The sequence below is a fragment of the Medicago sativa genome, chromosome 1 (genome assembly GCF_051527215.1).
Source record: "Medicago sativa cultivar Bolivia chromosome 1, Bolivia_mono, whole genome shotgun sequence".
NCBI classification, from domain to species: Eukaryota; Viridiplantae; Streptophyta; class Magnoliopsida; order Fabales; family Fabaceae; genus Medicago; species Medicago sativa.
Window position 1 is genome coordinate 29,354,277 of NC_140749.1, and position 72,089 is coordinate 29,426,365.

The window sequence follows — 72,089 nt, forward strand, 5'->3', positions numbered from 1 at the left end:
AGTTTTTCATAAAGTATTACGCAATTATATATCACAAGTACAAAACGTACAAACCAACCACCAAACACTCGTCAAATACTGTATCAACTTGTGCATGCGCCATATCGAGCAACTGACAATCAAACTATGACATTATATTTGTATGTGGGTTTATGATGATAATTAATCGTAAATAAACTCAGTACAAAAGTGGTAATAAAAGAGAACAATTCTAGACACCCACTACTATGGGAACTCCAGCGAATCGATATATGTGCGTGAAACGAACGGAATTGCAAAAAAACGCAGAATGAATATTCTAAGCATTTAAAAAGATGTATGGGTCATTTGCCATAAACACTATTTCGAGGCAAAGCAACCAATTACGAATTGAATCCACAGAGTCGCAGTGATCTTGAAATTTCATCGCAGTCAAGATCGAGGGATGAACAAACAACATAAATATATCATTGTCCACCAATGATGCAAGAAGAAACCACAGTGGATAAAATCCTTTAGGTACGATGAACGACTACTACCGTCAACACGGGGCATCTACGCAACTAACCCTTTCAAGAAACATCATGATAAAACTAGTCATGTTGAATCGTGATATGCATCCAACAGAACAACTTCCTAAATAAAGAACTCATATCATTAATCCAGAAAATCAAATTCAAGATTTTCAGACCAAATCACAGAGCCGAAACAAAGCTACCACCCATCTTCATCTCCACTGAACAAAATGAAAACAAATGCAAATAAACAGAAACTAACAAAACATAACAAAAACCAGATCGAGGCTAACTCATATTCGTGTCGGCGCTAGAGCTCTATGATGGCTGGATATGGCAAGTGTACCAAATCGTTTACCAAGTAATAAAGTGATAAGTAGAGTATCGTATCCACAGTGATTGTCGTTTCGTCCAAACAATTCTCGTTACTTATTTTTGTAAGTCGACGATATAAAAGATAAGGGTTAGAAGTCTTGCAATTTTTATTTGTTTGCTACAGAGCAAGTTTACCTGTTTTTGGTTGCAGAAAAGTAAGCAACGATTAGGATTCTTCAAATCCCCCTGTTTATATTGTTGGATATTAAGTAACAGTAATGTCGCGTTTCTTTATCTTTGGTAGACTATACAAGTTATAAGACCGTTCGGACGTTCTAACCTAGTCAGTTGTCAAGCTGCACCTGCTGATCGCATGGTGATCCTTACGTGTGGGGTCTATACTATCTCGGTTGATTTAGGTCTATCCCTCCGATTGCTAACTGCACATGCTGTTCGCACGGTGGTCTTTACTTGCGGGGTCTTGTTAATTCAAATGTAATTGAAACATAAACTTAAATTGGCATTCCGGTTTTTCCCAAGGCAATGAAGGCCAAGGTTCCATTAGTTCAGCCCATCTATGAATCTTAGGACACTCATAGCACGACCCTCTCTACACTCCTAGTAGTTCTACAAACGGGCAGCCCTATCTCGTCTACCTTACTAAGAGTTTCAAGAGAATGGTTCGATAAAGGTTTATTCCCCTGAGACGCTTGTTTCCCTAATTACTAACCAGTTACATCCTAGGCTCAACATAGTTACTACTCAGTCTTAGTAATGTCACCTCCTAAGTACTTACTACTAGGCCAACTCTCTTTCGGTATTTTTCACTAGTTAATATTCACTTACTTCCTAGATAGATAGTTACTCGTATAGTGTTATAAATATCAAGATATACGCAACAAGATAGTAATAACAATGTTAGGTCCTGTCACAACCTAAGTATCTAATATAAGGTTACGCTCCTATGAAATAAATCACTAAATCAGGAATTAATAGCGAACAAAAGAATAAATAAACTAAAAGACATATTATATTAAATAAATATCAAACAAAAATAAACAGATGTTCATCTTAGAACTCTAACCTAAAAAGATTTAGTTACACATGGTAACAAACACAAATTACGAAAGACAAAAACTTACCCTAGAAAATCAAGGAGAAGATATAAACTCTCATGAAGCTCCAAAGTTGCATTCCTCTTGAACTGCCACAATTCTGAACGAGAAATTATGAATGAGGAAGGCTGGTATTTATAGTTATAGTTTCTATCTGAGTTTGGGCTAAACGTGCGGGCTTTACCCAAAATAAAAGCAGAAAAGATGGTTGTACCCCGCATTTTCAGATGCACGGGGGAGCATGACCAGCATGCTAGGTGCATGTGAGTATGGCAAAAGCCAAGACCTAGGCGCATGGATAGTGCCCTAGGCGCATGGCTTGCCAATCCATGTGCTAGGCGCATGTGGCCTTCTCCTGGGCCCAAATTCTTTGATTTTCCGTCGTTTTAGGTCTTCCTATGTGAAGTCTTCCGAAGCCTCTTGAATCTTCATTCTTGGTTTTCCTAAGTCGTCGTAATTCTTCAGATGTTCTTGATTTGCTGATTTGCATGATTTCTTCGTGAATTACTTCAAAAATCCCCTAAAATTGTTATGTTTCGGTAAAACTAGAATTGCATACTCAAATATAGAAAACATTACAAAAGTCCCAAAATCACAGGCAATCGTTCTAATACTCCTCCTTTTTGCTGCTAAACCCTACTAAAAATAAATGAAAAACATGCTAAGAATAATGTAAGATGACCTATCATCACTCTACAAGACAATGACGACGTTGAATGAAACTAGTGACCACCACGGAATCAACACACACCAAAACTGTGAAAGGACAGCCGCGACGATGCTTCATCGACGACGATCTGAAACCCATCTATATATTTTTCATTTATACATAAAAACACGGGACATATATTTATCACTAATAAACATAAAAAACATGTGACACATATATGTCATCATTGCGGCAAAAAAAAAATACTAACATATTTAAAAATTTATGCGATAAACAATTTTTATTGATAAATAAAAAAAATAAAACAATTTAAGATTAAAAAATAGTCTATCACCTATGAATTGCACGCGTTAACCCACTAGTAATACATGTAGTTATGATTTACAATTGATTGTGCGTTTTTTGTTTTTCTTTTTCGCTCATACAATTGGTTGTCTTTTTGTTATTTAGAAACAACCTTGTTTAATAATAATTTTTTAAAAAACCTAAAATGAAATTTAGTAAACAAACAAAACAAGTCCTTACCGTACAAGAAATGTCAAAGAAAACTTGATAGGAGTTTACAAAGTTACATCAAAGCTCAATACACTTTTGAGACATCGAAGAAAAACACTACAATTAAGCCACCAATAGTGGTAATAAAAAAACGAATGTAATATATCTCCCTTTCAACCACCAATAAATTTGAAGCATAATCTTTATATATTAATAATGCAAATTATTCTCCTCTAACTGAAAAATGTGCTTGTTTCTTTCTTTCCAAATAACTCAAGCACAACATAGCCAAATGAGTCTGCTTAGAGAAGCCACCTAAACAACATAAATGGCCACGTTGATCTATAATCATACCTGAATTCGTTGTAACAAAGTCTAACCAATTTGTAATCAAACCAAAACCCAACAAAAAAAAAAAAATCACATCTAACAAATAAATAATCCACATCTTCAATCATACCACAACCTCTTGTACAACTTTGATTGTTACCCTGAAGCACCCTCCTCGTAAACAAATTATCTTTAATTGGAATGTGGTTGAGGAACAAATGTCAAGAAAAGAGATTAACTTTAAGAGGAACCTCTTTAATCCAAAGAATGTGAGAATTAAACGTAGAGTTGCCGTTGTTCACTAATGTCAAAAATTAATAAGCACCGCTTATGTTGTCGGATTTAGACGGATGTAATTGTCAAACCCACCTATCTTCCACACCTTTCTGTAAAACAATAGAAGTTAACAATTCACAACACTCCCCCACCCATTCTTCCTCCCAAGCTAACAATCTACTTCGCCATTGTCGCCAGTTTGTTCTCAAATAACTCATACAACGTGCTAATATAACATGAAATGAAGCTCCTTTCAGTCAAGGATCTCTCAAAAACATAGTGGATGCCCCCTCTCCCACTGCAGGACCTATGTTATCAACCAACTATCCTAATCATACGCCCTCTTGCAACAAATTGAAATTCTGGTTTATCTTAAATCTGACTCAAAGTGTTAGAGCAATATTCAAGTGCAAAAATCTTCACAAACAGAGAAATCTAAAGGAAAAAGAAAGACTAATGTCGGTGTTCACAACACCACACACTTAAAAAGGAAAATTGATATGTTCTTATAGAAAGGAAAAATCAAGAAATGCCAAGAATGTAATTTAGGAAACTCAATGTAAAATCCTCTCAAACGAGAGGTATTAGATCATGATGTAAATCAATCAAGTAGTCAAAGTACACTTGAATTATATAATTTCATTGTAATATCTCATTGTAATATCCTCTCTTTGAGAGTAATCATCCGAGTAATCACTTTGTATCAATTAATACAAACTCAAACTTCTTTACGTGCATTGTCCAATAGTGGCACCGACCTTATGTTAAATGGATTGTAAGTCCCATAATTTAACCTATCTATCAAAACTTAGAAAATGTTATGAATCGAAGTTTCTTATTGATGAGCGTGCAGCTTGTTTCTATTAGAGTGTACACCCTCCGGTCACTATTATAAGCAAAAATCCACATTTTAAGTTCATTCAATAAATGATGTATGTGGTCTTTAATATAGACTACATACATCATTTATTAAATGAACCTAGAATGTGGATTTTTGCTTATAATAGTGACCGGATGGTGTATATTCTAACCTAATGAAATGATTAAAATATACACTCACCAATGGAGGAGGAACCTCTCGACAAACTTACTAAAAAAATAAGGGTCTTGTTAACGAGTGCCCCCCGGGGCACTCTTTAAGCATACCAAAATAAGTAATTATTCTTTAAAAAAGTAAAATATTTCGATTTCCAATGCATTAATTACACACATTTTTATAAATACCTGCTATTTATAGCCCTTAAAGAGTGTCCCGGAGGCACTCGTTAACATTTCCCAAAAAATAAATAACTCAATCCATCATGAGTCATTTTCAATACAACTCAACTAAAATACTCGTTCATATTTAAATAAGCGCATCGAGATTTTAAATAATTGACATTATATTTTAATTAATTAATTACGAAATCCATGAATTCTACATCTGCATATCTAGAACTTATATTTAATTAATTAATTGCGAAAATCCATGAATTCTACATCTACATATCCAGAACTTGATCGAACCCTATATCTTAATTCCTATAATTCTTTTTTGACAATACAATATTTATTTAACTAGTTAATTCAATAATGAAATTATACGAGTCATGATGTTTTTTTTTTAAGAAACGAGTCATGATGTTATAATTCATGTCACGAAAGATTTTGTATGTCACATCAGAAAATTTGGTTACTTCATCAATAAAATTTGATGAGAGTCTAAATTAAATGTTTTTTTTTTCCTTCAAATTGCTGGGGAATTTACTAAAATTGTCTATAGGGACTAAAATAAAATAAAAGTAACATATATAATATATTTACAGGAACGATTTTCATATTTATGCTTATTTATTTTTTTATTACTCTTTTTTCCATGTACAATCGCTTAAATTTTGTTATTTCTTTTTTTACCAGAAATCATTAAAATTTATAGAGGTCAATTTTGTTTATCCTAAACTTTACCCTCCAAATAAATGAATCTGATTATCGATAAGTCGAGAAACGTCACCTAAAAAAAAAAACAAAAAGTCGAGTAAAATGCCATTTAAATGATCTTTTTATTTAACAGAAAAATATATTTTATATATGTAGATAGAATGAGAAAAATACAAAGTCTCTAAACAGACCAAGCGGGGAAAGGTACCCATTTACTAAGTCGATAAAAAAAAAAAAATACTAATTGACTTTTATTTTTTGGTTAAAAATAATAATTGACTTTTTAAGGGGAAATATAAATAATTGACTTTATTTTTTTATATTTTTGACAAAAAATTGACTTTATGTTTTTTTATATTTTTGACAAAAAATTGACTTTATGTACCGATTATAATTATCATAAACCCACATCATATAACGTCATAGTTTAATTGACAGTTGGTCTGAAACAAAATATAGTTTAACTGTTAGTTTTTTTAGAGGAGTTAAATTGCCAGTTGGTTGCATAATATGGCGCATGCACGAGTTGATAAATACTATTTGACAAGAGTGTTTGGTACTTGTACGTTTTGTACTTGTGATATATTATGTTATTGCATAATATTTTATGAAAAAATTTATGGTTGACATTCCAACTAAAATGTTTACTTAATGGTAGAGTTATAAAGCTCGGTCTTAATGGCCATAGCACACAGTTGACACAGTGAATGTATTGTTATATAGAGGTTGGGGTTCAAACTCAGATTCTTCACTTATTTGAGTTCGAACTTTAAACTCCCCACTTATTTATTTAAAAGATGAATTTTAGTCATTAAGCTACTTGAGAAAAAAAAAGTTATACAACCCAATATCTTGATGTAGGAGATCCTCTGATTAATGTATAATTTTTAAAGAATGTATAACATATAGTTGAATATTAGGTTGCAACAGATACACGGGGTATTAAATATATTTAGCATATCCTCAAGTGGAATCAATGTCAAATCTGAAATATCGTTTAATTTCCTTAAGTAGAATGGTTGTCCTAGATTTTTAATTGGTTATGTCTATGTATTAAGGACATCTTAATTAAAAAGTATAAATTAATTAGGGCACGTTGCGGCTAGAAACTTAAAATGAAAATCTTTATACTAAAAATTGTGTTTGTGAAGCGTTGACATTGATGAATGTTTATGATTAATTAGGCATATACCCCATTGATGCTAATTTGATTCTTTTTGACTTTGGAGGCATTCCTGGCTTGCCTGGGATTGTTACCTATATATATGAGTTTGATTATCTGCTCACAATGTGCATATACCTAGCTCCTCATACCACTTTACTTCTTTATCAACTTGGTTTCTTGCAAGAGGTATGAACTCAATCTATCTTCCTTAGTGAGTTTGTAGACACCAAATGAGTATTCATATTGTACATTTTTTTTTGGTAATTAAATCGTAGCCGCATCATACAACAATATAGATTAATGGTCCGAGATAACTGAGATATATTTAAAGAGTTTAGTGTTTGGGTGTATGTGTGTACGTGTGTATAAATATATATATTTAATAGGCGTTAGGCACAAATTTGGTATCATGCTATACTATTTGTGTCATGTCATATTGGTATTGAGTTGTACCCTATTTGGTCATGCATATTAGAATTTAGATAGTAAGATGAGAGGCCCCGCTTTTTTATGCATTAAACATAAAAACAGTTATAAGGTATTTCCTCTAATCCTATTTGTAAGAGACATTTGAATCAATAAAAGTTGATGCATCTTGTTCAAATTTGGATCAGATACATAAATTTTTGTTGACCCAAATATTTCTTATAAATAGAACAGGAGAGAGTATTTAACAAGCAATCATTCGACCCTTGACTAGCTAGTTTGGATATGCACGTCATAATTTTCAAACAATTCTGGTCATATACTACTCTCCTTTTCTTTTTGTTGACCAAAGTCATACTAATCTTTTGCTAATGTACTATATCTAAATTCTTCAAGTATTGAAACAAAAATACTCATTGCTGATACGAGAAATGGTTTCATGTACCTTTAGTCTTTTATTTTATTTCAAAGTTAATTTCTCTATAAACTTACCAGAAATTAATTTATTTGATTAAGGAGCTACCAAAAGTTACCATAATTTGTCACAATCTCCCCAGTGCCAATTTAGGTGGGTAATTTTATAGCTTCTTCAAAAATAAATTTGGATGAACTACTTTAACTTTAAAAAAATTATGTCACAATCCCTTTCAATATTCAACTTTTTCAAATTAACCCTACTTTAGCTTCTTCAAGAATTAAAAAATTAGTTAAGGTAGAAAGACTATTTGCATAAATGAGTTTTGTAAACCAAAACAAATCTCATGTGAAATATATAATTTAAGATATAGAAATATTTCAAACAAGATTATTATATTAATATGAGAGGGAATACTTTATATCCTTAATGATGATTTGGTAGGGCTAACAAGAAAGATAATTAATTTAACAAAACTGTCAAATTATATCAAGTGTTTATGCATCTAAATCTCTATCTAGCTTTCCATTATATCAAGTGTTTCCTTATATTTTAATGGGACCGCCTAAAAATTAAGCTAGAACCGAACATAGTTAATTATTGTCTTGGTGTCCTCAAATAGGATTGAAGATTCAACATAAGGAATTTAGGGTCTCAATACATTTGAATATGTAGAACTTGCTTGATCCTTAGTGGGATTTTTATTTTGTTTGCTAATATTTAATGTGCCTTGTATTTAATTATGCAGGGAACTAGCTAGGTAACAAATTCAGTCATGTCTGGAGAATTAGGAGTGCTAAATGCACTTGATGTGGCAAAGACACAATTGTATCATTTCACTACAATTGTGATAGCTGGAATGGGTTTCTTCACTGATGCTTATGATCTTTTCTGCATTTCCCTTGTCACAAAGTTGTTAGGGAGAATATATTACACTGAACCAAATCCATCAAGACCAGGAACACTTCCACCGAGTGTTCAATCAGCTGTAACTGGTGTTGCACTTGTTGGAACACTAGCGGGCCAATTATTCTTTGGTTGGCTTGGGGACAAAATGGGAAGAAAAAAAGTATATGGTTTAACTCTTATTCTCATGGTGGTTTGTTCTGTTGCCTCAGGACTCTCTTTTGGATCAAGTCCAAAGAGTGTTATGGCAACACTTTGTTTCTTTAGGTTTTGGCTTGGTTTTGGTATTGGTGGTGATTACCCTCTTTCAGCTACAATCATGTCTGAATATGCTAACAAAAAAACTAGAGGTGCATTTATTGCTGCTGTTTTTGCCATGCAAGGTTTTGGTATATTAGGTGGTGGAATTGTTGCTTTGATTGTGGCTTCTATATTTGATCACAAATATAAGGTTCCCACCTTTGAAGAAAATCCAGCAGCATCATTGTTAGTGCCTCAATTTGATTATGTTTGGAGACTTATTCTTATGTTTGGCGCTCTTCCAGCTGCATTGACGTACTACTGGCGAATGAAAATGCCAGAAACAGCTCGTTACACGGCTCTTGTTGCTAAGAACGCGAAACAAGCTGCAGCGGATATGTCTAAGGTATTGCAAGTTGAACTTGAAGTTGAAGAGGAGAAGGTACAGAAAATGACTAGTGATAAAAGGAATAGTTATGGCTTGTTCAGCAAACAATTCGCAGCACGACATGGTTTGGCTTTGTTTGGAACATGTAGTACCTGGTTTTTGTTGGACATTGCTTTCTACAGTCAGAATCTTTTCCAAAAGGACATTTTTAGTGCAATCGGATGGATCCCTCCGGCAAAAGAAATGAATGCAATTCACGAGGTTTACAAGATTGCAAGAGCGCAAACACTTATTGCGTTGTGCAGTACTGTTCCGGGTTACTGGTTCACAGTAGCGTTTATCGATTACATGGGTCGTTTCGCTATTCAAATGATGGGATTCTTCTTCATGACTGTTTTCATGTTTGCACTTGCCATACCATATGATCATTGGAGTAAGAAAGATAACAGAATTGGGTTTGTTGTAATGTACTCACTCACATTCTTCTTTGCTAATTTTGGTCCAAATGCTACAACATTTGTTGTACCTGCGGAGATTTTTCCGGCTAGGTTAAGGTCAACCTGTCACGGAATCTCAGCTGCCGCTGGAAAGGCAGGAGCAATTGTTGGTGCATTTGGATTCTTGTATGCTGCACAAAGTAAAGATCCTACCAAGACTGATAAAGGGTATCCAACCGGTATTGGGATTAAGAACTCTCTTATCATGCTTGGTGTGATCAACTTTGTTGGGATGTTATGCACATTACTTGTTCCGGAATCAAAGGGAAAATCATTGGAAGAGTTGAGTGGAGAGAACGAGGGAGAAGGTGCCGAGGCCACTGAGCAAGAAGGACCGCGGTTTGAAAATGTAGCTTGAGCAAGAAGTTTCGTGACACATTTTAGAACTCTTATACCATTTTTCTGTTTACATTTCGCCTCTCCCTCTGTCCCAGTTCAGTGTCATTTAGAAATATCCCAAGTCCTTTGATGTTTTATATGTGTCTACCACTTCAAAATAGAAGATTGAAAAATAATTTGTGTGAGCACTTCAAAGCCCGTCGCAGTCTCATGTAACTGATTACAATCTGATTCAACCGATTGCACCCATTGTGCATTGCGGCCATTGGCATGTGACATGGTCTGCAATTTGAAATAACGGGCAAGATATGTCAGGATGGTTTCGGTTTGATTCATGTTAGCTTTCAACAAAGTGATTTGAATATGTAGTTTGAACATTTCAGAACTAGCTATTGGTCGTTGTAATCACACTAGTGATGCAGTCCTATGCTTCTTGGTGTAAGGTTAAATACTATGTAAAGTGTATGTCTTTGGTTATATACTACTATTTAAAATCTATTCTTGCATTGTATAATTTATTTTAGCCTTTGTTTGAGATTGAGATTACTTGCACTATTTACTGTCCCGTCGCATTTAATCACAACTTTTCATTTTGTTATACGAGTTGTTCTAGTTGGATATGTTGGCTTTTAGCATTAAACACAGAAAAGGAAGAGAAGACATAAACATAAGCTTGACTCACTTAGCTTGTAGTGCAAGTTATCTCTCTTGGTTTTACATTTCATATCACACTCATTTAGTTAGTTAGAGTAGTTATGATGAGCTGGCATTACGAATATGTATATAAGCCTCAACATTGTATTTCACTCGGTTTATGAATCATAATCTTAGTTTTCACTAATTCATCTTCTTTCTCAGTGTGATTGAGATTTACTCTGATGGTATCAGAGCAGGACAACAGGTTCATCCTGCTCTGCTTGCTCTTCGTACATTTTAACAGATTTTCATTGATTTTTGTTCATCAATTGTGTTTCGATTCTTCTTCAATTCAAATTTTTGCTCAGTATCTAGATTGATTCTGTTCGAGAACCTTGAAATGATGGCGAGGAATAAAAATAACAACAATGTGCAGAACCAAGATCAAGGTCTTGATCCGTATTTCATTCATCAATAAGAAAATTCAACTACTGTGAGTGTAACGCCACAGTTATCTGGAGATAACTATCAAGCTGGGTCGATGAAGATGTGAATAGCTTTTGTGATGAAGAATAAGTTCAAGTTTGTGGACGGTTCGATGCTAGTTCCAAAGGAAGATGATATGAATCATATTGTGTGGGAACGGTGTAATAATCTTGTTCATACCAGGGTTACTAATTCAATTTCTTCATAGGGAATGCCATATATTTATGGAATGATCTTAGGATAGATCGATTAATGAGAGGAGATCGCATTAGAGTAGCACAATTGCATCAAGAAATTACAATTTTCAAGCAAGCAAATCATAAGATTCCAGATTATTTCACTCAATCAAGAGGCCTATGCGAAGAATGGATCAATATAGGCCTATGACACAATATAATTGTCCAGTTCCTTGTACATTCTTGGCTATGCAAAATGCTAAGGGCTATAGAGCGGAAGATAAAATTATAGAATTCTTTATTGGAATGAATGCAGAGTATTAAGGAGTTGCTTCCAGGGGCGGATCCAGGATTAGATTTTTAGTGTGGCTAAAATAATAGTGTCAAACAATTTATCCAATGAAATTAAATATTATGTTTTATTTCATCCAAAATAATAGTCATAGTAGTTTTATTTGAGCTACTTTTACTATCCCAAATTCATTTGTAACCTTAAGAATTGCTAATTAGAACAAAATAAGCTCTCAGATTTCGCTAAAATTTCACATCCTTCATGCGAAAAAAAAAAAATTGGGAAAAAAATTGGCGTGGCAATAGCCACACTAAGATGCATAAAGATCCGCCCCTGGTTGCTTCTCAAGTCTTACAAATGGATCACATGTCTCATCTCTATCTCTATTATATATATTTGCACTATTTTATTTTGATAGTACACATGGCATCCTTAAATTGAAAGGTGCATTTAATGTTTTGTGTAATTGGTACATATTATGTGATTTGTGCAAGACTTATGTAATTAACATGATTATGCAAGTTGACTAAAAGGCTTATAATGACAAAAAAATAAATGGAATATTTTATTCAAATTATTTTTGTTATTTAATGTGTAATTTCATTACTAAATTAATGGCATAATTGATGTGACTTACTTGCTTCTTTTTTCCTATAAATATTGTTTGTCCGTCTCAAACATCTTCACATCATTTAGAATTCATACTAAAATTTTAAAATTATTCTCAAAATCTCTCTTTTATTTTATTGAAACACTTTTCTTCTTAACATATTTTTTTCATCACTCTAATTTCAAAAATTGATTCAATTTATGATATTACTCCACTACATGTTGTATAGATCCATGTATTTTGTTCAAATTCACATATTCATCCTATTATACCCTCGAGTTCTAACGGCTTATGACAAGATATGTACCAATTACATGTTGGTACATAATTCTTAATTATCATCCAATCGAATTGTAATCAACACATCATCATATTAAGTTAGTCAGTCTTGAGTTTTTTTTTCCTATATATAGTCAATTTGTCTTTCATCATTTGTATATGCATCTTCCTTTCGTACAATTGTTTATAATATCATTTATTTGAAATGCAAATATTTCTACCTCCTGACCAATTCAATTTTATTGATTTCATTATTATCAAATTGATTTAGGCACCTTTTTTTTTTCCTTCCGAATTTTGATTCCCTTTTATAGGTTTAGCTGTCGGCTCTGTTAATTTTAGGGTTTTCATCCCCATATATATTTACACCTTTTGAAAAAGTTTGCTTCACGTTTTAATGAATTTCATTATTATTCTATTAATTTGAAGCGACGTAATTGAAAGACGTTTTGAATCAGATTTCTTCATTCCAAAACTATTTTTTTTGCCACTATTAATAATGAGAGATATGTGAAAGGCATGTCAATGTTTTGTTCTTCCAACATTGAAGTTGTGTTTTGCCACTATTAATAATGAGAGATATGTGAAAGGCATGTCAATGTTTTGTTCTTCCAACATTGAAGTTGTGCATATAAAAGAGAATTCTTCCTTAAAAAAAAACAGAGAATTCTCAAGTATTTTTGGGTAACATATTAGTTGATAGTTCTCAAGATATTGTATTTTTATCTTACATTTTTGTGGTGCAAACTATTCATGTATGTTGTAGAACAAGACCAACCACTGCGAAAATGTAGAAAATTTATTTTAGTTATTTTTTTTCAATGAATTTTATCTAAACCTCACTATTTTCTTTATTATTTTCATTTGCTCCTATTCAAAAGAACTGATTTAATTTATTAAGTTTTTTCGTTTCTATTGTCAATCACTCATTTTCACTAAACATGGCGTTGATATATATATTATTTCACATAAATTATTTTAACATCAAATCTCATCCATTCATTTCATTTGATAAATTAGTTCACATGCATCAAATACTCTTTATCACCTAATCAAGCATTCCATTTTTATCTCCCCATATTTATTTATTTCTGCCATCAACACATACTCAAACTTCTTTGTTAATTTTTTTACAAATTGCACGATAAAACACATACTTATGGTTGTTTGAGTCACTCATCAACATCGATAATATTTATTTGCCTTTATTTCATACCCATATTTTTTTAATTTTAAAATTATATTAAAAAAAAAAGACAACAATCTCGGCTAAACTATCAATATCTCTATCCGTATCCTTATCTACATCTACAATCTACAATATAAACAAGTGAAACCATTTTCATTCAAAAGTACATGTGGCATGTTATAGTCTCATTCTAATTAATGTCAGGCTAATTAATGCTAGAAAAATTCAAATTGCCATTACATGGTATATGCTTAGCACTTGGTATTTCAGTCTCAACACATACTTCCATATACTACCTCTATTTTAAGAAATCATTCGATTTATTATTATGATCAAAATGATATCTAGAAATTTAACTGCCTGATATCAAATCAAACAAGAAACTGCCCATAAAAAAATCAAACAAGAAACTATCAACTGCCAATTAATGAAATTAAATTCAAAATTATTCAACACTTATAACAGTCCTAAAAAAGAATGTTGACAATTGGTCTAATTCAAGACTATGGTTGAATTGTTTCTCACATATTAAAATCAAATTAAAACCAAAATAAAATAGTGAAAGGTAATGATTCTTTTTGTCACAAAAAGGAAATAAAATAGCTCAGATCTTTATCTCCCATCCTATTCTCATCACTATTACTATTTTTCAAAAATGGTTTTGAGAACGGTAAGAAGATGAAGAACACCTTTAGTTCCTATAATTTCATCAAATTTTATTGTTGATTGCATCAGACCGTTCCCCTTCATCATGGTTTGTGACCATGGTTTATGATTTTATTGCTAATAGTTGGATTTTTAGCTGTACAGGAGAAAATAAGAGGGAGAATGTTAGTTATCAAATAATTTGTTGAGAAATTGATTTTGAAGCTGAAGAAAGGCATAAACGAAAGGGATCTTGAATCTTCTCTCATGATTTATATTTTGTTCCAATTCTCTCATGATTTATATTTGTTCCAAATAATTGTCTACTATATATCATTTTTGAAAATGCTTCATTTGAGACATTATTTTCATCATATAATGATATGATCTTATTCATTAAATTTCTTTTGCTATTAATGTAACATATTTATTTTCCCATATATTTGTTTGCGGATGACCATATTGCTACTCAATGTTCCTCAAATTTACAAAGAACTTATCGGATTTATAACTAGAGTATATCTCAGTTTAATCGACTTTAATTCCTTCCAGTTTTGTTGTGTTTCTTCTAATTGGGAGGAAACTCAACATTATTGAAATTTCTTTTATCGGTTTTGTTTACAACGTGTTCATTATTTTGCGGAGACCTTTATAATATTGAGAACAAAGTAGTTTCCTATCTATATATTCAGTTCAAGGTCGCGCATCCTATATTAACTGTCAGGGCCAAACTTTAGTTTTTTTGGTAATTTGTCATTTACTCATTTTATACCACAAATCATATGTAATAAGTGTGTATTTTAGTCTTTTTAAGGCTTTTGTTTATTTTTCTTCTTTGTGTTGTTTGGATTAGTGTTACATTATAAGAATTTTGAATTAGGGTTTCATTTTTCTTTGTTGCAGCTTCTCTTCTGGATTCTTAAGTTTCTTTTTTGACATATTCTAGATTCTTACGTTGCAAAAGTTTTTCTGAATTTTATTACTATGATTATTTCTGAATTTTGCTAAAAAAAATCTAAATTTTTATTGCAACTTTATTTCTGAATTATGTGTTCTCACGGAATTTCATATATTTTATTTTCAGTATTAAATAAATACAAACATTTGAAAAAAAAAAATTTCCTCTTTTATTTTTTTTGAGGGAATTCCTCTTTTATTTAAATGCAGTTTTGGTCGAACCAAACCGTACACCATCGATTCAGTTTGGTTCGTTTTCACTTTTAAAAAATGATAAAACCCAAACCTCATTTGACTTTGAAGAGCATGTAAATGGTAATTTAAAAAAATCATTATAACAATCAATATTTTGAATAAAACACGTTTACTCAATAATATATGTATTGTACTACCTCTCATACAAACAAAGTTGTAAAGAGTGTATATACACATTAATCAAAATATATCTATTTTAAAAGGGGCACTAGCCAACAAATGTGTATTTTTTTTATGTTAATTTTAAACCGAACCTCCACTAGATAGTACTAGAAAATTAGGTGTAGAACATATACAGTGGCTAGACCTATGGGTTTTTAGATGCAATATTGCACATGTTAAAGCAACTGAAAGTAATAACTTCTTATTGAAAACAACTATTATTTATTAAAAAACTACACATTTAATATAAAATGCACAACAATTATTTATTACTAAGACCCATTTAATATTTTTTGAAGTGTTGAGTTTGAGAGATTTTTTATTTTTTTAGTTAAATGGGGTTCAATTATGAACCAGCTGCATCACTTTATAAATGCATAAATAAAAGGAAACAAGAACAAAAGGAGTTGGGGATGGACCAAAACCTTCTCAATAAAGCTAAGCAAAAAGCTGAGGGGCAAACACCAAACCAAGAAAAAAGTAAATAACAAAAAAATAAAAAGTAAAGAAAACCAAAAGAAAAATAAAAGGAACGAACTAAGAGAAAGTCCTTGAGTTATTTAGGTAACATATATACTCCTAGAGTTTGAAAGATTAAATCTTATTAAGTATTAATTATAAGAGCAAGTGACATGTACATAGAGACTCATTTAAGCAACCAAAAGGAGAGGTCCATTGTGGATGCTCTAACAATCGATTAACTTATTGATGAAAATTTTTGGTCGAAAATAATACAAAATAAATGCTTGCTGAAATTATCAATTTTTAAATATTATTGTTATTATTATTATATTATTATTAATAATAATAAATATTGATTTTTAATGTTTATTAGATATACTAATTAAATGTATCAATTAAGTTTGGTAACTAATTTTATATTTGATATTTTTTCGAGTTATCATGAAATTGGTATAAAGCTTACATCACCGCTTAGCAGTGACTAATCTTAGTTGGAAAACCTGTGGGATACATAAGACGAGTTCTCTCATCTCATCCGAATATTTTCCATACACATGAGGCAGAAATTGAACTGCTATCCACATACTTACGAGGCTCTAATCTATTATCAATTTGACCATTTTTTCCTAGGGTCATAGCTTACATGTTAATTCCAGGTGTTCGTACAACCGGTTCATCCTTCAATATTCCATTGAAAATCAATGAAGCATTGATACATGGATTTGAAAAGAAAATACGAGACCTTAAAATTGATATGAAGGCAGCAGAGAGAATCAAACACGAGACCTTAAAAGTAGTCCCAGGCCAAAACAAGTGGGTTAGATCAAACTTATTCATTGTGTTCCCTTATTGACTTTTTTTATCCAAATAATTTGGAAAATATATAGATCTCCAAAAAAATCAAGAGCGAGGGATACTTGCTCAAACTTTGGACCCATTTGAGCACTTTAACAATATTATTCTATCGTTGTTTCCAGAAAACGAGAAGGAAAATATTAGCTTTGATTTGGTTTGTCAATCTGACCAAAATAAAAAGCTACAAAGCAAATGGTATTCAATTGAGTTCTTGAATGATATTAACAGTTGCATATTTCAAACCACAAATTAAGATTTAAAGTTGGATGTCCAATAATATTGATGAGGAACATATACCAAGGTATTGCATTTCAAAATGAGAAACCCCACATTTTCATCCAAAACCTTAAGACAATATGTATATTACTCATCTCATTTATATGTTCATAAATATCAAATCTTGCTGGCAATATAGAATTTTTACTCACACATGACAAATTAGCATTTCTCCCTTAAACGTGAGACTCTCTATGTCTATGATATGATGAAATATTCAAATAAGGCCAGAGGCACAACATGGTAAAAAAGGTGGCTTGGTGGTGGTTTCATAGAGATGTGTTTTTTTTTTCTCATTTATTTTATGAGAAGAGAGAAATTAAATTAGAAAAATTATTCGAACTAGAAAGAAATGACAAGGAAAACGAGTGAGTTGTGGGTAGTTTTATGAGTTTGTTGAAGGAGTTGGATATTACTGAGTAATTATTCTACCAAAAATATTAGACTCATTAAAAATGTCACATCAATTTAAAATGTACAATAAACATGTATTTTTCAACTCAGCATAACACATAAACGTTTTTCCTTTGTCATATCCCACTAAAGACTAAAAGTGAAGGAACTTAAAATAATAGAGGTTAAATAAAAAAAAGTTATCGCCTTGACAAATAAAAATTGCATGAAAGCGAACGACTTCCAAAATATAATATTTAACATAAAAAAATTAAACAAATGACATTCAAAAGCTAACAAAACAAATCATCATAATTTCGGGACTGCAAGTGTAACCTACATTGGGTTGTATCTTTGCATTAGGCTAAAAGAAACTAGACAAATGATATCGACACCACAATTTCTCAAAAATTATTTAGGCACACGTTTGTGAGTCATCTCACTTATATCTTATTCAATATCTACTATTCCTTTCATTGTAGAACTTTAACTCTTATTTTACACGATAACATATCTCCCTCAAGTGTGACATTCTCTGTGTCCGTAATTACGTGACATAGCCAAATAAGGTCAAACCGATGTACAACATGATCAAAAAGGTAGATTAATGGTAATTTACTAAAAGTGTGTTTTTGTTCCTTTATTTCATGAGAAGAGATCAAAGAAATTAGAAGATGAAAAATAAATTTGAGATTGAGAGAACTGATACCGGTTAAAAAAAATAAGAATTGTGTATTTTGTCCATGAGGTTATAAAGAACGAAGTAAGTTGCACGTGATTTTATGAAATTGTTGAAGGAGTTGAAGATTTTTGTGTAATTAATTTACCAAAAAGTTAGATTGCGTTAAAAAAACTAATTTACCAAAAAGTTAGATCCGGGTAAAAAAACGCAACAACATATAAAGAATTTACTAAGCACATATTTTGTTAACTCAGCATAACACTTAAGTGTTTATCTATGGTTAAATTCCACCAAAGATCAAAGGATAAGGAATTTAATATCTTAGAGATTGATTAAAAAATATTGCATGAAAGTGAACAACACCCAAAAACATAAATTTGATATAAAAATTAAATAATTGGCATCCCAAAACTAACGAAACCGTCTATCGTAATGTTGAGAGTTCTAAGGGTGTCTACAGTAGGTTGGACTATCACATTAGGCTAAGTGAAACCACACAATTGTGATTGACATCACATCATTATCCAAAACCTTAAGGCATTAGGTGTATTGGTCATCTTACTTATATGTTTCTCAACGTCTACTTTGGCATCCAATAATGTGGAACTTTAAGTCACAATTTACACATGAACATATATCTCTAAAGTGTGAGACGCTCAATGCGTCTGTAATTTGTTGATAGTCAAATAAGGTTAGGCGAAGGCACAACATGGTTAAAAAAAATGGATTAATGGTGTTTTTGCGGAGGGAAGTTTGTGTTCCCATCTTTCATGAAACGAGAGAAATAAATTTAGCAACAATAAAATTAAATTAGAATATGAAAAGAAATTTGAACATGAAAGAAATGATAAGGGAAAAAAATAGTGTGTGTTTTGTCCATGGAAGTATCGGAAATATAGCGAGTTACTGACAATTTTATGGGTCAGTTAAAAAGTGTTGGAAATTTAAGAGTAAATATTTCACCAAAAAATAGACTCGGTTAAAAAAACGCCATATCTTTATAAAATGTTTAATAATCATGTACTTTTTCAATTTAGCATAACACATTTGTATTTTTCCATTCGCATGTTCGTTCACCCAAAGACCAAATATGGAGGTATTTGATATAATATTGATTGGATAAAAAAATTGTATGAAAGCAAATGACATCCAAAAACTTATACTTGATATAAAAAGTTAAACAAATGAAATTCAAAAACTAAAAAAGAAAAAAAATTTAATGTTTAGAGTTCTGAGGGAGTCTACAATGGGTTGGACCATCACATTTGACTATGAGAAACTCCACAAGTGATATTGACAGCACATCTTCGCGTAAAATCTTAAGACATTAGGTATATTGTTCTTCTCGCTTATACGTTACTCAATGTATATTATTGCACACAAGTTTAACTCACTATAATGTTTAGAGTTCTGAGGGAGTCTACAATGGGTTGGACCATCACATTTGACTATGAGAAACTCCACAAGTGAGATTGACATCACATCTTTGCGTAAAATTTTAAGACATTAGATATATTGTTCTTATTGCTTATATGTTACTCAATGTATATTATTGCACACAAGTTTAACTCACATATGAAACATAAACATCTCTCCCTTAAGCGTGAGACTATTATGTATGTGATCTGGTGAGATATCACATAAGGTCAGAGACACGACATGGTAAAAAAAAGTGGGTTGGCGGCAGTTTCATAGAGGGGTGTTTGTTTCTTTCTTTCATGAGAAGAGATAAAGTAAATTATAAAAGAAAAGAAGATTAAAAATGAATTTGAACTTGATAGAAATGAAAAGAGAAAAAAAATAAGGAGTGTGCGTTTTATTCATGAGAGCATAAGAAACATAATGAATTGCTGGTGATTTTATGGATTTGTTGAAGAAGTTGAGTATTACTGGGCAATTATGCTACCAAAATATTAGATTTATTGAAAATATGTACATCTATTTAAAATGTCTAACGAATATGTATTTTGTCAACTCATCATACAAATACATTTTTCCATTGCAAGATCCCATGAAATACCATAAGTGAAGGAATTTGAAATGACAAAGCTTATTTTTTTGTGCATGAAAGCTAATCACATTCAAAAACTAAAATTTAAGATGAAAAATTAAACAAATGACACTCAAAAAATAACGAAACAAATCATCACATTAGGCTAGGATCCTACAATGGATTGTATTATCACATTAAGCTAAGATCAATCACAGAAGTGAGATTCACATCCTATCTTCTTTCAAAGTCTTAAGGCATTATGTATATGAGTCATTTCACTTATATGTTTCTCACATCTACTCTTGCATACAATACGGAATTTTAACTCACACTTGAGACATTAACATCTCTCCATTAAGTGTTAGGATCTTTGTGTCTGTAGTCCACCACCAAGAACAACTCTCGATCCCCCACAACGTCGAACCTGGATGTGATACCACCGTTGGGCTTTCTGTGGGAGCCTACGTTGATGTAGATCGACAATTTGGATAAAGAGAAACCACACAAGTGATAATGATACAACCAAAACTCCATCTAAAATTTTAAGTAACACCTGGTACATCACAATATTCCCTCCATCAAATATAACGACATTCTAGCCCGTGCTTGGCACGGGTGTCCATGCTAGTCTATACTATATATAAAGAAAACTACCTCTTTCGGCACTTTTGGGTTGACTTTTTCCCTTTTCAAAAATACCCTCAATTTTCAATACAAATAACACATGTAACAAATAGATAAGAATAAATTTAAATATTAAAAAATTGTAACAAACACAATATGAATATATATATATATATATATATATATATATATATATATATATATTTGATTTTTTTTCCTTTATCATTTGAAAAGTGTAACAAACTAAATGATTATATCTATACTTACTTTTTAATTATCTCAATTATACCCTTAAACAATTTTTTCTATAATAAAGATTGTTGTTGGTGTTATTTAAATATATAATCATGTTTAATTTGAATTGTTATAACGAAAAAAAAAAAGACATTTATATTTTTAGTTTTAATCAATTTCCAAATTTTAGCTAGTAAAAATAGTGTTTTAACTTGTATATGCATCATGATTTTATTTTTTTACAAGGACCTCTTGTTTTTTTTTTCTTGTTACACAAGGACCTCTTGCTTGGAGAGCACGTAAAAAAAAATTATATATTGTGAGCGTATCTCAATGTTACAACTCAGTCTTCATACGTAGCAAATCCGTTTCAAAAAACAGATTGCACACTTTAGGGTTTAATATTTTCAGAACTCTGAGCATCTATCGCCGTCGCATAACAACAATGTCAGACCTCTCATCACCACCGTCCGACCAGTTATCCACCGTAACCCTCTCCTCCGACGAGGTTCCCAAAGCTGAATTCTCCGACCGCGTCCCGATTCAATCCATAATCTGCCGTGAAGACGGCGGATCAGGTTTAGCAGGCAAGAAAGCTAGAATCGGAGGATGGGTGAAAACAGGAAGAAAAGCCGATAAGGGTGCTTTCGCCTTTTTGGAATTGAACGACGGAACCTGTGCCGGTAACCTTCAAGTTATCGTTGAAGCTTCGCTTGCTGATCTTAGACAACTTGTTCTTACTGGAACTTGTGTAGTTGTTGATGGACATCTCAAACTTCCTCATTCTGGAGCGAAACAGAAAAAGAAGATCGAGCTTCGCGCTGAAGAGGTTCTTCATGTTGGTCCTGTTGATCCTGCTAAATATCCTTTGCCTAAAAGGAGACTCCCTCTTGAAGTTTTGCGTGATTTCGTTCATCTTCGTTCCAGAACCAACACGATATCTGCTGTTGCTCGGATCAGTAATGCTCTTGCTTATGCTACACATACATTTTTCAACAAGCATGGTTTTCTTCATGTGCGCACGCCAATTGTCACGACTATTGACTGCGAGGGTGCTGGTGAAAGGTTTCAAGTGACAACTTTGTTCGATGTTGAAGCTGTTGTTAAGGAGAAGGGGATAAGAAGGAGATTAGTGCTGCTGTGGACGAACTTAAAAAAGCTGGTTGTTTCAAAATTGAAATCTGCAAAAGCAGATAAGAAGGAGATTAGTGCTGCTGTGGATGAAAGATCTAAACTTCAGCCCGATATTCCTCGAAAGGATGGAAAGGTGGATTATACTCAAGATTTCTTTGCGCGTCAAGCATTTTTGACTGTTTCTGGTCAGCTTCAAGCTGAGTCTTATGCGTGTGCTCTTAGTAGTGTGTATACATTTGGCCCGACATTTCGAGCAGAGAATTCTCACACTTCCAGGCATTTGGCTGAATTTTGGATGGTAGAACCTGAAATCGCGTTTGCAGACTTGGAGGATGATATGAAGTGCGCTGAGGCATATGTCAAATTTTTGTGTCAGTGGTTACTTGACAACTGTCTTGAGGATATGCAATTTATGGCTGATAAGGTTGATAAAGGTTGCATCGATCGTTTGAAAATGGTTGCCTCCACCCCCTTCATTCGACTTACATATACAGAAGCCGTGGAAATACTGGAAGAATCTGCGAAGAATGGTCAGAAATTTGAGAAGGAAGTAAAATGGGGAATCGATTTAGCTTCTGAGCATGAAAGATACCTAACAGAGACGAAGTATAAGAAGCCTGTCATAGTCTATAATTATCCAAAAGGTATCAAACCATTCTACATGCGCCTCAATGATGACCTAGAGACAGTGGCTGCTATGGATGTTCTTGTGCCAAAGGTTGGAGAGTTAATTGGTGGAAGCTCTTGCAAATTCAAAAAGAGCTCTTGCAAATTCTTTCTAGTAGGGTGAGAAAACATATTCGTGAAGAAATTGGTGATTCTAAATTTTGCATTGTTGTTGATGAAGCTCGTGATGAGTCAAAAAAGGAACAAATGGCTCTTGTGTTAAGATTTGTTGATAAAGCTGGTTTGATACAAGAGAGATTTTTTGATGTGGCACGTGTTAATGACACTTCTTCGTTAACTCTTAAGGAAGCAGTGTGTGGTATACTTTCTCGACATAACCTTGATGTTTCTAATATTCGTGGCCAAGGGTATGACGGTGCTAGCAATATGAGAGGAGAATGGAATGGTTTACAAGCACTTTTTATGAAAGATTGTCCTTATGCCTACTATGTCCATTGTTTTGCTCATCGATTGCAACTTGCCTTAGTTACTGCATCAAGAGAAGTTACATCAATTCATCAATTCTTTGAGAAGCTGGCTTTTGTTGTCAATGTTGTTGGTTCTTCTACTAAACGCCATGATGAGCTACAAGCTGCCCAATCAAAAGAAATTGAAAATTTGTTAGAGAATGGGGAGATTGTAACTGGTAAAGGTAAAAATCAAGTTGGTACCGTGAAAAGAGCCGGAGATACTCGTTGGAGTTCACATTTCAACTCTATTTGTAGCTTGATAAGTATGTATGAAGCAACTTGTGTAGTTTTGAAAAAAATTGCAAAAGAAGCAAAAAAATTTGCACAACGTGCGGATGCTGATAGTTCTTACAATTACTTGAAGTCTTTTGATTTTATTTTTATCTTGCACTTGATGAAAGAAATTATGGGGATAACTGATGTGCTTTGTCAAGCCTTGCAAAAACAATCTCAGGATGTTGTTAATGCTATGCTTTTGGTTTGTTCAACAAAAGCTCTTATTCAAGAATTGAGAGAAAATGGTTGGGATAAGTTGTTTGCTAGTGTGGTATCTTTTTGTGAAAAACATGATATTGAGATTCCCGACCTCAATGATTGTCATTCAGCTTCAAGATTTGGGCGCTCTCGCCTTGAAGAGAATCAGGTCACAATAGAGCATTATTTTAGAGTTGAAATTTTTTTTACTACCATTGACAAACAATTACAAGAGTTGAATAGCAGGTTTAGTGAGCAAGCAATGGATTTGTTGACTCTAAGTTGTGCTTTGTCTCCTGAGGATAATTACAAATCTTTTAACATTGATACTATAAGTACTCTTGTTGAAAAGTATTATCCCATGGATTTCAGTGATCAAGAGAAGACTAATTTGCAATTTCAACTTCGACAATTCCTTTTTCATGCTCACCGATTGCCAAGTTTGACGAATTTATCAACTATTCAAGAATTATGCTCATGTTTGGTTGCAACTGGACAAGCCAAAAATTACTTATTGATTGATAGATTGTTGCGCCTTGTTATGACTCTTCCGGTTTCTACCGCCACAACTGAAAGATCTTTTTCAGCAATGAAAATTATCAAGTCTAAGTTGAGAAACAAGATGGGACATGGGTATCTAGCAGATAGCATGACAGTTTATATTGAAAGGGAGATTAGCGCATGTATTAGTTCCGAATCAATTATTGATGATTTCAAGGCACTCGGAAAGCGTAAAGTGCATCTTTAGGTATGTAATCAACGACTTTATTATATTATGTAGTTTAAATTTTGAATGATCGATTTTTGGTTTATTACGACTTAAATGTGCTGTGTTTAATATGATTTATATATTTTAGTTTATTTTGATGGCGAGATGGCGGCCACCCCAAACTTTTTTGTCTGGCTCCGCCACTGAGCCAAAGGGAGGAGCGTTATGATGTCATTCAACAAGGACTAAAGGAGAAGAATCTGCCTGTTAAGCCATATCAATGGTACATTGACCTGAGGCGGTATGGAACAGTGAAACATGCTGGATTCGGTCTTGGCTTTGAAAGGATGATTCTTTTTGCTACCGGCCTGGAAAATATTCGAGATGTGATTCCCTTCCCACGATATCCTGGCAGAGCAGATTTATGAAAATTTATAACTGATTACTAAAATAGCTACTAGAATGCCGGGTTTTTCGATGTTAAATCTATTTTTATTTTCGCATTTCTTTTATTTCATTATAAAGAATTGAAACAATTTGTTAGGCACAGATTGATTCAACAAATTATATTTGGTTTTATGTTTGATAAATTTATTTATTTTACAATATTGTGTAATGTTTGCACCAACTCCCTCTTTATCATCCACTGTTTTTTCTATTGAATTTTTGTTTCAATATTTATCATCCAATGTTAGAATGATCTTGTCAATCATCTCATCCATTATAACTTTCCTTACTCTCCGATAACGAGGCTATTCAGTATTTCAAGTTAATAAGGTTACTCTGATTCCCTTCACATGCTAACACACACTAAATCTTTGTCATCTTGTGTTAGTTAAAGTATAATCATAGGGTTGATGATAACATTATGTCTGCTATACATTACGGACTTTTTAAGGTCAAGATTTAATCAAAATCATCGAACTGTAATGGTGGTAATTCCAATCACTTCCGACTTACCGCGGTAGGAGCATGTTTGTTATCTTGCATCATTCTCTCTACAAACATTGTAAATTCCTCACGGTGTGTTCATGTGACAAAATACTAGCAAGTGTACTAGCATGTCGACAAGTAGTACCATTTATAAGAGATTCATCTCCGCAAGGATTGTCCAGTTTCAACTTTACTACTGCGATTATGGTTAAGATATTTGTAACAAAAACGGGGGTTTAGCAAGTGGCAAATTGGTTGCTTTGAATTCCGTAAGAGAGAGAGAAAGCAAATAGGTCATGTCAGATTTCCTTCCTTGAACTGTTTTGGTAACTTCAAACTATGAAGGTAGCGTTATTGATTACTTGATTTTAAGACATTTGAACAAATTCGCTACACCAATGTTTTCGTCACTAGCTCTCTTCAATGGTTACTTCTTCATAAGGTCTTAGATGAGCCCTTAACCCTTGAAGGTTTAAAAACGTCAGATTATGTACACAATTATCATTAGTTTATATCTAAATCTAATCAATAATTGAACGGTTAAAATAGGTAAAGCCAACAAAGTTATGGTTAATAATCAATGTGACCTAGATCAATTTATGGACATCCGTCAACACATATAAAACATTTAAGAATAATATTAATCGAATAAAATAGCAAAGTAATCGACTGGAATTCATAGAATAAATTAAAGTTACATAATCAAACAATTACAGAGAAGTTTATCTTTCATGACCTGACCTGGCTATAGAGGATTAGCTACTCATAGTTCCTAAACATATACAAATAGATATCAATAAAAAAAACATGAGAAAAGGTTCATCAGTTGATGATTCATTGGCTCCCGATCGCTCCGGTCGCTCCAACCAGAAATTGTGTTTTTGCCTTCGTCTGTTCGTTAAAAGGTGTTTTTCCACTGACCTAGATGTCCACTATATATATATGGAAAGTTGGCCCACGATACAAGCCTCCTACTTGCGATGCGAGTCTAACATAGCTGAGTCCCTTGGCCTCTCACTCAATACTCACGACGCGGGGCTCATTGCCCACGTTGCAAGATAGACAGTAGCAAACACCTTGACTGGTAATGATATCTCGTCTTACGAGCTCATAGTCCGCGATGCGAGATTGGCAATAACAACCTCCTAGGTTTTTTCAATCCTTGCTCCATTTCTTCTCACCAGAACGTCTATAATGACCATGCTCCAAGCATCATTTGTGATAAACTTGCAAAAAGCATTATACGGTCACATAGTTACCTGGTTCGGGTGGGATTCCATGATTTCAAGGCTTTCTCCCTTTTTTTTTTTGTCTTTTTATGACTTTTAAATGATTTCTTTACAAAACTCGACCGAAACGCACGTAAACTGATTACTTTATCTCTAAAATGGGACTAAAAAGCTATATGGTTTCTTTTCATCGAAGTCACACACTTGAACTTTTGCTTGTCCTCAAGCAAACTTACTTGTAAACTAAAATTCACTGAAAAATAACACACCTCTATGAATGATTAAAATACCAATTCCTATGTCTACTTCTAAAGATGAATATCCTATTCCTATCGCTGATATGTTAATAGATTTTGCCTCTGGTAATGAAGTGGCTGTTTTTCTTAAAGCAGGAGCGCACGCAGTCTAGCTTTTCATAAATAGGGAATTCCTAAAGGCTGTTCGCTTTCAGAGCTTTCTCATGGGTCAGCTGTCAGCTGTAAATTGACCTTCTCGCTATGAATTTTGCGTCGGTGTAACGACCGGTGCAAGTAACAAATACTACCTACGAGTCTCATTCTCTCGCATTCGTCCTTACCTGTGTTCTATTCTATTGATCCAGTTTAGGCAGACCAGCTAAGCATCATTGGCTTGGTCAGCCTTTACCTGACCAACTACCTAATACTACGCAGGCTCATCAAACAGCGCTTTTTAGCTTTCTTCAGGATTTGGCCCGAACTGTTCGGCAGATTCCCACGCATTACGCACCCGTTCGCCACTTTGTTTTCAACTGTTCCCACCTCCTGGTATTAAGTCTAATGGATGGGTATTCAGGATATAATCAAAATTTCAATGCAAAAAAAGATGTGTCTAAAACACCGTTTAGATGCCATAGGTCCATTGGAACATTTGAATGGGTTGTAATGCCATTTGGATTCGAGAATGTTGGGGAAGCCTATTAAAGAGAAATAAATTTAATTTTCCATGATTTTACTGATGACGACTTTATTCAGGTCTATATTGATGATGTTGTAGCTAAGTCAAAATAAAAATTAGACCATTTACAACATCTAAGAACTTTATTCGAAAGATCGAGAAAGTTCAATCTGTAAATGAATCCACTAAAATACACATTTGGTGTATCCACAAGAAAGATTTTTTAGATTCTTCATACAAGAAAAGGAGTAGAGGTGGATGCAAACAAAATCAAAACTATACCTAAGGTTCACCATCATGGAATAAGAAGCAACTTCAATATTTTCTCAAATCTTCCTGAAGGATGAAGGTCTTCACACCTTTGTTAAAATTGAAAAAAGAAGAATTTCGATGGGATTTTGATCATCAGAAGGCATTATAGGATATTAATAAAATCATTGAAGTAAATTTTCTTGTGGTGAATTTTTCATCAATTTTAATAAAATACTTATTTTAAATTTAATTTTACTCTTTTTGTTATATATACGTTTCACAATGCATAATACATGTAAGGCCTGGGGTTCAAACTCCGACCACCACCAAAAAAATATCTACGTTTCACCTAAAGATCATATTTATGAGTTGTGAATTCGGACTCAAAATCACACTAATGAAAACAAAGATATGTGGAGCAAGGGAAAGTAGTAACCAATTTCAAAAGTAAACATAAGCAGCAACAACAATAACAACACCTAGATCTAATCTAGGAATCAAAGTGAAAAGCTCAAAACCACAAGCAAAAGATAAGGAGAGAAGAGAAACAAACACACCAAGAAATGTTTACCTAGTTCGGTCCAACTTGACCTACTTTGAGGGAGAGATTGATCTCTCCAATCCACTATCAATGAGTTCTTACAAAGAGATACAAATGGGTTACAAGAAATTAGCTTAAAAGCTCACAAAAGATCAAACCTAATTTCTACCCATTTTCCCAATCTCACAAATGAACAAGACACTCAATGATTTTTCTCACCCAAGGTGTTTAAAATGTTTCCCAACCCAAGAGAACCCTAATCAAAGACCCTCAACCCTAAAGTTACCTCCTTTGATTTCCTAAGTTTTCTTCTTGAAGCTCTCTCTTAAAAAACGAACTGAAACACTTAAATAGTACTCTGCAGCTGTCAAAATCGTGTCACAGTTGATGCGTACGACCCAAGGTATGACCAACCTTATCCTGAAAACGTGCCAAGCATGCCAAAAATCGTGTCACGATTGCTCAAATTCGTGTCACGATTTTCCTTCAGAAAACACCATGCTCACGGCCCTGCCAAATCGTGACACGCCACCCAAATCGTGTCACGCCACCCAAATCGTGTCACGATTCTTTTTTTTTCTTTCCCAAAACTCCATTTTTGAGTCACTTTACAACATTTCTCCACCTTGACTCGAAAATGATGATGATGCCACTTTAACCATCAACCACCATTCTCCCTTTCATTTTCCCTTGCTTCCAACTACATCAAGTAGCTTGACAAGCTTCAACCCTTTGCCGTGACACGATTCATAATATCTTATAATCATGAATGTGATTTTTGTTTGGGTTACCATAATATTTATACGAAGTTTCTACTGCCGTTTAGCAATAAATAAAAATAGTTTATATATAAAAACACTTATGATAAATGATTATTCTATAAGCTGCAAATTTATGCTATTTATCTAAACATGGCCTATTTCTCTACCAGGAGCTGGAGCTGGAGAGCTTATTCCATACCAAAATTCATTTATCAGGTTGATATATTTTTTTATTAAATGTAATATTGTCTCTTAAAAAAAAAGACATGTACGTAATATTAAAAAAAAGACATGTACGTAATATTGTGTGTTTCAATACTCATGAGATGAAATATGAATCTCCTACTAAAATATTTAAGAGATTTAGTTATTTTCCAGTTGTAGATTGAACCAAACGCGTATTAGGACAATGTATTGTCCACTCATTCCCCAGTCACCACTTTACTCATCAACTTATATTCTTCATTCTTTCCTTCCCTACATATATAGTGAGTTTCTTATATATTTTATGATTTTGTTAATGTATAAAGTTTACTCTTTTCCTTCAACCGAATATATTCTTGTCTTTTCAATTCAACTTCCACCACCCTTTACCAATAACTTTAGTAACAGAGCCAAATATGAACCTCAAAATAATATATATCAAGAACCAAAGGATTGATTCCTTTGTATGAGTTGTAGTTATAGCCTTTGTTTCAAAAGTGATGCTAATTATATATAAGAAAGAACAACATCAACCACATGTTCTTTATTCTAGTAATTAGTCCTTTTTTTTCTTCCTCTAAATTTTGTTGTTACTTTCTTGATTATGGAACGAAGGGTTCTTGATGGTATCATTAATAGGTTGCTTGATGTTAGAGGAAGACCTGGGAAACAGGTTCAGCTTTCAGAGGGAGAAATCAAGCAGCTTTGTGTGGTTTCTAGAGATATTTTCTTGAAGCAGCCTAATTTGTTGGAACTTGAGGCACCAATTAAGATATGTGGTAACTATTTTTCAACCTCATTTTCTTTTTTCTTTTTTTTTTTTAAAAAAAAAATACTTATTGATTTTAGTCAATTTAAGTGTATGGCCATGTTTTTCTATGTGGTTTTTCATTAGTTAGTAGTTTTGACATCAAATTTTGTTACATTCAAGGGGATATAAGGTTGGTTTGGTTGTGTGTGCAAGTTTACGAGGGTAGTGATAAGATGGTCGGGGATTTGATCCCCACTCTTAGCAAATTTGCACATGATAGAAAAACTCTTAATAATAATATTAACATTAGCCATTTCAACTCTCTAAGTCGTTGCTAAAAAAAAAAAAAAACTCTCTAAGTCGTAACCCAACATAGTACGAGCAATTGCCCAGCTAGGCTATGCTCGAGCGTCTGCCCACTAATCATTAAATATGAGTCATACTGAACACCAATAATCAGAAGTTTCAAACAACTACCAATCTATATCCACTTTGTGGAAGGCTTGGTAAGAATTTCTAGATGTTGCTATAATTTTACGAATAAACCATTAATTTAGCTCATAAATTGTTGCTCTCTCTTCGATATAGTCTCTAAACTATATAATAATCAATCTCTAAAATAAATGAAATCTGCAAATTTGGTCTTTAAATTATATAAAAATTCATCAAGTTAGTCTTTAACATCTTAATAGCAGTAACATTAGCCGTTTCAACTCTCTAAGTCGTTTTATATATTTTAAGGACTATTTATTATATTTACATAGTTTACGAAGTAAATTAGAAAGAAAGAAAAAAAAAGTAATAGTTTAGGAACTAGATTTTTTGTTCTAACTTTACAATGCAATATGCACTTTTTGCTTTTGAAGTTCAAGTATTTAACTTTTTTCAGAAGCACGGTTTGTTGGTATATTTTTCTACTTAGTGGTTTCTTATGTGTCTATATTTAATGTTTTTAAAGTTTATGTTCATTTTTGGTCTAATTGAAATTGGTTACTCTCTGTTGCTACTGGTTAGTGGTTACAAAGAATCGAGAAAAGTTTTTTTTTTTTTTTTTTTTTTTGAGGAACCTTATTAAAGCAACCTATGGAACAACATTCATGTTCATTCAGTGTGTTATAACTAGTGGAAATAAGAGATTTCCATGATTCAGTTACCTTGTTAAATTTAGTTTCATTTCCTCTGTTTTCCAAAAATATAATTAATGATTTATCTGAATTTCTTTGTTTTCTATAGACATCACATAATTTGGTTTTTTTATTTTATTTTTTTCTTAAAGGGTATTTTACAATTCTCTTCGAGGAGATTGAAATTTAGAACTTTGTCCCTTGAGGTTCCAAGGTCAAACCTAACACCGAGCCGACACCTCATTAGACATAATCTCTTTTGTTTTGACTTGAGTATTGGAGTGTGCTCCTTCTCAGAGTCTTAGTTTTGATACTCTTAGTGCTAATTTTAGATGGCTAGTTTAGCTTCTTCAGATATAAAAGTTTTGAATTATTGCCAAAAAAAAAAAAGAATTCTTGTCTACTAAAACAAGGTATTAGGAAATAATATGTTGTTTAATTTCACTATGTTATTATTTTCAGGAGATATTCATGGTCAATATTCTGACCTATTAAGCCTATTTGAGCATGGTGGATTCCCTCCACGTTCCAACTACTTGTTCTTAGGTGACTATGTGGACCGTGGAAAACAAAGTTTGGAAACTATATGTCTTCTTCTAGCCTACAAAATAAAATACCCTGAAAACTTTTTCCTTCTACGAGGAAACCATGAATGTGCTTCCATAAATCGCGTCTACGGATTCTACGACGAATGCAAGAGGAGATTCAATGTAAGGGTATGGAAGATATTTTCAGATTGTTTCAACTGTTTGCCGGTCGCGGCTATCATCGATGAAAAGATTATATGTATGCATGGTGGATTATCTCCTGAATTGCATAGTTTGAAACAGATAAGTAATTTGCCAAGGCCAAGTGAAGTTCCTGAAACTGGTCTTTTATGTGATCTTTTGTGGAGTGATCCTAGTAAAGATGTTCATGGTTGGGGTGTTAATGAACGTGGTGTTTCATTTACTTTTGGTGCTAGTAAGATTCAAGAGTTTCTTCAAAGGCATGATCTTGACTTGATTTGTAGAGCTCATCAGGTTTTGTAAATTCATTTTCATACCGTTAAATATGTTTTTAGTTCCTATATAATCATGAAACTTCGACTTTAGTAATCCCTAAATTTGAGAAAAATTTTGTTTTTAGCACAATGCTTTTATACTTAGATGTTGAGTGAAGACCCAATTTCGAGACCATGTTGGGTTCAATTTTGATTGGCTAGTCGCACATCAACTACGAATGAGATAAATGTTTGATATATAACAAAGATGACTAATATACCTAATGCCTTAAGAGTTAAGATTTTGGATGGTTCAGATCTCTTGTGGAATCGGATCATTGGTTTGATGTTGCCTCCAACATTCCCTTGGTCAATCCAACAGACCCGATTTGGTCGCTGAGAAAAATAAAAGACAACTTAGTCCTTGAAAAAAATCGGGCAACTAAGTCCGTAAGATCCAATTTTTTCACGTCTACTCTATAGGCCTCAAGGATGAAGTTTTCCTGGTTTTTTTTTCTCAACGATAAAATTACTTTTTTTATTCAAGGACCAAATTAGGTGTCGCTAATTTTCTTGGAGATTAAAATGAGTATTTAAAAAAATTAAGGACTAAGAATAAACAGTTGTGATTTTATTGAGATCAACATATCAAAGTTTAAAATATGCTATTTGTTGAAAAGAGTTTATCAAGTATATAAATAACTTTCTTGTGTTTTGTTTTCTATAGGTTGTTGAAGATGGATATGAGTTTTTTGCTAATAGACAACTCGTGACTATTTTTTCTGCTCCTAATTACTGTGGAGAGTTTGACAATGCTGGGGCAATGATGAGTGTTGATGAGTCACTTATGTGTTCTTTTCAGATATTAAAACCTGTGGATCATAAAATGCCTAAGTTTGGTTTTAGGAGCACAACTTCATTCAAGGTTAGTAATCCAACAGAAATATTGATATTTCAGTTCAATCCAGAATTTGCAAATGTTAAGCAATTAGAATAATGTTTTTGGTAGTTTGTTCATTTTATCCATCATCTAATGATTAGTATCGTATGAAACATTAAAACAGATACAAACACTAAACACGACAATGACATTTCGACAATAATAATTTGAGAAAGTAAAATAGTTAAATGTGACGACATGTGTCGTGTCTGATGCTAAATAGTTAACGACAAATATAATGATGAGTCCTAAATGATGAGTTTTGCAAGGAGGATTACTCTCATTGGTACCTGACCTTAACATTGTCATTTTGAAAACTAGAATGTTTTAAAATTATACATAACATAACATGGTCAATTTAAAACTGCATACTTAAGTTTATGAATACAAATGGGAAAAAGAATAATGTTTAAGGTAAAATTTAATACTTTGATGTTTTTTTCATTTTGGTTTTGGTCTCTATAATATCATTGTTTTTTGTTCCCTTACTTAAGTTTCATATCATTTAAGTTCTTATTTTTTGAACACATAGTACATAGATTTGAGTAGGTACAAGAAACAAAGAGACAGGAACTACCAAAATGTGTTATCATTTTTAGTATTTGATTGAGTCAATAGTTTGTCATTCTTGGATTATCCTTAGTCGGAAGCATAGGTTAGCAAACGTTAAACCTAGATTGAAAAGAGGAAAGTTTGCAAGCGCGAAACCTGTGAAAATAGGGTTCTAAAATCCACCAGAATTTGAAAAAATTCTCTGAAATTTTATTGAATGAAAAGATGTCTCTCTGGCTACAACTAAAGTATTTAAATACTAAGAAAACCTTAATGGACCGAAAATCTAAAACAGAAAATAAAACAAGAATTATTAAAATTGGGTTGAAAATAATAAAAAACTGATTTCCAAAAAGTTATAATAATAAGCATTCTGACACCAAATATCAAACTTACACTATTTCTGTCGAACCTCTTTCTTATGCGTCACTTCATCTTTGATATGTGCAGCCAACCTTCCTACATCACTTTCATAAATTTCAATATACTTAATGTACTAATTTGGTACAATTAAACAACTTAATAGTACACAAGTGTAATTTTGCCTATATTTTATTGTGTTTCATTGTATAATGTTTGTTTTGATTTAATTCGATTGTTTAGTTTCATATTATCTATGTTATCTAAATGTTTTTATACTTTTTATTTTATTTTCAGAAGGCATTTCTTGGTGCTAAAGTAAGAGCTGATTGATCTGACTATAAGATGACTAAAGTTGGAATATAGATAAAGTTGACATTGAAAAAGTTCTTTGTTCACTACAATGTGAAGGATGACATCAATTGTCAATGGAACAACTTAATTGCTGGCTCAACACAAATGGAGGGCACATCTTTCACTTCCTTTTTTTTTTCTTCTTTTCATTATTAAACTTTTTCTATGAGAGATAATTCCCTAGTGCTTCCTCTATTCATAAATCTGGTTGTATTACTGTGGCACTGACAATTTCGGCAACTGAGTGTAATTGTATTGTAATATTATCAAGTCATAAATTTTTTTTTTGTCTTTCAATGTTTAGTTCAAATAGTTGAGCTGATACATCCATAAGAGTTTATATGCATTAAATTAATGGAGGTTTGTGAAGAAGATAAAAAAACCTTACAAGTGTGTTTGGATCAGATAATTGGAAGATTTTATAGAATTTAAAATTTTAGGTAATTTAAATAATTACATTGCAACTCTTTCATTTTTAAATGGTTTTGTTTTTGTTTTTTTGGATAGAGTGATGATAAATGTGATTGTTAACATTTTTGGCTACTTTTATAAATTTTAAGAGTTTTTGGTAGAATTTAAAAAAAGGGACCAATTTGCATATTTCAAAAAAAAAAAACTATAGGAGAGAATTTATAGTTTTTGAAAAATTTAAGGTGCAAGTTTACAATATTGGAAACTTTACAAGGGTTAGTTTGAAAATACATTATGATCTAAGAAATACATTTAAAGATTCAAACAAAGTTATAATGTAGACTTAAGTGTATTTGAGATTGCTACTGATCTATGAAGATGATTCAGATCATTGAGTGTGATTCTGTTATCAATGGTATTGTGCGATCTTTTGTATTCTGATATGATATCAAATATGTGAGATCATGTTTGATCCTTTGAATGATGTCTTTTATATAGAAAAGGTGGGATCTTTTCTTGTCTTGGTGAGTAAGTAAGAAACTAGTCGTTATACTAGATTTTACTTTCTCCTTAGTGATGTGGACTCTTGCCTTGGTGACCAGGGTGAGTGTTTTACTATGATATGATTTTTTCCTTCTGAAGTTGACCTAGATCTTCTTACTCAGAATTGAAGTTACTTTCATTGATCATTTGTTTTGTGTTTGCTGAACTCTAATATGATCTTCAGAGCTTCAATCTGACGTGCTTATGAACTGCATTCAGACTTAACTGATCTACATTCTAAAGTACATGAGATTGCTTTTGAACTATTGTTCTGATGTCATTTTGATCTATATCTAAAATGATTTTGATCTTAATATGAAGTACCTTTCAGACATTCTGAAGTCCTTCTTAATCAATATGAAGTTCACTTGACAAACTTTTCGCTTTTCCCAGTGGTGGACGTCAATTGGTGTGAATTCAGTAAGTCAAAAAATAAACTTAGACATGTGGGAAAATTATCAATGGAAATCAATAACCAAAATAACCACAAACAACAACAACAAATCTTGATCTAATATAGAAACCAAACGTAAAGCAAAACCACAATCGAACTAAAGAATAACAAGATAAAGAGGTAGAGTATGGCTCTGTTTGGTAAAAATAGCGGATAGCTGATAAGCTAGCTGATAGCTTTTAGCGGATAAGCTAGCTGATAGCTTTTAGCTGATAAGCTAGCTGATGACTGATGACTGATAAGCTAGTTGAAGTGTTTGGTAAAATTAGCGGTTTAACTAGTTGATAAATGTAAAATGACATAAAAGGGTATTATTAATTCAAAATATAAAGCTTATATAACTTGATATTTAAATATTCAGGAATTCTTAATTCAATTTTGTTTTTTTAAAAAGTAATTGAAATTTATAAATTTAATATATCTTTTATATTGTAAATTAAATTTTATTCACTATTTTTTTTTTAAGTAAAACGAGGTATATATACTTTTTTGTCAACGGAGGTATATATATTTTTTGTCAACAACATAAGGCAAGAGAGATAAATGGAGGTATTTTGTCAAAAAAAAAGATAAATGGAGGTATATATTGTCAGCAACATAAGGCAAAAGATAAATGGAGGTATATATATTGTCAGCAACATAAGGCAAGTGAGATAAATAATAACGAGGGATGTATTTGTTAAAAAAAAAATAATAATAATAACGAGGGATGTATATTTATTAGGGAAAAAAACGAGGGATGTATATTAGGGAATTGTAGGTTTGAATTAAATTATAATAAAAGGGTAAAAATGGATTTTAGATAAAACAATAGGGGTAAAAGTGGAAGAAAACATGAGAAGCTATAAGCTATAAGCTCAAACGCTACTTGGAATAGCTTCTGAAAAATAGCTTATAAGCTCGTGAAATAAGCTATAAGCTCATGGTCAAAAAGTGTTACCAAACAAAGTTTTTTTTTGTCAAATGAGCTTATAAGCTAGAAGTTAAGAGCTAAAAGCTCTTTTTTGGTGTTTACCAAACAGACCCTATATAGAACAACATCAAAAAGTTGTTTATCTAGTTTTGGCCCAACAATGATCAACATCTAGGGGAGAGAGTTTCCAATCTACTATCAATTAGTTCTTGGAAGAAAAAAAAATACAAAGAGTTACGATATACTAGCTTCAACAAGTTATCCAAGAACAAACCTAATTTTTACATTTTTCCTGAATCTCATATCGTGGTCAAGAAACTCAATGATTTTATGACCTAAGGTATTTCACAATTGTTTCTCAACTCTAGAATCTAAGCCTAAAATGAACCAACCCTTAGCCTCTGATTTCCTAAAGATCTTCTCTTTTTGGTTTCCAAAATTCACTCAAGTTGCTCACAATGACTCTCCTCTCATGTGTTTTCCAACACACGAATCTCTATCCAAAATGCACCAACGCTTTTTGAAGAGCCCCTCTTTTGGTTCTTCAAGATTTACATCTTGAACATTTGAATATCACCAAAAGACCCTTAACCTTTAGTTTCTAAGTTTTATAAAAGTTATCTCCTTTGATTTTCAAGAGATTATGTCTACGTTAATGAACCATGTCTAAAATTAATTAAGCTTTGATTATGTCTACGTTAATGAAAAATAATAATTGACTTTTGTTGGCACAAACTAATAATAATTGACTTTTAAAAAAATTTGACTTTATTTGTTGGTAAATTAATAATTGACTTTTGTTATTTGGTACAAAAATAATAATTGACTTTGTTTACCGATATAAACCCACATAACATAGCGTCATACCCCTAAAAAAATGTCATAGTTTAACTGAGTTGTTCTACATGGCAAACCGTTGGCACATATTATTTGATAAGAGTGTTTGGCACTGGTACGTTTTGTACTTTATACTAAAAAAAGACGTGTAAATTATGAACGGTATTTTATTTGAAATTTTGATTTTGATTAAGATTATAAGTATAATAGTTGTGACAATTTAAAATTTTGACTTTAAGTTGAAGAAAATTTTTAGAGGGATTAAAATGAAAGTTGACATATTTATAGGGATCAGAAACATATTTAACCCTATATAATTTACCAAAAGTCAATTATTAATTTTTCTTATTTAACCCTATATAATTTTTCTTATTTAGACGCTGGTACTTCAAGTGCTAGAATTCTATAAGTGATTTGCGACCCTTTTTTCTTATGAAAAACTGCTATATATACATATAGAAAATAACTGCAGAACCTAAACTGCTAAAAATTGCATGTCCTCGTCGAAAACTGCATGCTCCCCACGTCTTAAATAAAAACTGCTACTTTTGATTTTTTATTATTTCCTTTCGACATCAAGTGCTTAACTTCGACCATTCTTCTCTCTGAATTACCTCTTGTCGAACTTCAAAGCTCTTGAACTCTTCCCAATACTAAGTCCCAGACCATGTCGAAATCTTCATGTTAAAGATAACATCTTTAATTCTTGAAAAAAATCAAATTTCATTGACTACATTAATTGAGTCTGTCGAAATTACATGCTAACAATTGAATATTTATAATTAAACTTTTTTAGACTTTTTTTGTCGAAATATGTTAGGTCTAAGGCTCTATCTTAAGGTGGCATTTAGCCTGGGAAAGAAAACTTCTTTCCCACCATGGGAAACTTCATTTTTCCAGCACAGCTGTCAGTTATAACTGGCTATGTCCAAAAAAAAAAAAAACTCAGTTTTGTTTTTTAATGTTATTTGTAATATTACTGCTGCACCTCCCATTTTTTCACAGCAGCATAGAGTATATCTCACCCACTTTTAGTAAGCATTAAAACATCAATTCTTCTTCTTAAACATTCCAGAACAATGCAAAGTAACAAAACCCAGGAAGAAGAAAAAAAAAAGCTTAACATATCCGAAGTATACTCTTCTACTATTGTTCCATTGAAATTTCATTTTAAACATCAATTCTTCTTCTTCTTTTGTTTGATTACTTAATAATTTCAACAATGGTAGTTTTGAGGATGCCATAGTGTTGTAAATATGGAATTGAAGGAAGAAAACAAAATTACAGGCGGTGGAAAATAGAAATTGCGAATCCAGTATGGAATACCCACCCACCCATTTCTCAAAAAATTGAAATTGGAAAAGAGATAATAAAGTCAATTGAAGGAACTACAAGGTAAATAAATAAATTACAGGCTTAAATAAAATTGAAGTTGGGTGTTAATGGAGTTGGGTGAAGAAGGAGTGGACATGGTGTTAGTGTTGGTGATAAAAGGTAATAATCTTGAGGAAGATGGTTCGATGATGGCGGCGACGCCGGAGAGGGTGAGGCAGGCGGAGGAGAGGAGGAGAGGAGCAATCGGCTTGTCTGAGAAAAGCCTGAGGATGGTGGTGGCTGGTGTGGATGGAGGATGCGGTGGTGGTGGGGTGAAAGAGAGTGGTTGTAAGTTCAGAGAGAGAAGAGAAGGGTGAAAGAAAGTGTGTTGGGGATGTGAAATTACCAATAAAAAAACAAATAAATCAATAAAACAAATGTTGTTTAATCAGTGGTGGGGTCGGTTTTTTTTTTCCACCAACAATTACCAAGTCATAGATCTAAGCCATTCAAATAAAAAACTATTAAATCAATGGTTGTGGTTAAACTTTCCCATGATGGGAAAAAACTTTCCTTTCCCATGCTAAACTCCACCCTATCTTAAGCCCTAGAATTCCAATCTACAATCTACAGTATGTTTCCATTCGTTCAAAAACAACATGCTTACATTCGTTCAAAAACAATACGCTTCCTTCCACTAATTAAATCAATTACCATTTCATATCCTGTAAAACTTTGAAGTTCCTTTTTCATATAGTATAAAATTAAAAAAAATAGAAAAAAAAAAAAAAGTAGAAGATGGGACTCTTACCAAATATTACTACCAAATTTTTTTAATTTATATGATTGATCAGTAAGAGGTTTCTATACTTACAAACACGGGCAAAGGCTACGGTGGGAGACCTCTTTAGGTCTCCTACCGTAGGAGACTTGATTTTTTTTTTTTTTTTTGCAAAATAAATGTCAACCATTAGATGTAATTGTAATTTTTTTGAATGGTTGAGATTTACATGCTATATGACCCACTAAGATTGTACTATTTAAACATCTATATTCATTTAAAAAAGGGTGTTTTTGGCATTGTAAATTTGGAAGCCGCAAGCTCATACAAGATTGTTTGTTATCACTATTGGAAAACATTGTTGTATGCATAGTGGAATTTCCAGTACCATTTTAAAAAAGGTTATTTTGTAATTGAACTGAAAAATATTTGAGCAGCCCAGGAAAAGGTTAATCCAATGGAAAAAAAAAAAGGACATATCTGTATCCCACCACCGCCACCATGTCGGAGTTTCGACTTCGTTTGTTCTTGACTTCACACAACAAGTTCCTTCCATTTGTCACAAAATCTAATCCCCTCCTAATTTTAATTTCGGAAGTCTCTTTCTTCCTCACACACCAACACCTGATGTTTTTTTTTCTACTTTTCTTCTTCTTCCTCCTCTTTCTTCTTATTCATGTTCATGTCATCTTCGAGGAGATTCATAGAAATCCAGAAAACAGTAAAGCTCCTCTAACATAATTGGTCTAAAAAACAAAATAAATATCTGAATGGAGTAGAAATCTTTAAACTTTAATCTTTATTCTCTATCTGGGTTTAAAAACTCAAGTGGTTAATAAGGAAACCCTTGCAAGAGAGAAAAGCTTCACCCAAAGATTATGTTGGTGGACTCAAGTAGTTGTGTAAAAATTGTTTTTTTTTTTTTTTTTTAATGTTAGAAACCCATAAAACCCAGATTTTTTAGAGGTTGAAGATGAAGATGCAAAGAGAAAAGTGTGAAGATATTAATGCCACAGAAAAATAATATTAAAATCATAGTTTTTTTTATAAAAAAATAAAAAGTGAAGGGAAATACTAATTTTTAACTAAAATACTAGTTGACTATCAGAATCATAGTTATAAATCGGTCCAATAAATTATCTCTTCAAAAACTTAGTCAACTTAGAAGAACATTCTTTCGACGACCAAAATAAATCCAACTGACTAACGATATCAAATATAATCAATCTGATTGTTGAATATGATCTAATTGGACCAAGAATAGAGTAGGAACTAGAATTTCGGCAATACGATTTTTTTGGTATAAGTCAATCTGACAAATTATCCCTTCATAAACTTAGTCAACATGGAGTGAAATTCCTCCGACATTCAAAGCAGATTCAATTGTCAAATGGTATCAAATATAATTAATATGACCGTTGAATGAAATCTAATTGAACTAACAACAAAGTAGGAACTAAAATTTTGATAATCAGAATCTTTGGTATAAGTCAGTCCGACGAATCATCCCCTCAAAAACCTAATCAACATGGAAGGACATTCCTTCGACGATCAAAACGAGGTCAACCGACTAACGGTATCAAATATAATTAATCCAACTGTTGAATATGACCTAATTGGACTAAGAACGAAGTATCATTTAAAATTTCGGCGATCAAAATCTTCAGTGTAATTCAGTTCGACAGTCTTTTAAAATACTAACTTCTTATCTATAAGAATATTTCAAAAGACTAACACACTATTTATGAGAATCTTCCTAAGACTAACTTCTTATCTATGACAATCTTTTAAAAGACTAACATGCGTTCTACGAGAATCTTCCTAAGACTGACTTCTTATCTGTAAGAATATTTCAAAAGACTAACACACTATTTATGAGAATCTTCCAAAGACTAACTTCCTATCTATAATAATCTTTCAAAAGACTAACACCCGTTCTATGAGAATCTTCCAAAGACTAACTTCTTATCTATAAGAGTCTTTCAAAAAACTAACATCTGTTCTATGAGAATCATCGGACGACTAACTTCCTGTCTATGAGAATCGTCCAAAGACTAATATATTATCTAGAAAAATCTTTCGAAAGACTAACATCCGTTCTATGAGAATCTATCAAAGACTAACTTCTTGTCTATGAGAATATTTCCAAATTTTTATTACTTTAATCTTAAAACTTTGTTGTTTAGAAATATTCTAATTTAATTCATTGTATGTTAAAAAAATATTTTTTTTTAATAAAAGTGTTCCTTTTAATGTTCCTAACATTTATGTAAAAAAGTGTTCAAAAATTAAAATGTTTAAGCATAATTAAACAAATTTTAATTTAATTGAGACTAAAATTGGATGTTGAATTTTTTTTGACTTGGACATTAACATGTCAAATTGTTTTTAATTCAGTATATTTATCGAGACTAAAAATTTATTTAACTCTTTTTGTCTATTGACCATTCAACTAATAATATTCAATTATTAAAAAAAAAAACTCATAATATTCAATCTAAATAAAAACGTAAATATATTTTCAGCTACCTCATTATATATGAAGTCATTATATTTCTCAAAAGAAAAATTGCAGCAATTATATTAATGGGTGTTCAAGGAATAGCAACGATTCTGCAATCATCGCAGATCTTGGTGGAAAAACAATTTTTTATTCCGGAGGAAATTCCATGATTGCCCAACAGTTAAATAAATAATTTAAATAGAATTTACCTCTAATAACAGGTTACCAATGTACCACAACCTACAAACACATGTCACTTTGGTAACAAAAAAAAACAAGAAGTCTTTTATATAGTCTCCTACCGTAGGGGACCTATTCACGTCTCCTACCTTAAACGGCACCACAGACACGGCATTCATACTGGGTTTTAGGTCTTATAAAACAATCCCCTTGTCATTTTTCCTCATTGTAGCAATCAAAGGATGTGTCAAGTTGTATATTCTATAAATATTTATTTTTTTAAGTATTTTAGATAACGTACCGTGTCATCTACTTATATATATAAGAAAGGAAATGCCCCTTGAAATTACCAATTTGCCCCTATGAGGGGCATTTTGGTAATTCAATTATTGGAAGTGGTTTTTTTTTTTAAGGTTTGGCCTATGAATTTCCATTTTTGCCCCTAACCAATTTTTTTAATTATTTTCTTATTTTTATATTTTTAATAACATTTAATTATTTTCCAATTTTTATATTTTTAACTATTTTTCAATTTTTCCTCCCAAATTCAATTGCTTCTACATTGCCGTTGTGGGAGATTAAGGTATCGTTTGACCCGACTTTTTTCAAACTTCTCTACATTTTTAAGGAGAAGTTAGGCCGAATACAATATCAATTAAGTACTTACTAAAAAAGTACTTTTTTTGAACGCATAAAATTGAATGGAATGAGCTTTGACCAGAAGCTGTTGAATGTTACTTTAAAAAACTACTTCTCGACAAGTTTTTTTTTTTTTTTAAGGTTTGGCCTATGAATTTCCATTTTTGCCCCTAACCAATTTTTTTAATTATTTTCTTATTTTTATATTTTTAATAACATTTAATTATTTTCCAATTTTTATATTTTTAACTATTTTTCAATTTTTTCTCCCAAATTCAATTGCTTCTACATTGCCTTTGTGGGAGATTAAGGTATCGTTTGACCCGACTTTTTTCAAACTTCTCTACATTTTTAAGGAGAAGTTAGGCCGAATACAATATCAATTAATTACTTACTAAAAAAAGTACTTTTTTTGAACGCATAAAATTGAATGGAATGAGCTTTGACCAGAAGCTGTTGAATGTTACTTTAAAAAACTACTTCTCGACAATTTATTTCACAAGCACCTCTTTTCAACTCACGCCGGGAACTTTTTCTTTATTTTTTAATATTATATTTCATTATGTTTTTTTCTTCCATTTAACTTTTTTTTAACCGTTCCATTAATTTTTTAAGGAGATTCCATTTAATTTTATTACCTTCTTTTCAAAGGAATTTTATTATCTTTCTATCACTTATATATTTAATTTCAATATCGTTTAATCATCACAATCTCACAAATATTTTTATTCACGATGTCATTTAATGATCCCAAATATTTTTATCTCCTTTCTTCAACCTCGCGAATATATACACACATTAACGTTTAGAGTAATATTTTATGTCCGTCTGTCTGTTTTTTTGTTACGCTAATGCATGTAATTTTTTTAGTGTTGCTTGGTTGAGTGCTACCTCACCAATTTTTTTAACTATATTCCAATTTTTATATTTTTAAAAACTTTTAACTATTTTACAATTTTTTATTTTTAACTATTTAAAACTAAGTTGATGGTTCATGGTTTTTAAGGTTTATATTTTGACATATTATAATGATTCACAATTATCCGTCATTTTACCATCTATCCTTTCAATGTAATCTTTCAGACTGAATATTACTAAGCATATGTGAAGAGACTGAATATTGCTCAGTTGATATTACTTTTTTGATGTCAAAGAGATTTTTTATTTTTTAACGGTCAAAATATTAATAACCAAGTTCCTACACAAGACGCTAAAGAGTTTAATGTGTTTCTTTCGTTCATTTTGTGTCATGTAAATATTGGTGTTAATCCCTTTTTGGTAACTCTATGACAGTAGCGCTCACTTTTATAATTTTAACTATTATGTAATTTATGTTGTTTTCCTGCTCTTGATAAAGCTTTCATAAATATTTTGATAAAGTTTTTTAATTTTTGTGCAATATTCATTAATTTGTTCATTTTTCCTTCGGAACAATTTTTTTACAAAATACGTTACTGAACCCCATGCCTTAAACCATGCATCACAAATATTTGGATTATGCGAACTTCATTCCCAAATTTACTAAGAATGGTAATATTCCGTAATTTGAACATCTCTCCTTTAAAACAAGTTTTTAAAAATGCGTATAATTCACATGAAAGGACTCGATACTAAATTGCAGTTAATATCTGCCTTTGCTGTAGATCATGTGAAATGATTTATATACGTTGAAACTGAAAGGCAAAATGATATAAATCAAGTAGAGAGACATTCAACTATCTGTCTGATTCAGAAGTTTGTTCACCTGAAAGGAATGGATACTAAATTGTAGTTACTATCTACCTTTGTTGTAGATCATGTGAAAGGATTCACTACAAGAAACGAAAGTAATTCCGACCAAAAAATTCCGAGGAAACTTGGTTTCTCGCTAAAATAAAGGTTTTCCGAGGAACAATTTCCTCGGTATGCACGTGTCAGGAATCTCTGTCCCATTGTCTGCATAATCAGCTTAACACGGTTTTCAAGATTACATACCGAGGAACTACCGAGGACAATGTTTCTCGGAATACATGTTGTCTCTATTACATAATACAATATTGAAATTTAGAAAGAAGAAGAAAGAAAAAAAGCTGAACGTGCTCTATCATCTCTCTTAAGTGTGACACCATGCTCTCTCTCACCCATACCTCACAAAACCTCCATTTTTGAGCAATTAAAGATTTGCATGTATCTTTTTCTTCTCATACCCTTTAATAGAAGCTAAAAAGAATCAAGGTGAGTTGACATTCATCAAATTTCGTTTTTGATTTTTTGTTGAACCCACAAAACCCTTTTTCCCCAAAATTCCATTTTTCCCTTTTAATTGAATCCCACTTTTCCCTTTTTGATTTCGTTTTTTAAATTGGGTATTTTTTGTTGCTGTTTCTGAAACAAGAACAAGATAAAGTTGTTGATGGTGACAGTGGATTATAGGCCGAAGATACTTATTTGTGGTGGTGGCTCTTATCTTAGAGAATGTGATTATGCAAGGTTTAGGAAGATTGCTGATAAATGTGGAGCTGTTTTGACGTGTGACAAATGCAACATAGTCCATTTGATTACGGTGATATTGTTACACACTTCAGATTTTTTCATTATTTGTGTTGCTGTTACACACATCTTCCATTGATTTTGTTCATTATCTATGTTGATGTTACAACCTTCTTTGATTTTGTTCCGATTATGTTCAATTTTGTGCATTATCTGTGTTGTATTGTATTCAATCTAGAATAACTTCAAGTTTTTAGTGTTTAATCATGTTTTTCTTTTTATGTATTGTGTAATTGATGCTGCAAAAATTTGTGAAAAACTAAAGAATTAATTTCTGCAAGTGTGAAAGTAGTGAAAAAATAGTTTTTTTTAGTGTGAAAAATTAGTAAAATTATGTTGTTTGAGTGTTGAGTTGTTTGAAATTTGAAAATAAAATTGGCGCTTTTTTGAAATTTGAAAATAATATTGGTGGTCTTTTAAAAATTTGAAATTCAAAAGTTTCGGCACCCAAAAAAATAATTATATTTTTTTTTTTAAAATTAAATATATTCCGAGGACAAAGTTCCTCGGAAACGCTAGTCAATTTAGTGGCAGCTTCCACAGATGCGTCAGTCTGTGGTGCAGTTGTCAAATCATTATTCCGAGGACATTTTTCCTCGGAAACTAAAGTTCCTCGGAAATTTCCTCGGTAATAGGATTGCAACCAACTATTTTTCCAGGACATGAGTTCCTCGGAAAAAATTGACATTCCGAGGAGATATGGACGATTTCCAAGAAGTTTTGTGCCTCGGAATTTCAATGCTTTCTTGTAGTGATTTATATATGTGGTACTAAATTGCAGTTAATATCTGCCTTTGCTAGGGGTGGCAAAAATACCCATGCCCATGGGTACCCGTGGGTAAAATCCGTCACGGGTATGGAGCGGGTAGCTAAATTGGTATCCACGGGTATTTGACTACCCATTATTATATGGACATAGACATGGATGGGATTGTATCCATACCTATGGGTACCCATACCCGATAATAAATTAAGTAAATTACTAATATATCTTTATATATCACATCTTATTACTTAAAGTTGGTACCTTATTGAAGAAAATTTTACCCCCCACCTAAAAATCCTCAATAATAACCTATTTTTATTTTAAATTTTTTTAATTCATCTTATTAAGTTCACCATTTCTACTTCATTCACATCATAAAACATATAGATTATATAAGAATCATGAATTTTCTATGAATTATGTATGATTAATGAAATTTGAGTGGATTATGTATGGATGTTTAAAAGTTGAAGTTTTTTGGTAATTAAAAAAAGTTATTATTTGTACCAAAAAATAAATAAATTCAAAACTTCATGGGTACCCATGGATACCTCAATACCCACGGGTACCGGTATAGTGAGTACCCACGAGGATACGGGGCGGGCACGGGTATCATACTTATCCAACGGGGCGGGGACATGTATCATATTATCCGTACCCATTGGTATCCATTGACATCCCTAGCCTTTGCTGTAGATAATGTGAAAAGATTTATATACGTTGAAGCTAAAACACAAAATGATATAAATTAGGTAGAGAGGCTTTCAGCTATCTATCTGATGCAGAAGTTTGTTCGCCTGAAAGAACTGGATACTAAATTGCAGTTACTGTCTTTGTTGTAGATCATGTGAAATGATTTATATATGTTGAAGCTGAAAGTCAAAATGATATAAATCAGGCAGCTTTGGTAATAGGGTTTTCATTGGTTTATAGATAGATATCAATTATTACTGGAAAAGTGTTTCTACCGCTGACAAAATATGTTTTCATTTGTTACTTGTGATCAAACCATTTTAAAGATTTAATTTTGTAATCCGTAATGCAAGAGTACTCTAAATATTGTATTATGGTTTATAATTATCTGTCATTTCACAATCTATCCTTCCAATATAATATTTTGTCAAATACGTTACTGAACCCCCGTGCGAAGCACGGGTTTGTAACTAGTACACATAAAAGTTAATTTATTATTGTATTAGAGGCAACTTGCCTTTATTTTTTAAGCACTGGGACCACCTTCTTTTTTTTTTTGTGCGGGGCCACTTGTTATTTGCTTAAAATTGAACGGAAAAATATTAAAATTTAGAATTACTTAAAAAATAAACAAGCAAACTATGAATGGATAATTTATGATATAGCATAATAGAAACTATTATACAACCCAGAATTTTGATATTGGAGAACCTCTAACTACCAGTATAGTTGAATATTGGGTTGCACCAGATACAATGGGAATTAAATATATTGAGCAACTACCTGTTACTACAAGTGGAATCAATGTCAAATCTGAAATATCGTTTAATTACCATAAGTGGAATGGATGTCCTATATTTTTAATGCATGTCAACTATAGTAGTTCACTAAAAAAAAGTCAACTATTCTCTCCGGTCCTATTTACAAGAGAAAGTTGACTTTTTAGATACATTGGATAATGTATTTATCTAGTCAAGAACCTAAACCAAATACATAAATTATTTAATGTATCTAAAAAGTAAATTGTCTCTTGTAAATAGGACCGGAGGGAGTATTATAGAGGTTTTCCTCTAAAAAAAGCGTAAACTACACTTCTTTTCTCTTAAAGATGTTTGAATTACACTCATTTCCTCTCTTATGTGAAAATATACATTTTTCTCACCTCTTATTCAAAATTATGCTAAAAAAACTATTAGGGTTTTTGATGTGTTGAACAACATAATTGTTGTACATAAGCCATAAGGTGTTTAAATCTGTTTAGGTCAACATCCCGAAATTATGCTTAACCGCGTTTAAATTTGCGATTTATGATATTACTTTGGTGATTAATGAATTTCAACTCTTGATATATGCAATATTTATTTGCCGCAAAATTATGTAAATTTAGTTGTACAAATATCATTTCTCTATAATAAATTTTTTTGTTTCTAATTTTTTTATTAAATAAACATAGTTGGATGCAAGTGATGGAAGTGTATCCTTTTATTTTTGTTCACATTTTTTATTACAATGATGTATGTGTTACCGTGAATGTTGAATGTCTGGGGTATGAGTATCCAAGTTTAATCATTAATTAAATAACTAGCATTCAGATTTAAGAAACCACGAAATTAATACAAAAAATAGTGCTTATGAAGCGTTTACATTGATGAATGCTTGTGAGCTGTGATTAGATTAGGCATATACCATTGATGCTGAATTGATTCCTTTGACCTAGCAAGGTTTATGTTTCCTATATATATGCATATAGCAATAGTTTAGCTGCTCACAGTGCTGGCACCTAGCTACCTCCTCATACAACAATTAACTTGACTTCTCACAAGGAGGTCTTCTCTCTCTATCTCTCTAGCTTGGTGAGTTTGTCAACCTTTATCATTTTCCTTAATGAAAAATCAAGCTTTACTTTATTTTGGTATATCAAAATTAATCTCCACATGGAAATGTAGAAATTAATGCCTTGAGATAACTACATAGAAATCTAGAAATTAATATATTTTTCATTTGTGCATGGTGCTACTATAACTTATAACAGTTTCCATAGTGAGATCAAATGTGAGGCCCCACATAGTACTTTTCTAGTTGTAAAGTCAGTTATAGCCTGACTAACAAACAATCATTCATTACACCTTTGACTACGTGGATATGTCTTATTTTCATGATTTTTTCCCATGCATTACTTTGGAAATTCAATTAGTTCTAATCTTACTACTCTTTTGGTAAAGTACTAGTCAATAGAACTTCTTCAAGAAGTGGGACAAAAATCCTAATTGCTGAATTAAGAAAAGGTCTCATGTACCTTTAATCTCTTATGCCTATTTTCATTTCGTTTCAATGTTAATCTCATTTCTCTAATTTCTGCATCATTTTATTCACCAGAAATTTATTTCATGCATGTGTAAAATAACTATAAAGTGTTTATAATTAGGAAGAGAGTATTAATTACCATAATTTGTCACAAGCCCCTATTCCTTCCTCCACTTTTTCTATCTATCTTGGTATTTTTTTTTTTTTTTGAGAGGATCTATCTTGGTATTTATCAAGATATTTTAGGAACAAATTAATCTTTTCCCTCTTTGCTTGCAATCTGTCCTAATATGTGCAGCTTGCCTTCTGCGATGTGTGTCTCTTTTCTGCCCTTGCCATGTGTGTCTCTTCCCCTATTTATGCATACTTGTTTTTCACTATTGATAACATAAACTTTGACAAAAGTAATAATAGTAAATAGCTTAATGAAAAACTATTTATTTGTTTATTTGAAAGGGTTTAATAGCTAAATTCACACACTACATTCAGAAAATTGAGGAATTAAGATTTCGAATTCGCACTCAAATATATCAAGTCATCATGCAATTTTTTACAATACAAACTAGACAATGATAAACTATTTGAATCAATGAGATCATGTATTGAAAAATAATAATAAACATTACTTTGTAATTTAAACTACAAATAATTTGAGAAAGAAAAATATGCTAAACAAAACATTGACTCTTAGTTAATACTATGACAAGAAACTACTTTTTTTCTCTTATTTATTATTTGGTAGGGCCACCAATAAAGATAATTTAATGAAACAAAAATTGTCGTCTCTATCTGAGTCTCTATCTAGTCTATCTTTCTATCATTGTAGCTTTCTAGAAATAAATTAAGTTAGGACTAGAAACAAATTGCCGGAATATTTCTTAACCAATAATTCTAATTCCTTGGTCTTGATATTCCGGGTGGGTTGTAGATTCAATCTAATAAGGAATTTAGGGAAATTAAATAATGCTTATGAAAATAATTAATATTTCTCAACCATCCATTAATTCTAATTCCTTGGTCTTGAATCTGTTAATAATTGATTTATTTTTTGGGTCATGTTAACCGGTGCCTCCGGGGCACTGGTTAAGAAGTCAAATATAATAATGAAGTCAAATTCAAATTTTTTTGGGTCGTGTTAACCGGTGCCTCCGGGGTACTGGTTAAGAAGTCAAATATAATAATATTTGTATTAAATGCTTAAATAATGGCCCAAAAAAGATAATATTTGCATTCAAAGTTGTGTAATCAATGCTTAAAAAATATATTTTTTTACTTATAATTTCTTCTTTTTACTTATAATTACCCTTATTTTTTTAATCAGGCCCGTTCTTGGGCAAGTGCAAAGTGCTCTACGGAGCCGGGCCTCCAGTTTATGGGGGTCTCAATTATTTGTAGGGGGTATGAGTATAATTGTTGGGATGTAGGATAATATTTTCTTTTGTTATATAAGTTCAAATCAAACACTTATTATTTGAGAAAAATAAAGAGTAAATGGACAAGTTAGGCCAAACTCATACATCTATCAACAAAAAAATTTCAACAAAATAAATTAAAATCAAAATAATGCTTATTTTTAATTTGTAATTGTTAAAATTATAATTAATTTTTTTTATTGGGGGCCATCTTTAAAATTAGAGCCGAGCCTCCAATTTTATTGGAACGGCCCTGTTTTTAGTGTACCTTTCATACGTTCATAAGAGAGAATTGATTTATCTTTTTCATCATATTATTTATTTCTTGCTAAATAAAAGAAAAAATAATTTGACGAGAATATGTTTTAAAGAGGATTATATGTTTAAGGACAATGATAGTAATTGGTAAGAATTGGCATACTCGTATGTTTTCTATTTCTACTATGCTGTGAGAGTAAATTAGATATCATTTAATTACTTTAGATATTTATTAGATATATAAGTCAAGATTATGAATGAAGGTTCTTCAATCTTGACTATAATTTGAGTTGCAATTGAGACCGTATTAAATAGTGTTTCTAATAAGAGTATTGTATGGTTAAGCAACCTAAACTAGTCCAATTGCTAAGTATTTAGTTCAGATCTCAAGGATCTGGGTTCGAATCTTGTTGCCAGTGTGGGACATCGTTAATGGGTAATGTGTAAGTATCTTTGTTAGCACTTTTCGAGCATCCATGCTTTCCCCAACTCTAATAATCCCTGAATTCAATTCACCTAAACTTTTTATTATTATGAAAAAATTTATTGCTTTCATTTCATATATTTAATGGCCTTGTATATATATGTATATATAGTCAAAGGTTGGTAAACTTATCTTTTTATTTTTATGTAGGGGACTAGGTCACAAATTCAGCCATGTCAGGAGAACTAGGAGTGCTAAATGCACTTGATGTGGCCAAGACACAATTGTGATAGCTGGAATGGGTTTCTTCACTGATGCATATGATCTTTTCTGCATTTCCCTTGTCACAAAGTTGTTAGGGAGAATATATTACACAGAACCAAATCCGACAAGACCAGGAACACTTCCACCAAGTGCTCAATCAGCTGTAACTGGTGTTGCACTTGTTGGAACACTAGCAGGCCAATTATTCTTTGGTTGGCTTGGGGACAAACTTGGTAGGAAAAAAGTCTATGGTTTAACTCTAATTCTCATGGTGGGTTGTTCTGTTGCCTCAGGACTCTCTTTTGGATCAAGTCCAAAGAGTGTTATGGCAACACTTTGTTTCTTTAGGTTTTGGCTTGGTTTTGGAATTGGTGGTGATTACCCTCTTTCAGCTACAATCATGTCTGAATATGCTAACAAAAAAACTAGAGGTGCATTTATTGCTGCTGTTTTTGCTATGCAAGGTTTTGGTATCTTAGGTGGTGGAATTGTTGCTTTGATTGTGGCTTCTATATTTGATCACAAATATAAGGTTCCCACATTTGAAGAAAATCCAGCAGCATCATTGTTAGTGCCTCAATTTGATTATGTTTGGAGACTTATTCTTATGTTCGGCGCTCTTCCAGCTGCATTAACTTATTATTGGCGTATGAAAATGCCAGAAACAGCCCGTTACACAGCTCTTGTTGCCAAGAACGCGAAACAAGCTGCCGCGGATATGTCTAAGGTATTGCAAGTTGAACTTGAAGTTGAAGAGGAGAAGGTACAAAAAATGACTAGTGATAAAAGGAATAGTTATGGCTTGTTCACCAAGCAATTCGCGAAACGACATGGTTGGGCTTTGTTTGGAACATGTAGTACTTGGTTTTTGTTGGATATTGCTTTCTATAGTCAAAATCTTTTCCAAAAGGACATTTTTAGTGCAATCGGATGGATCCCTCCGGCAAAAGAAATGAATGCAATTCATGAGGTTTACAAGATTGCAAGAGCACAAACACTTATTGCGCTGTGCAGTACTGTTCCGGGTTACTGGTTCACAGTTGCGTTTATCGATTACATGGGTCGTTTCGCTATTCAAATGATGGGATTCTTCTTCATGACTGTTTTCATGTTTGCTCTTGCCATACCATATGATCATTGGAGCAAGGAAGAGAATAGAATTGGGTTTGTTGTAATGTACTCACTCACATTCTTCTTTGCTAATTTTGGTCCAAATGCTACAACATTTGTTGTACCTGCGGAGATTTTTCCGGCTAGGTTAAGGTCAACCTGTCACGGAATCTCAGCTGCCGCTGGAAAGGCAGGAGCAATTGTTGGTGCATTTGGATTCTTGTATGCTGCACAAAGTAAAGATCCTACCAAGACCGATAAAGGGTATCCAACTGGTATTGGGATTAAGAACTCGCTTATCATGCTCGGTGTGATCAACTTTGTTGGGATGTTATGCACTTTGCTTGTTCCGGAATCAAAGGGAAAATCGTTGGAAGAGTTAAGTGGAGAGAATGAGGGAGAAGGTGCCGAGGCCACTGAGCAAGAAGGATCAAGGGTTTAAACTGCAGTCACAGTCATAAATACCGTTTCAGGTGTTACCGATGCGATTGTGGGCATTACAGCTTGAATTAATTTTATATTTGCAACATGTTTTTAAAATCTTATACCTTCTATTTTTCCATTCCATAGGTTATCAATTCAGTATTATTTTGTGTGATTCTACTACGTTGGAATATGAGAAGATTGTAAAGGAATTTTTGTGAGCCCTATAAACCCTAAACCCTATAATTATTGGCACCCACTGTACTTAGCGGCTGTTGTGAATGATCAAGTTATAATTGCTAGGATATAGTTTCTATTTGGTTCATGTTAGTTTTCAACAAAGTGATTTCAATTATGTTGTTTGAAAATTTTAAACTAGTTATTGGTTGTTGTATTCACAATAATGATGTAGTTCTATGCTTCTTGGTCCAAGAACATATACTACATAAAGTGTAAGCCCTTGGTTGTAATTGTATTTTAGGTAAAATCTACTATTGTATAATTGATTTTAGCCTTTGTTTGAGATTAAGATACATGTATTTACTTTCCTTTCTCATTTTATCACAATTCTTCATCTTTTTTTACATTTAGGTTTTTTGAACAGGACTAAAAATATCTCTAGTTATTTAATTTCTCTTTTGAGGTAAGAAAAATACTATGATCAGAAACATAAATCAAGCATCTTCTACGAACATCAAATTTTTTTTTTTGAGAGAAAAAAACAACATCAATTATTAACAACTTAATACTACTACTACTAGGGTTGGGAATAGGCCAAACCGACCTATAGGGGCCTATTGCCTGGTCTGTTTAAGCCTGACCTGACCTGTTTATGAAAAAGGCCAGACTTAGGCTTTTGGAAAAGCCTATTTAAGTAAATAGGTCAGGTTTAGGCTATCAAAAAAGCCTACGAAGCCTGATAGGTCGGCCTATTTATGCATATTATTAAAATTTATTTTTTATTTATATTAAAATAAAGGGTTAATATGCGACTTTTGATTTTGCCCCCAGTAAAAAAAAATTTAGATTCTGTCCTTGTAAAATAAAGATTCTTTAAAAATAGACCCTCACCCATATGACTCATCAAATTTGATGATGTGGCGCTGACGTAACACGTTGAGTAAGCATTTTTTGATGGCGTGGCACTGTGACTGTATAATTAATTTTGTTTTTCATTTTTTTATTAAATTGGATTAAATAAATTAATTAAAAAATTGTGATTAATTAATTTAATAAGAAGAAAAAACCCCATAGTTTTCTCTCATCTCTCTCTCTCTTCCCCATCCTTCTCTTTTCCTTTCTCTCTCTCGGTTGCATCTTCTCTTTCTTCTTCTCTTCTTTTTCTAACCGCTTCTCTTCCTCGTTCTATTCCATTCTCTTCTTTTCTTCTCTTCCCCTCTCTTTCTCTTGTGACCAGAACCTAAACTCTGCTCTCTCTCTTTTCTTAATTTAACCCTTTTTAGATTTCCCCCCTTTTATCATCAATCTTCCACTATCTCATTTTGTTTATTGTGTTGTTGTTTTGTTGTTATTGTTGCTATGTTGGTAACATTGTGAATGATCATATGGATCAGGGTCTATTTCTGAAGAATATTTATTTTACAAGAACAGAATCTAAAAGAAATTTTTTACAGGGGCAAAATCAAAAGTCGCCTATATTACAGGAGGTAAAATACTATTAACCCTAAAATAAAAATCAGGAAAAAAACTCAAATAATGGACTTTTAAGTAGGCTTTGAGGCTTTATAGTGAAATAGGCTTTTAAGGCCTTATAACAAGATATTTGCTCTCCACCAGCAACTTTTACTCGCACCCTGCAGCCATGCCGAAAATGTCCATGCGCTAGTTAACTTGCGCAAGTGTAAGTTACTGCGCAAGTTAACTCACGTGGCGCAAGTTAAATGGCGCAACGATACTTTTTCAAATTATTTTTATTAACTTATTCAAAATTATTTTGTTTATATTAACTTTATTCAAATTATGTTTTTTTTCTTAACTTTATTCAAAATTATTTTATTAACTTTATTTTGAAATTATTTTGTTTACATTAATCTAAATTATTTTCTTAATTTTATTCTAAATTATTAATTCGATATTATTCTTTAAATTAATACAAATATAAATAAAGGTAAATACAATACAAATATAAATAAAATTAAATTACAACAAATATAAAACAAAGGAACAAAATTGGGGCATAAATAATCTCTCATATTATTAATAATTCATAAATTACATTACAATAATTCATATGATAAAAAGTAATCTACTTATTCACTAAATCTACTTATTTTCTCTTTGGGGTAAAAAGTAATCAATCTTCGTGGGGTAAAATAGTGAGCAGCCTTCTTGGGGAAAATACATCATCAACCCTTGGGCTAAATATAAAACTGTTTTTCTTTACTACACGAAGTTCTTTTTACCCACGGTAAAAAGTTTCTGCGGTTAAAAAAACAGGTTTAAAATTATCCCAAGGGTCGATCATTTCCCCAAGTCGGCTACTCACTATTTTACCCCGACGAAAATTGATCACCCTTACCCCAAAGAGAATATTGAAAAGAAAAAAAAAGAAAGAAGAGAAATAGAGGGAGAGAGTGATGAGGGGGAGAAAGTAGTATGGTGTGAGGAATTAGGGAAGTATGGAGGGGTATTTATAGGTGGGAATGGTAGTATAGGTGGTAAATATCATTAATGTGGTCAAAAAACGTGTAAAATTTGGTAGAAAACGTGTGGATTGAATGTTGAAACATTGACCATAGACCAAAAAAACGTTTGTTCTTCAGTTCTGATCACCGGCCAACGTGCGTGAGTTAACTCGCGCATAGGCCAGTGGTACGTGACTTAAGTCACGCATTGCTTACAACTTGCGTGACTTAAGTCGCGCATGGCTTACAAGGTGCGCGTGACTTAACTAACGCAAGGGTATATTTGGAAGCAGTGCAGGGTGCGAGTAAAAGTTGCTGGGTGGAGAGCAAAATTCTTATAACAATAGACAAACCTTACAATGAAATAGGCTTTAAGGCCAATTTGGCCTATTTAGAAGTAGACAAAATTCAATATTTAATGACTTTAATATAAAGTAGGCCAGTAAATAGGCTTTCAGGCCAGACCAGACTTTTAAATAGGTCAGGTCAGGCCAAAAAATAGGCTTATGAAGGGCCATAGGTCAGGCTGAGGCTTGCAAAAAATTTCGTAGGCCAGGCTCAGGCCTATCAAAGTCTGGCCTGACCTGACCTATTCCCATCCCTAACTACTACCGCTGTTTTTATTTCTATAATTAGTGAATATGATCTTACTAAAGGATAAATTGATTAAGATAACCCGAGATCGATTACAAGATGGTACAATTCTTAATCAAGCTTTATTTATCCCTCGACCGAAATCCGAATTATCGAGGTTCCCTTTCTCTAAAAATCAGAGGATTAACACAAAAAAAAAATCATATAACAAAAATATAATTCGTATAAATTACAGAGAACCACGATAAACATATTAGTCAATCAACCCAATAATTAGGTGTGGTAGTGTGAAAAGAAATTTTTTTTTTTGACAAAAACAAAACGATATCCATTCATTCAAATTGATAGTGTACATCAGATACAAACATCGCTAAAACCGTAAAGGGTGAATATGCGAACAAACTCACAGCACCCAAGTTAATAGCATAAAACGGCAAAATGCCTACAAAAAATATGATAAAACATAAGTCACCGAAATTCACATGCTTCCGGATCTGCAACGTTGACGCCCAAATCATTTGTTGAATTTGTAATTGACTGATGTCGATCTTTCAATAGGAATTAAACGAACACCGCGACAAGACGCGAAATCAAACGCCGCACAAGACGATGAACAACACAACGCCGCACTTAGACGACGAAATCACAAAAAAAACACAAAAGAAGAAACTTGATCTATGTGAAAACCACTTATTTAGATTGAAAGAAAAGAAAAAAAAGATGTAGAGGGGTGATTCTAGGTCAGAAAATGACCTAAAACCACCCCTCGATGAACGAAGGGGAAAGAAAGTTTAGAGAGAAGTTAGAGTTTCTCTCACTTGAAAACTAGGGCCGGCTTTTTAGTGTGAAAAGAAAATTAAAGCTAATTTGACATTTGTGAGGCTGAGGTAATTAACGTTATATTGATAAACTGTTCAAACTTTGTACCTTGCATTGGTATTTAAATCTTTTATTGAGGATCAACTGCTACATATTAAAACAATTTGCTATATATCCCAGTCACAGATTACATAATACAGCTCTTCATTATTTTCCCTAATTTCCGTACTTTTAGGTTGAATCTAAATTAATCAAGGATATAAAAGTATTCCTCTATATCATATTCAAGGTCTAAATCTTGTTTGAAATATTTCTCTATCTCCAATTATATTTAATTTGCTTTAGAAGAATAAGACAATATTTATTATTCTTTTTAAATATTATCCTCATTTATTTAAATAGTCATTCTACATTAGAGAAATGCTAGCAACACTCTTTTTTGAGCACTCTCTCTAGCACTCACTCTTTTATTGGATAAAATCAATGAAGAACCTACACTTTGGAAATGGAATCCACGTAAAGTGGTGGAACATACATTGATTTCACAAAATAAAAGAGTGAGTGCTAGAGAGAATGCTCAAAAGAGAGTGTTGCTAGCATTCATCTTCTACATTAATTACTTTATTAGTACACACATAGACAGAGGAGAATACACGCCGCCATGATTGGGACAAATTCCAAGCAAGCTGTATAAAACAAAAAATAAATCCAAAAATCAATACATTAACAAATGGCCAGTACTATGAATCCTTTTTTATCGGTAGAAAGCAAGAGGGGGAGGGTTAATTTGTTCCTAATATATTGATGACATGCTGTCGTTACATAATTTTTAGGACTTATTTTTTACATTTTGATAGAGTTCTGATGCAATATGAGGTATCCAGGGATGTTAAAAGCAAGAATTTTAGAAGTGCTGAAAGCAACAAATCGTGGCACGATTTTCACAACCGTGACACGATTTTCTTGGCAGAGAGTAAGTTTTTTAAGCTACTGAAATCGTGATACGATGTCTGGTGGCGTGGCACGATTTTGAAGAAGGATCTGGAAGAAATCTAGGTTAAGTAGAAAGCAAGAGGGGGAGGATTAATTTGTTCCTAATATATCTTGATGAATGAATTCAAATATAGATCGAAAAAGCAAGAAAAACATTATGGTAAGCTGATGGAGAAATTAAAGAAAGGATTTTTTTTTTTTGAGAGCTAAAGAAAGAATTAATTAGCATAAAAATGAAATGTGTAAATATGCATAATAGACAAGGAAAAACGAAATTATGCCACACGAGACCATTTATTTTGATATAAAAAATTAGCATTTTTGTTTCAATTCTTGAAGAATTACTAGCTATAGTATAAAGGGTTAATTATGTTTTTGGTCCCTACAAAATTGCGACCTTGTAAGTTTAGTTCTTACTTAATTTTAATAGCAGCTTTAATCCCTACAAAAAAAATTTACTTATAATTTTAGTCCCTGCTAAAATAAATTTTGTTTAATTATCCTTAAACTCTTAAATTTTTTAACGATTCTTTTTATACAAGTTTAGAACACTATGAAAGGTTCATTTACTAAAATCTATAATTTTTTAACATGAAATAAATTAAATATGAATTTTTTAAAACGACAAAAGTTTAAGATATAAGTAACAAAAATATGGACGTAGAAATCAAATTTTTGCGATATTTTTTCCGGGGGACCTTTTAATAACGTACTTAACACGCCTGTAAAAAATTGTTGAAAAACTTAAGAGTTTAAGCATAAATTAAACAAATTTAGATTGAGTAAGGACTAATATTGAGAGCAGAAATTTTTTGTAGGGATTAAAAATGCTATTAAAATTAAGTAAGGACTAAACTTACAATGTCGCAATTTTGTAGGGACCAAAAACATAATTAACCCTAATATAAATTAAAGAGTAGTAGTATGACTTGAACTGATTGAATTTCCAAAGTAATGAATGTGTTGTATATGGTGAATGCATGAAACAATTACCCTCCAAAGCCTTACCAGTTATCTATCTATCTATTGTATTAAAATTGATGTCATTCAAATTTCCCATTTTGCCCCTTGGAGGAGCATTTTTGTAATTTCAAATTAGTGGAATGTGGTTGTTGCCACATCATTGTTTTTTTAGCCAAATTTCCCATTTTACCCCTCACCAATTTTTTTAAATTATTTTATAATTTTATATTTTTAATAACTTTTATAATTTTTATATTTTTAATAACTTTTAACTATTTTCCAATTTTTATTTTTTTAACTATTTTTCAATTTTTTCACCTAAAATTAAGTTGCTTCTACATTGCCGTTGTGGGAGATTAAGGTATCGTTTGACGTGACTTTTTTCTAATTTCTCTACATTTTTAAGGAGAAGTTAGGTCAAACACACTATCAATTATTTTAATTTCAATATTGTTTAATCATTACAACCTCACAAATATTTTCATTCACACTGTCATTTAATGATATCAAATACTTTTATTTCCTTTCTTCAACCTCGCAAATATTTACACACATTTAGAGTAATATTTTATGTCTGTCTGTCTGTGTTTTTGTTACGCTGATGGATATCATTTTTTTTAGTGTTGCTTTGTTGAGTGCTACCTCACCGATTTTTTTAACTATTTTCCAAATTTTATATTTTTTAAAACTTTTAACTATTTTCCAATTTTTTATTTTTAACTATTTTTCAATTTTTTGTCTCAAATTCAGTTGCTTCTACACTGCCGTTGTGGGAGATTATACCGTTTGACCCGATTTTTGTTCAACTTCTCTACATTTTTAAGGAGAAGTTAGGCCATGTACAATATCAATTAAGTACTTACTAAAAAAGTTACTTTTTTTTAATGCATAAAATTGAATGGAATGAGCTCTGCCAAAAGTTGTTGAATGCTACTTCAAAAAACTACTTCTCGTCAATTTATTTCACAAGTATCTCTCTTCAATTCACGTTGGGAATCTTTTCTTTTATTTTCTAATATTATATTTAAATATGTTTTTTTGTTCCATTTAATTTTTTTTAGCCGTTCCATTTAATTTTTTTAAGGAGGTTCCATTTAATTTTATTACCTTTTTTTCAAAGAAATTTTATTATCTTTTTATCACTTATATATTTAATTTAAATATCGTTTAATCATAACAACCTCACAAATATTTTTATTCACGCTATCATTTAATGACACAAAATATTTTTATTTTCTTTCTTCAACCTTGCAAATATACAAACACACATATTAGCGTTTAGAGTAATACTTTATGTGTGTCTGTTTTTTTGTTACACTATTGCGTATAATTTTTATAATATTTTGATTTTAATTAAAAGTAAAATTGTAGATGTCTTTTCTTTAAAAAAGGTATAGATGCCTAAAAAAATTATGCTTATCTTATATATTTATTGCACCTTTATAGAGTCAAAGCTTCAGTTAGAACTTAAGTCAGAGTTCGACTTCTTCTCAACGTACTTCGTACAACGATTTTTCCAAACTGTCTCAGGTTAGGCCGATTGCTGAATTTATAAACTTAGTCAATGTCTGCTTTTTTTATGCACAAACATGCTTTGAGTTTTTTTACGCACAAATTAAAAATACATATTGCATTATTCTTTATTTCATGTGCATAATTTGTGTTAGGAAACATACTGCATCACTATTTGAAAAACAACTAAATTGAATCCTAACCAGTTTGGATTGTATTATGAGAGTTGTACCAAATGTTCAAAGACATCAATGTCAAATGGTGCTAGCTATACATGCGCATGCGGAAGTGATGCTTAATTCCCATTTGCTTCAACAATGTTAATTGGTCAACGGGGTACATATAATGTGCATGCATGCATTTATCTAGACTTTATAGGAAGATAATAGGAAGATAAATTAGAAGTCATGCTACATTTAATTTAGCTTAAAATCAGTTATGCTACCTTTATTTTATAAATTATATGTAACTATATTCGCATACATATTATCCATGTAAATATGCATTAGACTAATATTGCAGTTATTTTCCTGTTTAGCATTTCCCAAACGAGGTGTCAAAAACAATTCTGGAAGGAAAGCGCAAAACAATCACTGACCAGACACAGAGACAGTATAACTATAACCTCATTACCGCCGATAGAGCAAGCTATGAAAATTACTTGGGTGGGCAGTGGTTCAATTTCTGCAGATAACGAGTGATGGAAGAAGGTGGTAAGTTCATCTTTGATCTCGAAAAATCACAGAAGAACTTGCAAATTCGAGTTGTTCCAAAGTAGATCTTTGTTGTTGAACTATTTGAACTTCTACTATTTTGATGTATCACTTTGGACTGTAGTCGTAAACTATCTTGACTTTGGGATGTCATTTGTTCTTTTCATTTTGTCTGATGTTAGTATTGGCAAAAATCCCGTTTTGGTTAGTTTATGAAACTTTATGAACCTAACTATTATATAACGTTAATCTGCACATTGTTGGTTCCTTCATTGGTTCCAATTAGTATCATGTTAATTGTAATGTTGTTTTCCTAATCTCTTGAACAAAATAAAACATGCTCTTTTCCTACATTAAATCTTTATAATGCTTTGGTAAATGTTTTAGAAATGTACACATATATAACTTCTAATTAACACTGCAATGTGTTTTGTACCTAGCACTTCTCAAATGAGATATCAATGAAATTTCTAAAAGGAACACGAAAAACAATCACACTCATCGACAAACGAGCTCAAAAAAGGTATAAGTGTCGCTTGATAACGGCAAAGAGAGCAAGTTACAAAAAATACTTAGGCGGCCAATGGTTCAAATTTTGCCGAGAACATATGTTAGAGGTAGGTGATAAGTTAATTTTTGATCTAGAGAAGCCACCTAAAAATATGCACGTTCAAGTCGTTTCGAAATAAAGATTTGGTGTTCATGATCCGCACTTTCAACAGATCACCTTAACTCTAATCCTAGACTAGATTATCTTCACTCACCGATGCTACTTCTTTGCTTGATTTCATTTGATGTAAATATGGGTATCAATCATTTTTTGGTAACTCTATAACAACAACACTCTTTTTTATAATTTTGGATAATATGTAAATTCACACATCATTGGTTCCTTTATTGGTTCCAATTGTTTTCATCCTAAATATTATGTCAATTTCTAATCTCATCAACTGATTATATGCTCTATTAATCAGCTCATACATATTTTATGATGAATCACAATGTTACGTTGTTTTAACATCTCTTCTTTCAATTTTTTTTTATCGAATATGTTATTGAACCCGTGCGAAGCACGGGTTTGTAACTGGTGGGTATGTAAAATAAAGGACAAGCAACAAAATTGAGTAAAGTACTTAAGTTCAAGAGAAGTAGCTAGACATTGGCTATGAAGCTATACAATTCTCACAACAATTGGAAGAGTAAGGAGCTTTATATGGTTGGTGAAAAAACCTTGAAACTTTGATCTCTCTTTCTAGTGAGTCACATTCACGGAACAAGTTGCAACAATCAATCTAAATCACTACTTTAAATTGGAATTTAAATATTCGTTGTTTGTACTGATTAATCATTGACTTGGACTCATGGCCAAAGTTGAGCACTCCTAAACAAACAAGCAATACTTCAATGTGTTTATGATGAACCAAGCATAACTCAATTCAGTTTTGGAACAGAAGTAGAGTCCCTCTTCTAATCTTCACTGCAGAACTACAAACATATCCACTATATAAAAGCATACCGGAGTTAGATCAACATATTTGAAGCAAACGCAACATTATTTTTACTCTCTCTTGTTTTGGCTTCCGTGTCAATACCTATTATTCTTTGTAAATTTATGGTTGTTCCAAAAATTGTCGCACAAATGGTATGGTTGGTTGTTCAAATAACACACCTCTTTTGAAAGTTTGTTGACCTGGATAAAAAACAACGTTATAAAAGTGTTGATCCAATTTTTCGGGTGTACATACATAATCAACTTGCAAAACATAAATGACCTCTATAAAGAACATGCATATAACACAAAAGCTTGATATGAAGTAAAAGTGTCAAGCAAAACATGAGAATGTTTAAATTCTCTTTATATTAGTGAAAAATAGATTATGAGTAACAAAAGAAGTGTATTATTGCTTATGGAATCAATAGTTACAAGCTTATTTATAGGTAGCTGAGAATGTACAATATCATACAGTAGGTATGCAACATCATATAGAGATGGGAAAAATAAGCTATGCTAGGTTACTTGGAGTCTAAGCTATCCTCTAAACTTCGTGAAGAAATCAGCTAGCTGATCTTAAGAAGTGATAGGAAGGAGCTTCATGAATCCTGCATGAAGCTTTTCTCTCACCAAATGACAATCAATCTCCAAATGCTTGGTGGTTCATGAAACACAAGACTGACAGATATATGAATGGCACTCTGATTGTCACAAAAAAGAACATGAAGCTTAGGGCATTGAATGTGGAGATTCATGAGAAGATAGAGAATCCATTGAAGCTCACATGTAGCTGAAGCTAGATCAAGATACTCAGCTTCAAAAGATGGCCTAGAAACAATGATTTGCTTCTTTGTACTCCATGAAATTAAAGATTTCCCCAAGAAGAAGCACTGGCCAGATATAGAACGCCTTGTGTCAACAAAACCGGCCCAATCAACATTTGAAAACCCTTGTAAATGAAGTGAAGAAGCTCTAGGGAAGAATAAACCCTTGCCATGACAACCTTTGAGATATCTGAGAACCCTCAAAGCTGCATTATGATGAGATTGAGTTGGGTTAGAGAGGAACTGGCTTAATTGTTGTGTAATGAAAGTTATGTCTGGTCTGGTTGTATTAAGATAGAGAAGTTGCCAATCAATCTTCTATAGGAGGGAATCTCCTCATAAGGTGGAGAAGAATCATTATGAAGCTTCAAAGAGGAATCTGAAGGTGTGGAAACTGGTTTGGAACTGATGATGCCTGAATCAGAAAGTAAGTCTAAGCAATATTTTCTTTAACAGAGTGAAATGCCTTGCATAGAGTGAGCAACTTCAAGACCAAAAAAATACTTAAATTGACCAAAATCCTTGATCTTGAATGAAGAGTGCAAAATGGATTTGATATGATGGAATTCAGATAATGAGTTTCCAGCTGGTATAATGTCATCAACATATACTAAAAGAATGGTGAAAGATGAATCAATTTGCTTTGTAAAAAGAGAATGGTCTGCAGATGCTTAAGTATAGTTTTGTTGGACAAGAATGTAAGTGAGTCTTTCATACCACTTTCTACTAGCTTGTTTTAGATCATATAAAGATTTCAAGAGCTTGCAAATTTGATTAGGCTTAGTTGAAGTAACATCAGGAGGTAGCATCATGTAAACATCCTCTTGTATTTCACCACGAAGAAAGGAATTATTAGCATCCAATTGGTGTAAATTCCAGTTATGAATAGATGCTAAATCAATAACAAGCTTGATAGTAGTAATCTTAGCAACATGTGAATTAGGTATCAAAGTAGTCAAGACCCTCTATTTGAGTGTAGCCTTTGGCAACAAGTCTTGTTTTATACCTTTCAATTGATCCATCTGCGTTGTGTTTAATTTTGATTATCCATCTGCAGCCTATAGGCTTAATGTGATCTGGTAAATCAATAATTTCCCAAATACCAGTTGTCTCTAGAGCTGATAGTTCAGTTTGCATAGCCTGATTTCAGCATTCAAATTTGCTTGCCTCAGCATATGATTCAGGTTTAGTTTGAGAATGCAAAGACATGACAAAAGGATAATGAGTGTTAGATAACTTGTGATGAGACAAATAGTTGGAAATAAGATAAGGGGAAACATGCACATTATTACAAACATAATCTTGAAGATAAACTAGTGCAGTCTTATTTCTTATAAATTTTCTAGGGGAAATATGAATTGCTGGAGGTATGACAGGTAAAGTATTAATAGGTGAAGTATCAGGATGGTGAAGTATCAGGAGTTGGTGAAGTGTCATCATCATCAATGATAGTAATAGAAGGTGAAGTATCAATGGGTGTAGAAGGAAGAATATCAGGAGGAGAAAAATATTCCCATTTGGTGGTGAAAGACTCAGGATACTGGGATAAGGTAAAAAATGTTCATGAAAAACAACATGTCTAGATACAAAAATTTCTCTAGATTGAATGTCAAGAAGAATGTAACCTTTATAACCTGACTTATATCCCAAGAAAATTGTTTTTCTGGCTCTAGTTTGAAGTTTAGTTCTATGAGACTGAAGGGATAAAGCATGACACAAACAACCAAAAACTTTGAATGTATAATGTCAGGTAATTTTTTATGAAGAATTTGATATGGTGATTGACCCTGATGTAAATGGGTCGGAATTCTATTAATAAGGAAAACTGCGTGTAAAATAGCATAAGTCCAATAAGATGCATGAAGTTTAGATTGATATAAAAGAGCTCTCCCAACATTCAAAATGTGTTGATGTTTTCTTTCAACTCTATCATTTTGTGGGGAGTTTCAACACAAAATTTTTGGTGTAAAATACCATGAGAATTATAAAAGGAAGGAATAAGGAATTAAGGATCATTGTCAGATATAATGCACTTAGGGGTGACATGAAATTGAGTTTGGACCATTTTAATAAAAGATTGAACACATGGGAAACCTCTTATTTGGTTTTGAGTAAAATAATCCACAAGAATCTACTGTGATCATCTACAATGGTGAGGAAATATCCGTGGCCATGAATGGAGTGAACATATAAAGGACCCCAAATGTTAAGGTGTAAAAGTTCAAAATTAGAGGAAGCATGAGAAACAAAAGATGGCTCTGATACCATATTATGAGTAACAAAAGAAGTGTATTATTGCCTATGGAATCAGTAATTACAAGCTTATTTATAGGTAGTTAAGCATGTACAATACCATACAGTAGGTATGCAACAACATGTAGAGAAAGGAAAAATAAGCTATGCTAGGTTATTTGAAGTCTAAGCTATCCTCTATACTATTATCCTGTAATAAAATAATCAGGAGATAATGATCTTAAGCAACAAAGTTGTTGCTGCTGCAATCAAGCTTTCGATATTTATAAAAATAATTCTATAAACATCAATCAATAGTCGCAATCAGGCTAAAACCCCTTTGCATAACTATTCTCTAAATAAGGACTGGAAAATGGATGAACACCGTCAATTGAAAGTTATTATCATCCGGAATGGAACAGATAGTAATTAGTAAGTATAGAGGAAAAAAAAATCTCTTCTTTTTTTGACAAGGTAAAAGGATGTCAAAAAATTACATTACAAACAACCCTTCAGCATAACTTACACGTTATACATGAATGCTACTCATAATGTCCAAAGAAATGCATGAAAACCTATTAGAGGATGCAAAACATATTCAGAGAAGATAGAAGAGAAACACAGAGATATTTATCCTAGTTCACCCCACAACCTGTGATTAAATCCAATCCCCTCACACTTGAGAGATTTTTCCACTATAATCACACAAGATTACAATTTACTTAGACAAACAAGTCTAAGATTTCTTTCATCTCCTTGAGGACTTCTACAATCAGAGTTTACAATAAAATGATTGTCGTTTACACTTCAGATTCAACTAATGGTAAACTAAATTAAGGTCAAATGATTTCTAAACAAAGTTTTTAAGAATTTTTCAAAGTGTTTGTGTTTGAAATTTGATCAGAGTTCGTGATGTTCTATATATTTTTTCAAACGCACAAGGTCCTTTTATAGGAGATTTGAATAGAGCCGTTGTTTGAAGAGATTTCCACTGCATCAAGAGCTTTCTACAGGTTTGAAAACTTTGTCTTTGGCACAGATGAAGATTGCTTCTTTTAGAATGATCCGTTGCATTCTATTTATCTTGTAATGGTTTAACTATATATGTCATCGGATCACATTCACACCATTAATTGTGTCACTGTATATAGGTTCTGATGATTATAAATTATAATTAAAATTAAAATTAAAATTAATTAAAATATGGAAGCTTCAAATAAACAGGGAATATTGCAGTGTTGAATCTCTCAAGGAATTCGTCTCTAATCCACACCAAAAATTAATTGCATCATACAAAAATTATTGAATGAAAGTTTCTCGGTTATACACTCTTTTGAATTATCACCACGGTAAAATCAGTCGGGGCTTGGGAACTCAAAGCCATAATCGCATACACATATAAAGAGGATTGTTGTCAAAAACCATTTATAACATATATTTAGTTTTTTTTTTTTTTTTGGGTAAAATCCATCGATTTTGATTGCAATTTTACAATCTTATATCGATTCTACAAAAGTCCTTGAGTAAAATCCTTCGATTTCGATTTTACGAGTCCCAATTTTGCTATTCCATTTCGACCTGAAGTAAAGTCCCGATTTTGACAACCTTTAAAGGAGATATAAAGATGTGCCTAAGGAGTTCAACTACCCATTTTGGGGGTTGGGAACTCAAAGTTGTGGCACTGATAATGGAGAATATGGGAGAGTTAAAAAAGTCTTACTAAACAATATACTGTGATCCTATATTTTTTTCTTGATATTCGAATATTCTCTACCAACTTTGTTAGAGTTAAATAAATATAAATTCTTGAGATATAAGGTGGAGATCCTCTCCGGTGTAAAGTGTGTGCAGTGAAGGCATCCCAGTCGAATCAAGTATGTCGGTCAAACTTCAAACGACACCTTGAGCCTTACTTGCTCATAAACATATCGAGAGGGATGTGAAGTTATATCTAGAGGTTTAGCAGAAGAAACAGTACCCTGAGTTGTTCTATGATTGCAAGTAAAGCCAATCACAGTTTTATATGCACAGGTCAGTTATATATCACCTAAGCATATAGGTTTATTATCACCTCAATATTGAGGTCAGCACACACCTCAAGATTGAGGTTATCCCGCACCTTAGGATTTATGTTATCTCGTACGTCAGAATTAAGTTCACCACCCACCCCGTCTTGTAGGTCACCTCACACCTCGCCATGCACCATGTACCTCATGATAAAGGTAAGGTCACACCTCCTCGTGTCACCTTGGCATGGAGACAAATATGTCACCTTGACACAGACGAGTGGCTGAGCCAGGATTATTACAAATTCTGAGCAAAAAAAATTTGCAACACATTTATAGGTATTTACATAAGAAATTGCAAGTAAATAATAAAAAAATCTAAAGAAATTGTCCAATTAATTTATAGGGGTTTATATAAGAAATTCAGAGGAATTTACATAAGAAATTGCAAAAAATTTGGGCCAGAGCCCGAGCGCGTGCCCTGGGTCGCCGAGCGGTGAAACCGCCACTGACACAGACACCTCAACATAGACCTCGGCGAAACAAAGTCACCACTGACGAACGAAGTACAACAAACCAACCCATGAGAAAATCGAGTGCAAATATGTAACTACCATCACCGACTACAAGTTCAAATGACCTAAAGATGCACATTAACATCATCGTTCATGTCGAGTTGGTCCTTTATCTCAGAAGCATCAAGAGCAACATCTTTCACCAACAGATTAGTATTTCCACCTTCGACTGTGGTGTCCATCACATAAGGCGAACCAACTTGATTCATAGGATATCCTTCAATCTTGTCTAACACAAGGATAACATGTTCATCATTTCCTCCACCTCCAACACTATTATTCATCCCACTCTTCGCTTCTGGATGAAACAAGTCATCTTTCAGCTTCAACCTTTTGAAGGTTATCTTTTTCATGATCCTCTTCAACATCAGTCTCCACGAATATATGACCTTCAAAAACCAAATTGGTGTAGTGGGCCATGTCACAACTCACCTCGGGAGATATCACAATAACTTGAGAAACATCCTATGTGAAATTTGCAAAAAAATAAAATAAAAATAAACAGCATATTTCACCTCAAAGTCGGGATTAATTCGTATCAAGTCATCATTGGGTTTCTTCAAATCGGCATCATCTTCATCAAGAGAAATTTTGTCATTCTTTGGTTAAGCCACATCGATTAAGAAAAATCTCGGTCCTTTTGGTAAGTGGAAAATGAGAATTAAATATTGTGAAATGGTAAAAAAAAAAAAAAAAAATTTAAGTGAATGGAAAAATGGAAGAAAAAAAGTTACACCAAAACGCAATATATATTTTTTTATATAAGTTGAAAATAAGTTTTTGTTATAGTGCCCAATATTGTTTCTATTGTTGTGGATTGGTCCCCCTTCTTTTGCATTATTCATACTTTAATGAGATTTAACTAAATTTTAATTCATAATTTAAATATTTTAAAAATGATAAAATAGTTTAAATGAAGGATAAAAATGAAAGAAGAAATCCAGCTCAAAAGAGTGAATCTCCTTCATATATTGTTATAGATATATAGATATAAGTTTAGTAGTTAGAGAATTTTTTTAAAAAAAGTTTTATTTTGTATGTTTAGTATAATAAAATTTCTTTTAAAAAACATATACTCAAAATGACTATCAAAAGAGTCTACTTAGAATAGCTTCTTATCAAAAATAATGTTACGTTTTTTTTTCTTCAAATTATCATTATATTAAAAGTTTGTAAGAAACAGTAACAAATTTATTTTTTGAGAGAAGAGAGAAACAGATTCCTAAAAGCTAATTTTTATTACGGTTAAATAAATTTTTTGTCCTTATAAATATAACAATTTGCGTTTTAGTCCCTCTGAACTTTTTCTTTGACTTTTAGTCCCCAAAAAATTTTCCGTCACCACTTTTATTCTCTACTTTTAAATCAAATCTTGTGTAGGTTTCATATTTTTTAATGAAATTTTTCAAGAATGTTTTGAATATCATAAGAATCTCTCCGAATTAAATATGAAATTTGTATGTTTTGTAGAGCTTAAAGATTTATATTTAATTCATGTTATGTTAAAAAATTATAACTTTTTTTTTTCTAGAGATATTACTAAGGCTAAACAAGAGTTGATTTAAAAGTAATGGCAAAAAGTTGTGATTGAATACTTAGGGGGACAAAAAGTCAATGAAATTTTTATGAGGGACTAATACGAAAAATTTGTATATTTATAGGGACCAAAAACATATTTAACCCTTTGTATATATACAGAAGATACACAATTTTGGGTTGGACAAATAGATTCAACCCGTCCAAAATCGACCTTCGCCTTGGGTCTATACTTGCCTACATGTGATAAATGTGGTTTCTAATTATTAAATATGGGCCGATCTGGTTTGAAGGTTTAGAATCGAACACACATATAGCTTAAATTTATTGGGCAAATATACTATCATCCAACCAGTTTGAGTCGGCCCATTATCACCTAACCCTAACCCAACTCGTATGGTATAAAGTCAAAAACATTTCATTTGTTGAGATAGAAACCCTATCTTGCAGCCGCTCTCCTCTTTTCTCTACTGCAATCGTAAATATCATAGCTCAATCTCTTTGGTTCTTCTCTCAAGTCTAGATCTTAAATACTGTTTGTTTGTCACTCTTTTTGTCTCTTATTGTCTCTACGTTCTCAGATTTCTTTATTTTAAGGTTTTGTTGGTTTGGATATTGAATTTTTACTAACAAGTTTATGGTTTTTCGTTTTGATATTGAATTTTTACTAACAAGTTTATGGTTTTTCCTTTTTTTTTTTCCTTCTTATTCTGGATTAGTGGACAACAACAATAGTGGATATCAAAAGGTTTGTTATTTTACTCTTATTCTTCTCTAAATCTCAACCTTAGACCTTGAATCTTGTTTTTCTCTCACTCTTGTTCTGTCTACTTTATTTTTATTGTTTTTTATTTTAGGGTTTTTTTGTTTTTGATTTCAAGTTTGAACTAACAAGTTTATGATTTTCCATTTTGTTTCTTCCTATTATGAAGTTCTGAATTAGAGGACAACAACAATAGTAACGTTCTAAAGGTTTTTATATTAGGGTTTTTTTTGTTAGGGTTTTACTCCCTTAATCTTATTCATGCCTTTTCCCTTTTGTTTTCATGTTTTGATTGTTTATTATAGCAAAGTTGTGAAAAATGTCTTGATTGTTTTTAATTGAAGGAATATCTCTAATTGGCCATTGAATTTTTTGTTTGTTATGCTCACAAAGTCATTATTATGTTTTATAGGATGAAGAAATTTTTTCCCGTGCTTTCTAGAGATAAAGCTAGTTCTTCGGTTAATCAAGAACCATCGAATACTTGACTTCCAAGTGAGCCACAACCTAAAGTTATACCCAACTCGACCAATGAGGGTATTAAAGTTTTTGATTATGAATCGTTGGAAACAAATCTAGGACTTAGGCCTTCAATTTAAAGCTATCATCCTAACATCCAAGATGAGGTACGTAAAGCTTACCTAAAAATAGGTCCCCTTCAACCTCCTAGAAATTTCGTTTACCCTTGGTCTGATCATGGTAAACAAAGACATCGATTTTGTAAGAATTGGTTTAATTTGTATGATTTTGTATGATTGGATTGAGTATAGTGAATCTAAGGACCTAGCATTTGGTTTGCCATTTTTTTTGTTTAAAAATGTTCTTTTAACTTTTAGCAATGATGTCATTTTTGCTCATTTTCAACAAATGGATGAGAAACTATTTTCATTCAAAATTGCATTATTTTTAATATAAATTGCATTATTGTGTCTTTGAAAATTTAGCCCCACATGTACTAAATATCTAGATCCGCCCCTGCATATTTGTTAAAGTTTTCAAACTAAATTTACCATGGTTTGCATCCTTTTTTCTTCTGTTGTTACTCTTAGTTGATTGTTTGCCATTTGTGTAAGATTTTTATAAAGTAAATACATTACACTACTTTCTTAGTCTCACATC

At 32.1% G+C, this 72,089-nt stretch overlaps 4 protein-coding genes and 1 pseudogene across 6 annotated transcripts; all 5 read left to right on the forward strand.

The window, feature by feature from the left end:
* Positions 1 to 6,896: 6,896 nt before the first annotated feature.
* On the forward strand, positions 6,897 to 10,502 carry LOC146954120 (putative inorganic phosphate transporter 1-3). The gene has a single exon (XM_085714083.1). It carries the CDS (start codon positions 8,394 to 8,396, stop codon positions 10,005 to 10,007), a length of 1,614 nt encoding a protein of 537 aa, XP_085570209.1. The 5' UTR covers positions 6,897 to 8,393; the 3' UTR covers positions 10,008 to 10,502.
* An 11,043-nt stretch (positions 10,503 to 21,545) lies between these two features.
* On the forward strand, positions 21,546 to 25,275 carry LOC146954121 (asparagine--tRNA ligase, cytoplasmic 1-like). The gene is made up of 2 exons (XM_085714043.1): positions 21,546 to 23,066; positions 24,853 to 25,275. The coding sequence occupies exons 1-2, from the start codon at positions 21,640 to 21,642 to the stop codon at positions 25,073 to 25,075; spliced, it is 1,650 nt and encodes a 549-aa protein (XP_085570169.1). The 5' UTR covers positions 21,546 to 21,639; the 3' UTR covers positions 25,076 to 25,275.
* LOC146954122 (uncharacterized) lies at positions 23,091 to 24,890 on the forward strand. The gene is made up of 2 exons (XM_085714031.1): positions 23,091 to 24,686; positions 24,796 to 24,890. The coding sequence occupies exon 1, from the start codon at positions 23,202 to 23,204 to the stop codon at positions 24,684 to 24,686; it is 1,485 nt and encodes a 494-aa protein (XP_085570157.1). The 5' UTR covers positions 23,091 to 23,201; the 3' UTR covers positions 24,796 to 24,890.
* A 4,753-nt stretch (positions 25,276 to 30,028) lies between the features above and the next one.
* Positions 30,029 to 34,842, forward strand: LOC146954123 (serine/threonine-protein phosphatase PP1 isozyme 3-like). 2 transcript variants are annotated; one of them, XM_085714056.1, is made up of 4 exons: positions 30,029 to 30,261; positions 31,820 to 32,379; positions 33,067 to 33,264; positions 34,489 to 34,842. In XM_085714056.1, exons 1-4 carry the CDS (start codon positions 30,087 to 30,089, stop codon positions 34,522 to 34,524), a joined length of 969 nt encoding a protein of 322 aa, XP_085570182.1. In that variant the 5' UTR covers positions 30,029 to 30,086; the 3' UTR covers positions 34,525 to 34,842. The 2 variants fall into 2 exon arrangements, with proteins under 2 accessions (XP_085570182.1, XP_085570193.1); XM_085714067.1 differs by having other exon boundaries at positions 34,492 to 34,842.
* A 14,033-nt stretch (positions 34,843 to 48,875) lies between these two features.
* LOC146954124 (low affinity inorganic phosphate transporter 1 pseudogene) lies at positions 48,876 to 53,862 on the forward strand (annotated as a pseudogene). Its single transcript, XR_015011850.1, has 2 exons — positions 48,876 to 48,961; positions 51,717 to 53,862. The product of XR_015011850.1 is annotated as a low affinity inorganic phosphate transporter 1 pseudogene (transcript).
* Positions 53,863 to 72,089: the final 18,227 nt, after the last annotated feature.

Coding starts and splice junctions, on each gene's coding strand:
- LOC146954120 (XM_085714083.1), top strand. CDS start 8,394: ATGTCTGGAGAATTAGGAGTGCTAAATGCACTTGATGTGGCAAAGACA.
- LOC146954121 (XM_085714043.1), top strand. CDS start 21,640: ATGTCAGACCTCTCATCACCACCGTCCGACCAGTTATCCACCGTAACC. Junction 23,067..24,852: donor GTTGGAGAGTTAATTGGTGG/AAGCTCTTGCAA, acceptor GGCTCCGCCACT/GAGCCAAAGGGAGGAGCGTT.
- LOC146954122 (XM_085714031.1), top strand. CDS start 23,202: ATGGCTCTTGTGTTAAGATTTGTTGATAAAGCTGGTTTGATACAAGAG.
- LOC146954123 (XM_085714056.1), top strand. CDS start 30,087: ATGGAACGAAGGGTTCTTGATGGTATCATTAATAGGTTGCTTGATGTT. Junction 30,262..31,819: donor GGCACCAATTAAGATATGTG/GTAACTATTTTT, acceptor TATTATTTTCAG/GAGATATTCATGGTCAATAT. Junction 32,380..33,066: donor TGATTTGTAGAGCTCATCAG/GTTTTGTAAATT, acceptor TGTTTTCTATAG/GTTGTTGAAGATGGATATGA.